At 36.9% G+C, this 72,089-nt stretch overlaps 2 protein-coding genes and 1 long non-coding RNA gene across 4 annotated transcripts; 1 reads left to right on the forward strand and 2 right to left on the reverse strand.

Moving 5' to 3' along the window:
- LOC104760751 (large proline-rich protein BAG6) lies at nt 14,647–20,368 on the reverse strand. Of its 2 annotated transcripts, none has more exons than XM_010483707.2 (18): nt 20,155–20,368; nt 19,716–19,849; nt 19,503–19,620; nt 18,927–19,025; nt 18,717–18,832; nt 18,496–18,579; nt 18,055–18,249; nt 17,899–17,968; nt 17,671–17,825; nt 17,382–17,546; nt 17,234–17,305; nt 17,042–17,159; nt 16,698–16,961; nt 16,468–16,610; nt 16,171–16,383; nt 15,520–16,050; nt 14,962–15,099; nt 14,647–14,883 (listed from the first exon to the last, which is right to left on the reverse strand). In XM_010483707.2, exons 2-18 carry the CDS (start codon nt 19,842–19,844, stop codon nt 14,821–14,823), a joined length of 2,673 nt encoding a protein of 890 aa, XP_010482009.1. In that variant the 5' UTR covers nt 19,845–19,849; nt 20,155–20,368; the 3' UTR covers nt 14,647–14,820. The 2 variants fall into 2 exon arrangements, with proteins under 2 accessions (XP_010482009.1, XP_010482008.1); XM_010483706.2 differs by having other exon boundaries at nt 16,468–16,616; nt 20,155–20,367.
- On the forward strand, nt 35,474–45,389 carry LOC104763205 (kinesin-like protein KIN-14C). Its single transcript, XM_010486612.2, has 10 exons — nt 35,474–35,613; nt 35,765–35,948; nt 43,404–43,557; nt 43,643–43,749; nt 43,926–44,084; nt 44,303–44,406; nt 44,628–44,802; nt 44,904–44,981; nt 45,089–45,235; nt 45,315–45,389. The coding sequence occupies exons 1-10, from the start codon at nt 35,474–35,476 to the stop codon at nt 45,387–45,389; spliced, it is 1,323 nt and encodes a 440-aa protein (XP_010484914.2).
- LOC104763206 lies at nt 46,284–47,031 on the reverse strand. The gene is made up of 4 exons (XR_002036503.1): nt 46,983–47,031; nt 46,809–46,889; nt 46,621–46,653; nt 46,284–46,326 (listed from the first exon to the last, which is right to left on the reverse strand). It is a non-coding gene; the product is annotated as an uncharacterized LOC104763206 (long non-coding RNA).

Raw genomic sequence — 72,089 nt, forward strand, 5'->3', positions numbered from 1 at the left:
AAAACACTCTCGTGATAGAAACAATCAACCTTAATCACTTCCCTACCCAACTCTTGTTGGAGAAACATGACCAAATAGGCAATACAAACCGATTCATTATTGTCAATAAACCCCTTACTCATCTAATCTCTTAGGCTAAGTGAGTAAATCTCTAGCATTGATTGATTCAAGCATTTCATCTACACCTCTCAATGGTAAATCACCCTAGATCTAATCTCAACCTCTCGGTCTGTTGATAGCATTAAGAACACCAATCGAGAAGGGAATTTATAAAACACAAATATCAAAGCTAAGACATCCTAACCGATCAAGAACACAAAATCATATATCCCATCCCTATAAACTTTACTACACTACTCAAATCTCATGGAAAGAAGCACATAAACATAGACAAATGAGAATTGCATTGTATTAAAAATAGGGTAGAGCAGAAGAGTGTAGAATCATGAAAATGCAAAAACNACATGAACTAAACAAGGCCTAAAATATGGTAAAATATAGTGACATCATCGGGTAAGGGATCGAGTTATGAATGAAAATGTAATCAATCTAAATACGAAAGCTCCTAAGGATGGGGTACTCGACTCCTAAATGTTCCTAACCAATATGGATGTCCTACATGCCTCAAGCAAATATTCCCTAGTCAATGAATCTCTAAAATCTTGTTAAAACACTCTCGTGATAGAAACAATCAACCTTAATCACTTCCCTACCCAACTCTTGTTGGAGAAACATGACCAAATAGGCAATACAAACCGATTCATTATTGTCAATAAACCCCTTACTCATCTAATCTCTTAGGCTAAGTGAGTAAATCTCTAGCATTGATTGATTCAAGCATTTCATCTACACCTCTCAATGGTAAATCACCCTAGATCTAATCTCAACCTCTCGGTCTGTTGATAGCATTAAGAACACCAATCGAGAAGGGAATTTATAAAACACAAATATCAAAGCTAAGACATCCTAACCGATCAAGAACACAAAATCATATATCCCATCCCTATAAACTTTACTACACTACTCAAATCTCATGGAAAGAAGCACATAAACATAGACAAATGAGAATTGCATTGTATTAAAAATAGGGTAGAGCAGAAGAGTGTAGAATCATGAAAATGCAAAAACAAATAAAAATGAATCCTAACAAAGTGGAAAAAGTGTTTGAGTCGCTCAAGATCTCTCTCAGAAGCTCTCGTTCTCTGATTTGAGGGTCTGCGGCGTTCTAGGGTGAGAGGAAGAAGAGGGGGGTTTATATATGGAAACCCATTAACCCTAGCTTCCCAGTCCTGCCTGAAGGTCTGCTCGATGAGGTGCTCGAGGATGAGCTCGGGTTGGCCTTTGGATAAATCTTCGGATTGTTCTTCCTGCTCTTGGATCCTCTTCGATCGGGTTAGAGTTCAGACTGTTCTTCCTTCTCAATAGCTCCTTCGGGTACATGCTCGGATTTGACTTTGTTTCTCCCCATTTTAGGCTCTAAAGTACATGTTTTCATCCAAAATATGCAAATGCAAGAATGCAACACCCAAAATGGCTTAAATGTGAATTCCTACTGTTAATGACCTAAAAATGCTAAGGTTATTGACCTGGAAAGGAGTTCTCCCAATCGGTGTTTTGTAAGTTTTCCTGTAGGCCCATAACGCATCATCTAGCTTGAATGCCCAATCCTTTTTTGTGATTCCCACGATCCTGGCCAATATCGCCTTGATCTGTTTATTGCTTACCTCCACTTGTCCGCTGGTTTGCGGGTGGTAAGCTGTTGCTACTTTATGCTTGACCCCGTGCTTCTTTAACAAGCCATCAAAAACTCTGTTAATGAAGTGGGCTCCTCCATCACTGATTACTACTCTTGGGATTCCAAATCTTGGGAAAATGATGTTTTTGAACATCTCCAATAAGACCTTGTGATCATTTGTCGGGCTGGCGATTGCTTCGACCCACTTTGAGACATAGTCGACGGCTACCAGGATGTACATATTTCCATTCGAGGCAGGGTTGAAAGGTCCCATGAATTCTATTCCCCAAACATCGAAAATTTTGACTTCTAAGATCGGCTGTTGAGACATCTCATTCCTCCTACTGATGTTACCCATTTTCTGGAATGGATCGCACTTGGTTATAAAGAGCTGTGCGTCTTTGAACATGGTTGGCCACCAAAGACCAGCTTGAAGTATCTTTTGGACGGTTTTGAACGTAGTGAAATGACCTCCATATGTGGACCCATGACAGTGCTCTAGTACCCCTCAGACTTCTTCCTCTGCTATACATCGTCTGAACAGGCCATATGTCCCTATTTTGTACAAATAGGGCTCATCCTAGTAATAGCTATTGATGTCCCTGAAAAACTTCTTCTTTTTGTGAGCATCGTAGTCCTTAGGAATTTCCCCGAAAACCATGTAGTTCACAAAATCAGAGTACCAAGGTAGCTTAGCTGACTCGATTACCATGAATTCAATCAACCCTGTTGACTCGGGGATCGAGTGAGCTATCGTGTGCCCGATCGTGTGGCTCATTTCTTCCAAGAAGTCGATGTGCATTAGCTCTCTTCGGGCATCGAGTCATCTATTGGAAATGGATCCTCAATTCTCATTCTAGACAAATGGTCTGCCACTCCGTTCTCGATTCCTTTCTTATCTAGAATCTCTATGTCGAATTCTTGCAGAAGAAGTATCCATCTGAGGAGCCTAGATTTGGTGTCCTTTTTTGAGTAAATGTACCGTATGGCGGCATGATCTGTGTAAACAATCACTTTTCATTCGACCAAGTAACTCCGGAATTTCTCAAACGCAAAAACCACAGCAAGGAGTTCCTTTTCAGTTGTCGCATACCTTGTCTGGGCATCGTCCATGGTTCTGCTGGCATAGTAGATCACATGAAGCTTTTTAATTATCCTTTGGCCTAGTACCGCCCCCACAGCGTAATCTGATGCGTCACACATGATCTCGAAAGGATGGTCCCAATTAGGGGCTTGAACTATTGGTGCACTCACCAAAGATTCCTTTATCTTGTTGAAGGCATCCAAACAATCCTTGTCGACAATGAATCCTGCTTTTTTGAAAAGGAATCGTGTTAACGGTCGGGCGATCTTAGAGAAGTCTTTAATAAATCGACTGTATAACCCTGCGTGATCTAGGAAGCTTCTGACGTCTTTCACCGATTTAGGAGGTTGCAGTTGAACCATCACTTCTATCTTAGCTTTGTCAACCTCTATCCCCTTTTCTGAGATCTTGTGGCCTAGGACTATCCTTTCCTGAACCATAAAGTGGCACTTTTCCCAATTCAACACTAGGTTGGTTTCTTCACACCTTTTGAGCACCTTACAGAGGTTTGAGAGACAGGATGAGAAAGAGGCTCCATATACTGAAAAGTCATCCATAAAAACCTCCACTATCTCTTCTACTAAATCCGAGAAGATGGACGTCATGCATCCTTAGAAAGTTGCGGGAGCGTTACGCAGACCGAAGGGCATCCTCTTATAGGCAAAGGTACCATAAGGACAGGTGAATGTCGTTTTCTCCTGGTCGCCAGGGTGTAAAGGGATTTTGAAAAATCCACTATACTCGTCAAAGAAACAGTAGTAGGGGTGGTTAGCGAGCATTTCCAGCATCTGGTCGATGAAAGGGAGGGAGATGATGGCATGTTATTGTCCTCGTGGGAATTAGCTCATCTTTCTCGTTTTTGACGATGGTGATTCCTCCTTTCTTCGGAACGCAGTACACCGGGGACACCCAAGTACTGTCAGGTGTACTGTCAGAGATGGGATAGATGACTCCAGCATCGAGCAACTTCAGAATTTCCTTTTTCACCACTTCCTTCAGGTTCGGGTTTAGCCGACGCTGAGGTTCTACACTGGAATATGATTCATCCTCTAGGTTTACCTGGTGGGTGCAGAGATCAGGGGATATACCCTTGATGTCGTCTAGAGTGTAGCCTATTGCCCCTCTATAATTTCTTAACTTAGTGCAGAGCAATTTAAGCTCTTTTTCAGGCAGGCTAGAATTGACAATAACCGGATAAGTTGAGTTAGGTCTACTTTAGGCGCCTTTGACTCGGACCAATCATCGGTCGCTTGTAGGTGTGATTCGGAGTGGTGCTCGATCACCTTCCTTAGTATATTGGTCGTGGTGGTGATCGGGTTGGTGATCGGGTGGCCTGGTGTTGAGCAGCTGCACGACATAACACAGGAGGTGAATACCTAGTTGCTCATGCTTTGGGTGTCAAGCATTATCTTCTCCTTTTCAGCTTCCCATGTATCTTTACTTAACTCAGGTTTGATGACTTCCCGATAGGTATCGAGCAATTTCTTATAGATTACCGTTTCTTGGTGTATAAATCCCTCCTTGCTATCTTTTGTTAGCGCTGTTTGTAAACAATCCTTGATTATTACTTCCTCAAGCGCCTCCTCACGCAGTTTCTCTAGTTCCTCTATCTAGAAGGTTTGCCCTGCGATTGTGGGCTTTTTCATAGTTTCCCGAATATCACACTGCATAGTAAGGTCTTCCCCGAGCTTTAGATCGATCTTCCTGTTCCTCCCATCTATCATTGCTCCTACGGTGGCTAAAAATGGTCGTCCTAATATAAGCGGGTCCCTTGGTTCTACGTTCATTTCCAAAACCACAAAATCGGTTGGTACCTCTATTGATCATACCTTGACCGGCAAGTCTTCCAACACTCCACTTGGCAAAACCTTGTAGTTCGATCTGCTAGAACTAGTTGGATGTCGGTGGGTTTGAATTTCTCAAACTCAAGACATTTAGCTACAATTAAAGGCATTAAGCTGACTGATGCCCCCAAGTCGCAGAGACATCTTCTAAATGTCAAAGGTCTACTCGAGAAAGGTAATGTGAACGACCTGGGATCGCTCAGTTTCTTAGGTGCAATAGTCCTTTGGATTATAGCACTGCACTCGTGATTGAGTATGACCATTCCTTGAAATTGCTTGATCTGTTCCATTACTGCATCCTTTAGAAATTTCTCGTAAGGGGGTATCAAGGTGAAAGCGTCCATGAGAGGCATGCGGAACTCGAGTTCCTGCATCTATTTTTCGAACAATGCCTTGTACTTCTCAAGAAGTTCCTTGTGAAACCGTCCAGGAAATGGCAAGGGTGGCTTGTAAGGTGGAGGGATGATACGTCTCTCTTTCTGTTTCTCTCCTCCTGGTTTGTCTGTGGGTGGTGGGATTACAGGAGTGTCCACCCGATCATCAGCCCGAGTGGTGTGATCGAGTAAAGGGTCGGGTTGCTTTATGGGATGATTTGGTGGGTGAGTAAGAGTGGGCGGCTCACGGATATCCTCCCCATCTAAGTCATTGCTGTCCACAGGAATGGTTGGTGGTGCCTCCCGAGGTGGTAAGTGGCATCCACTTCGTAGTGCTATCGCGAGCGCAGACTCCTGACTCGTTGAAGTTGAAGCTGATTTATCTGTAAACAGCTGAATTTGAGAGCTTAAAGCATCAAACCTGTTGTGTAGTTGCTGATAATTGGTCGATAACCGTCTTGCGAGGTCATTGAATCATGTATTGATTTGTTCCGCATCGGTTTTCTTAGTTGACAGGACTTGCTGCATCATTGAGATCAAATCAAGGGATGAGGAAGTGTGTGAAGTGGTTGGGCTGAGATACTGATTATTGGGGATGTAGGTACTGTTCCCTACGTTGTGACCTCCTTTAGTATTGATGAGGTTCACTACCGCCAACCAAGTACTCTCTCCATCTTGGTGCAGAAACTGCTCTTCTTCTGAGATGGCATGGACATGCTGCTGCTGGTTCAGGAGTTTATCCAGCTTGTCATTGAGAGCTTTCATGTCTCTCTTGTAGTTGGCCTCGTCCTTGCTACTAGATCTCACAGTGCGATCATATTCCTCATTGTAATGGCCATCAGATTAAGCTAAGTTCTCCACTAGATCCCAACTTTCATCGACATCCCTTTTGAGGAAGTTACCATTGCTTGTGGTGTCCAGAAACATCCGTATCTTAGGGACTACACCTTGGTATGGTGTACTTAGCAATGAAGCATTGTTGAATCTATGATGAGGGCATCTGGTAGTGTATCCCTTGAAATGTTCCCAAGTTTCACTGAACGTCTCATTTCTCTTCTGAACAAAGCTGGAGATATCATTTCGCAGCGTTGCAGTTCTGGAGTTGGAAAAGAATTTGGCTAAAAACGCCTTCTTGCACGCTGCCCAGGTTGTCATGGACTCCTTGGGGAGTGATTTCTCCCAGATGTGTGCTTTGTCTCCCAAAGAAAATGGGAAAAGCCTGAGCTTGAATCCATCTTCACTAACTCCATTTATCTTCGTTAGGCTACAAAGCCTATCAAACTCATCCAAATGGTCCAATGGGTCCTCCATTGGCAATCCATAAAACTTGTTGTTATGTATCATATGGATGAGACTACTCTTGATCTCAAAGTTGTTGTTCTGGACAGTAGGTGGCACAATGCCATGTATTTGAGTGTGAGTAGATGGAGCATCTCCTGCTCCTATGTTGGTCCTCTCTTGAGGAGCCGGTGGACTATTCTGATTGTTCATTTCGTCCTCAATTGTTGGTGGTTGCGGTTGATGGACTTGTTGTTGACGTAGCAGCCGAGGTCTGTCGATGTTATCGATGAAAGGACTCAAGTGTTGGCTACCCTTGGATCATTTTTGCATGCACAAACAGTTGATCGAGTGAGTACACAAAGGTCAACTCGATCCAGGTGATCAAGCGACGGGTCGGGTGGGTACTCGGGTTTGTACCTGAAATGCAAAACAAACGAAAACGAAGGTAGACAAGTCAGTACCGAACCAAAATGTAAGATAAAACTTGATCTAGCAAATGCTGAAATCTTAAACGTAGCAAATTTAAATTCAACCAAATGGCAACGGCGCCAAATAGATAACAGGATTTTCACCCTGGGTATCAATTCCCTATGGAGTTGTAGTACAAAGGGTTATCAATCCAAATGGTTGTTATGCTAGCAAATAAGATGCAATCAGAAACAAACAAGTCAAGTCAAGCAATCAATGGGTTTGATCTAACAATCCTAAAATAAACAAAAGAAAGCAATTAAATAAGAACCACACGACCTAAGCACTCGATGCAAGCATTCAAGTACATGATCGGGTGGGGTGATCGAGTAAACAAGACGAGTATGAACAGCTCGAAGGTATACTCGAATCAGGTGATCTTGTACCTGTTCGGGTAAGGGATCGAGTAATGAATAAAATGTAAACAATCAAGATGCGAAAGCTCCTAAGTATGGGGTAATCAACTCCTAAGTGTTCCTGACCAATATCGATGTCCTACATGCCTCAAGCAAATATTCCCTAGATAATGAATCTCTAAAATCTTGTTAAAACACTCTCGTGATAGAAACAATCAATCTTAATCACTTCCCTACCCAACTCTCGTTGGAGAAACATGACCAAGCAGGCAATACAAACCGATACATTATTGTCAATAAACCCCTTATTCATCTAATCTCTTAGGCTAAGTGAGTAAATCTCTAGCATTGATTGATTCAAGCATTTCATCTACACCTCTCGATGGTAAAATACCCTAGATCTAATCTCAACCTCTTGGTCTGTTGATAGCCTTAAGAACACCAATCTAGAAGGGAATTTATAAAACATAAACATCCAAGCTAAAACATCCTAACCGATCAAGAACACAAAATCGTCTATCCCATCCCTAGAAACTTTATTTCACTACTCGGATCTCATTACAGAAAACACAAAAGCATAGATAAATTAAAATTGCATTGTATTGAAAATAGAAGTAGAGTAGAAGAGTATAGAATCGAAAAAGTGCTAAAAACAAAATAAAATGAATTCTAACAAAGTGGAAAAATTGTTTGAGTCGCTCAAGATCTCTCTCAGAATCTCTAGCTCTCTGGTTTGAGGGTCTGCGGCGTGCTAGGGCGAGAGAAAGAAAAGAGGGGGTTTATATATAGAAACCCATTAACCCTAGCTTCCCAGTCCTGCCCGAGGGTTTGCACGATGAGGTGCTCGAGGATGAGCTCAGGTTGCCCATCGGATAGGTCTTCGGATTGTTCTTCCTGCTCTTGGATCCTCTTCAATCGGGTTGGTGTTCGGACTGTTCTTCCTACTCCATAGCTCCTTCGGGTACATGTTCAGATTTGACCTTGTTTCTCCCCATTTTAGGCTCTTAAGTGTCTGTTTTCATCCAAAATATGCAAATGCAAGAATGCAACATCCTAAATGGCCTAAATGCAAATTCTTACAGTTAATGACCTAAAACTACTAAAGTTATAGTAAAAACAATGCAAAATATGGACAAAAAAGGATGCTTAAAACATGTAAATTAGAGAGTTATCAAAGCACAAGTCACACGACCAATAATTTTTTGACAAGGGGCAAATTTGTCAAACAAAAATCTATTAAACTATAATAATTTCACATACTTAATTTTTACTTTTATTTACTACTTATTTCTCAAAATATAAAATTTATCCAATATTCTTAAACGAAATTATGCACGTTTTTTTCTGTGTCCACATTCTCCACTTTTACGATCTGAAGTAAAGCGTTTGAAACCTTATGTCATGGTCGAAAATTGAGTTTCAGAGTTGTGATGTTTCGGTCTTGACTTGTGTTGTTTCATCCGAGTCACAACTGGAAGAGACGCAACTCATTGTGTTGTAGTGTCTGATTAAGCGAATTATCTCTTTCTCATGCACGAATGAAGAAAAAACATAAAAAGGAAGGAATACAATTCAAAATTCGAGCACATGTCATATCTATGAATTCAGTTATAAAGGGACTAAAGCGATTTATTTTCCCTCTTCATTTTTTCCCTATTTATTTTAATAAATGTCAAACTCCTAAATACATCATCATCTTCATTCCTATTACTGTAGCAGCGGCAGCCAAGAATGTGGAAACAAATTTCCTTAATGTAACCGTGGAAAATACGTGTATATGAAATCTATAACACTACATAAAGGGTCACTACGATGTACCGATTTAAAAATTGTTGAAGAGAATAAATCGTAAATCTTAAAAATATATAAAAAAAAATTATCCTCTGAAATAAATATATAACTAATTTTAGTTAGAGGAAAAATCATATGGTATTTACCTTCATATACTTATTTATATTTATATATTTTTAATATAATATAACAATTATTACAATAAATTGAAGCTAAATTATATCCCATCAAAATTTTTGCCAGATACTTATTATTGTCAAATTATAAAAATGTTACACAAAATATTTTACATGCAAAGAGTTAATCAAAGTAATATCTAATTAGTAAGCATGTACAAGTTTACTCTATACCATTAAAAATATGTTTTTACACCTAAAATTATTTTATTGTTAAAGTATGCTCTTTATCACTACCTATAAAATATCTTCTGAACAAATTAAACAAATTTATGTTGCTTTACTTTCATTTTGGCATAATTATAGTTCTTATAATTGATAAATTTTTTTGTGACATAATTTCTTTAACCATGAATGTTTTTTTACTCCAAAATATATTTTGGATGAACAACCGGTGAAATTATCTACTCTATTACAATGATTTTATGACAAACCTAATAAAGTTGAGAAACTGAGAAAAAGTTAATATAATATAATAATAAAAAAATTAAAAATTATAATCACGATGGTATATATAAGTCTTAGATAATTCAAATATACAAATAGAAACTTTATAAACAATCCAAAACATGACATATGTCATAATCACGTTAAGGATCGACGACCTATTTACTCCTCAAAAGTATCGTATTGTACCAAAACTACTTAAAAACTATGACCTCGTCTCAAATATTCTTGAATCGTAAATTCTCAACTTATTTCTATTTGGATCAAAAGTTCTCATATATTTCTCCATATATATGGGTTTAAACGGTTTACGAACCAAATCCGATAGAAAACCACATAAATCCGGTTCGAAGCCAATTTTTAAACGGTTTACCATTCCAACTTCCCAAATTTGAAAATCGCTTATCAATTAGTCGATCAAGCAGCTCTCGTTTTAGTACCATAATCATCAACATTATTCAGAAGAGAAAATTCCAAATTTTGACCAGAAACATCAATCACCGACTAATCTTCCAAACTTATAATGTTACTTACCGTAGAATCACCTTTGGAACCTCCATCAATGTCTTCATCCTCAATTAAATTAGAGGGATTTATATACTTAGATTTCATTTCATTGCATCTGATAGTTTCCATTGAAGAACCCACACGAATCAAAGACTCACGCAATAGATCGGCAAAATTATATCAAAAAAAAAAATCAAAGATCAAAGCTTTCAATATAAACATATAATTTTTTTCTGTCAACGTTTGGACAACAACAGGCCGACCCATTAGCCAAATCCCTACATTCGTAGAGAGCATGACTCGATCCCTTGTGTGATGGTGTCTTCTACAATTGGACTTACCAATGGTCACTGCACTATGGTCACTTCACAAACATAATTTTTATGTAAATAAAATTTTTATTTTCTTAATTAGGTGTCCTATTACGTTTCAAAAATAATAATTTTCTTAACATAACTTATGTTATTCTTTTTAAATTTGTTATTCACTTTTTATTGATTAATAATAATATGCATGTTTAATGAATTATTTTTTCTTTATACATGTCAAAATCTAATTAAAAAAATACGTAAAATAATTAACGTACAATAAAAAATAGATTAGTTTTATTAAATTCCTTATATGATTTACGATTTTTTTTTAAGATATAAACATGTAAATTTTATGTAGATTTAATGTTATTTTCTTAATTAGCTGTTTTGAAAAATAATAATTTATGACACGTGTCAACATCTCATTAGTATACTTGACATGTATCATGATCCTGTTAATGGCTAACTTTGAAAACGCAACTTTAAAAAATAGATTAGATTTGTTAATTTTCCTTTTTGATTTAGGAACTGATATAAACATATAAATTTATGTAGGTTTAATCTATTTTCTTTATTAGCTGTTTTGAAAAATAATAATTTTTGACACGTGTCAACATCTTATTAGTATACTTGACACATATCATGATTCTGTTAATGGTTAAGTTTGAAAACCCAACTTTATATAATAAGATAATATATATATATATATATATATATGATGGAGACCTAAACTTTTCTCTTGATCATTTATGTGATTCTGTTACTCAGAGGCCTATGAACATGCATGTCTAAAAAGGTATGCTCTTCTGAGAGTGAACCGGATAGGTCTCCGGGTCACCGGGTCTTTGGGTCAACCCTGTTCAACCCTGGGTCAACCTGGTTCAACCCTGGGTCAACATATCAATACCATATATATATATATATATATATATATAAATTAGGACCCGTCTGATGTGCGGGTTTAGAGTTTTTAAAATTAAATTAAATTTAACAAAGAATATAAAGTAAATATTTTTAGTAAGTAAAAACTATCTATAAAAATAAATTGATACACGGAGTTGTCCAATGTGATATTTGGTGTAAAAGGTGCGACTCTACGGTTGATTCTAATAATCATGTTTTCTTTGAATGCCTTTGCTCGTGTGAAGTTTGGGATTTATCTCCGACTCTGGTCTCGTCAGAGGGTTTTCCATATGAGTCGGTGTACTCGAATTTGGATTTTTTTTTTTCTGGAGCGGTGCCTCTCAACAGGGTGATCTTGATCAACTTTTTCAATTACCATGGATTTTATGGACAATCTGGAAAGCCATAAATAATAAGGTTTTTCAAGGTTTAGAGATCGAGGCGAATGATATAATTGCTCAGGCTTTGGGCAAGAAGTAAGCCTGGGAAGAGGCTCTCTCTTTTCCGGCGGTCATGTCAGCTCCATCTCCATCTTCGGATGTCCAGATTTCTTCACCTGGTTGTCAGATTGATGGTTCTTGGAAAACAACCAATGTGCATTCAAGATTGGGCTGGTGATGTTGCGTTGGTGAGGAGCGAACCTTGTTGTTGGGGGACAAGTGTCTAAGATGGAGCCCCTCCCCCTACATTCGGAGAAGCATTGTTGTGGGTCATGGATGCAGGGATCGTTTGTCAACATTTTGAGACTGATTGTGTTGGAGTTTTCCCCACTATTCTATATCTCTTAGATCCCGAGTGCGTCAAATACGAAGGTAGATTAACTTGTACGTGCTTCGCGTTCTCTTATCTCTCAAGTTTCTTTTGTAAACCCCTTCTCTCCAGCTTGGACAACTAATCGAGGAATTTCCTTTTAATTAATTGTTTGGTTGAAAAAAAAAAGTAAAGAGATACACTTTTAGTTGAAGAAAATACTTGTAGATGATTCAAAGTTATTAAAATAAAAATAAATTTAACATAGAATATATATTTAATTCTTTTCATAAGTAAAAACAATGTATAAAAGTAAAGAGATAAACTTTTAGTTATAGAACACAGTTGTTTTTTTTTTGCTATACTCCATTTACAAATCTACTATATACATTACTACTACCAATAAATTGTCTTTATGAACACATTAAATAACCTATTATATGTCTTTCACTTTAACATTTTTATAGTTAAAAAAATGCATATGTTAATATTACATACTCCTATCTTATATTTTTTTTTTTTGAATTTCCTATCACATATATTACAATAGCAGTCTTTTTGAATAAATTATTTGATTGGTGAAAAAAAAATATGAGACGATCTATTTTTTTTTCAACCATCTTTTTCTTTATATAAAGGTGAGTATTTACATTTTTTAGAAACATAAATTAATTGTATATTTTTACAATCATTTTTTTATCATATATAAAATGTAATCCTTTTTCTTGTAAAATTAGCAACTTGAGATTAAAAGAAATAAACTATATATTAATTTTGAATTTTATGATATATATATATATAATTTCCTTATAATGATCTTTTTTTAATTTTAAAGCTGTTTAAATTTTATAATTTTATTATAATTACCTTTTAATATTTTTAAAACTGTTAATAGTTTTGTTTTACATTTGCAAGATTACAAAGGTTTTTTATTATTTAAAAGACTTTAAATAAAATTAGGTTTTCTTTTCTCTATTTTACTTTTATATAAAACCTTTTATGGTAGGTTTTGAAATTTTAAATTTTTTTTAATTTTAATAAATTTAGAATTGACACATGTCACGATCTTGTTAATGAGTAACTTTGACATCAAGCTTTATATAATAAGATAGCTTATAAATATTCTATATTTTTGTTAATATATATGTAACAAAGTCCATTCCAAATGTTATTATTTGTTTAAATAGTTATTATTTAAAAAAATATGAATGATTCATTATTCGTCATTGACATCGATTACACCCGGTGGGATAGTCACTGAATATTCAATTTTTTTAGGAAATTTTTTTTTTTACCACAAATATTCGAATTACTCACTATATTTTGAGGAAAAGTGTAAAATCAAACAATGGGTTGCAAGAAAAAAGAAGAAGAAATGCAACAATATGTTTAAATTTAGGTTAAAATGTAAATAATTTTATTAGTTTAGTTTAGATTTTATAAAAATTAGAATAAAAATAAAAGAAAAATTAGAATAAAAATAAAAGAAAAAAAAATGAATTTAGACTGGACATGGTGCAAATGCACTTTGTGCATTGAGTCAGCGCCGGGGACAGCATACTATATGTATGTATATCAATATATATGACTCGTATAAAGGTATAAGAACTGAGAAATATTAGTTTATTTTACTTAAAGTGAATAATTATTAATTTAAAATTATAATACAATTATAAAAATATTTGGTTTTCTCTCTTTCTAACCCTCGTGTCTCACGCCTCTCTTCTAATATTTCGTCTTCTTCCTCGCTTCAACTCAAGTCCAGAACATTGTTTTTCATCAATTTTTACAAAAAAAAGTTACAGATCTGTTAAAATTAAGTGAGAAAAAGGATTGACAGATGAAATCGGATGATTGAGAATCAAACCCGAAACCCAGCGGGTCGGTTTATAACGCCGGGTCACCGGTTTTTAACGGGTTTATCCGGGTTTTCTCGGGTTTTAATAATCCGGTTTTATAGCTAAACCCAAACCGGAATACTGAACAGGTCGCGGGAGTAATCTTTTTATTATTATTATTCTGGTTCGGTTTACTTGTCTAATGTTTTCTTACCAATTTTTTTAAGTGGTATGTTTTTACCAAAATTTTTATTACTTGCATTAACTTTAAGAATGATTTTATTTAAAAAAGATTTCATACTTATATTGCAACAAAAAAATGTGTTTATAAAAAATAAACTTTGATTTGGTATAATTTGCGTATTATGATTTTCTGTCTCAGGTTCGGCTCAAACATTGGATATAGGCGGGCGTCTTTTATATACATATATAGATATTAAATCTATATTATAAAATTAAAATCATTTTAAAATTTAAACTGAGAATGCCCATGCAAAGTCTACAAAATTGTATCAAGAGAGTGCAATTTAACATTGAAGTACTTAAATATCTGTTTGACCATTTAAAATTATATTATTTTCTAGAAAATATAATCTTTTTTTTTCTTTTGTAGATTAATTATGACTCGGAGACAACAACTTATATCACTGGTTAGCTAAGCACCCTTTGGCCAAGATATTTGATCAGAACCAAATTTGCCAATAAATATATATGAAAAAAGGAACAGTCCAAGTAAATTTGCCAATATCAGGAGTTATGAGGTATTGAAGGGGATGAGAAGTGGTTAAAGATGGAAATATCAAATCAAATCGGCCCTTTAGAGACCAGATAAATTACGGTTGCTTGTGTTCAGCAGAGTAGACCATAGCACGGAATACATAGTGAGGGATCTCAGCAAATAAACAAAAGATACTCCAAATATCTGACACTTATGGAACAAATTCTACCAAACAGCTTATGGACCTTGATCATCTTTTAGCAGGCCTTCAATATCACGTCTTAGCAACTCCGCATATTCCTGCAATGCCAAAATACAAGTATGATAAGGGAAACGTTACCATTACTAAGGAAAAAAACTAATCTGTTTGATGCTTACGTGAGAAAGAACTTCATCACAACAAAGCTCGTTCACAAGGTCGTCTTGGCTCACAGCAGCGTTTTCGACCATAGCACGGAAAACATCCTCTGGTGGATCAGAGTGCTCAATCATTTGCGCCAAGGATTGAACATTTACCTATGCGAACACAATTTAGACAAGGCATTCATTACAACGACATAGACTAAGAGACAATGTTGTTTATTGAGACCGAATCAATCAAAACCGAAACGAAAGTAAAAGACCCGATCTGAAAAACTTAGATACTGCTAGGCCAAGAAACTAAGGATGGTTTTACTTTTTCTACTACTGAAAAGACAACAAAATCAGAACCAAATGGGAACTTGACTTCTTTTAAAGCAAAATCTATGGTTCATTAAAAACCACAACTGGACATAACTTCAAACCAAACCCCATATAAAAAAACCATACTAACTCGATCCATATTAGATTAAGTTCTTCTTCAGTCACTGTTTTTGTCCTTTTCTTCAAATCAAACCTCAGAAAATCCAAAAAAAAAGAAAACCAAATCTAAACCAAAATCACCCATAGACATACCTGAAAAGGTTGAAGATCATCAGGCTGCTGTGTTGCGGGTTGAGGCGATGGCCCTCCTTGGCTGAAAGCACGTGAGACTAGAGGCATCATTTGTTGTACCATTCTAGAAAAATCAAAGCCACCACCCTCGCCTTGAGCTCCGCCTGACATCATATTTTCTATCTCTTGCCCATCCACCTGTTGGGCAATTTGTTGGACTGTGTTCATGATCTGTGGATTCTGAGTAAACTGCTGGAGCATATTTCTCAGCATATTTGGCGAATCCACACCAGCTTGTCGAGATACTCCTGCTAGCAATCCATCCAATACAGGGCTCTCCATGACCTGAGACATTGCACTTGAGACATCTAGCTGATCATCTGAACCTTGCCCACGTCTCAGACCAGTCTCATCTGAACGAGAACTACCAGAAAAGAGAGATTGCAAAAGCTGCTGACCACTACTCCCACTGCTCTGTTGCACACCTTCTACTGTAGCTGAAGTCCCACTATCTTCATTCTCGCCTACTACCTTGGGCTGCTTGCTTCGTTTCTGTAACCATAAAAAAGCATACTATGACTATAAGAATTGGGAACCACAGACTTCTGGATATGCCATGCAATGAAAATGAAATAGCAGCAACTTGCCACTTATTTTCAACTCATTCATTACCTTACGGTCTAAACCGCCAAGCCCCAATCCAAGTGGTGTAGCTGTAGCTACCTGTGGAGTAGCCTTCTTGGTTTCTTTGGCATCACCGGTAGCATCGTCCCCATTGCTTGGGGATTCTCCAGACGGAGCTGAAGATTGTCCTGTAGTAGAAGAGATATCTTTGGCAAGGGCTGGATGCCCTAAATCTTCACTAAGTTCTTTTTGACTTGGATACTGGTTGAAAAACAAAAATTATTAGTGGTAGGGAAAACCATAGTGAACAAATAAATAAAACATCTGATTGTAGAGAAGACATACCACCGAGTTCCTCCTTTCAGATGGTAAGTCATGCAATGCGCCACTTGAAGACTCAGGTGTGCACGAAGCTGCAATGTTGGTAGGCTGCTCAGGTATACCACCGGCAACCCCATGGCCCGTAGACATATCCCGCTCGAGAGCTTCTGTTCCTGATTGATAGGTGAAGCAGAGCTTGAAAGATTGAAAACATTTTACCCACAAAGTAAAACTTTAGTCAGCAGGCAACCTACCCGATGGAATCTGGTTTCTTCCTTGCATATTGTTTACCAATTCTCTAATTCTTGCATTGATTTGGGCAACTGAAACAGAACCATCCAAACCAGGTTGAACCCCAGTAGAAATATTCTCACTGGTAGAGCCTGGTGGAACAGCAGCAGCAATGATGTTTGTCACTGGGAGTCCCCGAACTGAACTTGTAATGTTTTCACCGTTTCCTTGCCCTCCATTGCTTCGCTGGTTCCCAACTGATGACATCATAGATGAACCTGATGTGCCTGGTAATTAAGAATGAAACTCGATGAAGACGAATTGTGCAGCTAAGTCCAATGGAAAAAAAAAAGTGAACTTCACCAACCAGCGTGTATATGAATGTTAATGTGCCGTTGGGGAGTTCCTAAACCAACTGGTCCAGTTACTGGATTTGATGCGACAGCAGCACCAGTAAAGAGAGAGCTGGTTTGGTGAGGAAAAGGCTGCAAAATACAGTACAAAATTACATAAAAGAAGAAAAGTTAGCTAAGAAAAATAGATGAGACTAGAAGCTAACCTGAGCCATAATAGGATTCGGTCCTGATGGAGATATATAAACAGCGGGCCCAGCATTCACATAGGATAATTCCTGTAGATCACAGTGTTTGTGAGCCGCATGTCAAGAAAAATAGGAACAGTTACGAAAGAGATAACCCAAAACGCACCGGAGACTGTGCCATTCTCAATGTCAAAATTGTGCGCCCAAGCTCCAGTAGGAAGGCCCCTAAATGTTGCATGGCAAGGCCTACTTGCACAGCCTCTGTCTGGATTTGTGCCCTGAGAGTAGGATCTGAAGAGGACCCATCTTGCTCTAGACGTCTGGCAATATGCTACAACAATGTTGTTGAAAATCACAAAGAGCACATGATTAGATGACAATGCATGCTAAGCATATACTTCGCATTACAAAGATAGACGGAATCAATTAATATGCTGTGTAAAGAAAATGTTTACCGATAAAGAAGAGACACCTAAGCCACTCAGTAAATGCTGAGCATTCCTTAGGACAACAGAGAGTGCTTCAGGTGTTGGTGCACCGCGTCGACTTCTAGGTAACTCTTCTGTTGGTCGGCCACCAGATGTAGCAGAAGAGGTATCTGGCTGATAGCCTGGAGGAACATCCAATTAAATTACTGATGTGTTCTGTATCTTATATGACAATAAAATTTTAGATCACAATACCGTTTTGTGATAATGCCTGCTCCATCCGATTAATGAACTCCATTAGGGTATCTAACGAATCCGGAATAGGCTGCAGAATGAGAGAGTTACACTGTATCATAACAAGATTAAAGCTCTAGTCTCAAGATCAAAATACTACGTGAGACTAAGAACTACCATTAGAAATGAAGGAATAGGAATTGCTGTAGCTGCTGTAATCGGAATCTGAACAACATGAGGCATCGATGCTTGAAATGATACACCAGGAAATGCTTGCCTAGGTTGAAAATGACCTGCAGCTTGGTTTTGACCACCAATGCCAGGCGCTCCATCAGATGTATTTACAGGAGGAGCATGAGACGACAGATTCGACTAGGAGAAAAGAAATAAAATCGCATGCAAGATTGAGTTTAGAAACAGGTAATAGAGAATGACAATACCAACTAAATCTAATAAAACAGCACTCATCGAAAGATAACAGCATCTGATTATCAACAATCCTCAATGTAAAAAACATCTACCAGCAACATTGAAAAATCCAGAAAAGAGAGCAAAATAGCAGACTAGGCACTAATAAGAAATAATTTCTAAGTAGAGTGTGAAGAGAGAATAACTCACGGGCATAGAGGGTGTGCCAATAGTACTGTTATTTAAAGGATGCTGTCCACCAACTCCAAAAGAATTTAGAACTGCTCCAATTACCTAAGCAAAACAAAAGTAAAAGTGGGTTAGCCACGTCTTTCTCATTACTCCCAAGCGGCAAGCCCAATCAAACCATCCCATCGGACAAACAATATATTCCACAGAAGACACCTAAATCGCAAATCCTGAAGGATTACCCGGCTGAGATCTGGAACAATGCCTTCAGTCTGATCTCCAACATTAAAACTCCCAAGAACTACGCTGTGGGAGACATGTCTTCCATTTCGAGACGGTCCACCATTTGTACTATTTCCTGTTGAATCAGTTGAAATCAAGGTTCTGGATACCAGATGATGGTTTTGTTAACAGCTCCTTAAAAACTCAGAAAGCGCATATGACTTAATTACCATCATTTGCAGTAGCCCCTTCTGAAGGTGTACCAGATGTAGGAACTGATTCTGCTGGCTGCCTCACAACCAAGTGTAAAGTATGCCCATTTTCCAAATCTAAGACGATGTCAAGTTATTAACCATACTGAAGTAAACAAGCGACGGAAGGCAACGACATAAAGCTAAACTTAGCACAGGGGTATATGTACATTTTTCATGGATTACAGCTTCCACTACAGTGTAAGATTCACAGAAGAAATCAGCAGAAATTACATGGCAATTCATGAACACACTATTTAGATCTTCCTTAACTACACAAAAACAACCATATGCATTATGCGGGTGCAGAAGGTTCTTGGTAATACTTCCAATTTTTATCTAAAGATCAAGCAGCCTTTCTCATGCTTATAAAAAATTGCCAATGGACTTGTTATACAAAAAAGCATAGATGCACTTAATCAACCAAATGCCAGACTTACGACATATTTTTGGAAAACATGCATTTTATACACAGAGCAGAAAGCATAATGCAACAAACAGCTACACTATAACAAAATATCTACAAGTTAATAAAGTAAGTAGCAACAAGGATACGATACTCCGAGAGAGGATGATCATCTTTCAAAACCCTTCCTCGGAAAATGAGCCGCTGCTGACCAACAGGGACCCCTGTCTCACTAGCTATCTTCTCCTTGAAAAGTGAAACTGTTTCCTGAAACAAGTTAGAACCAAAATAGTATCAGATAATATAAGCATAATACTAAGCTTAAAAATATGCAGATGAAGCAGAAGAACAAGATTCCTTACATTCTTGTTCACTTGAAAAGTATACGTCTGTGAGTCTAACGTCTTGATGTTAAGCTCAAGGGTTGATTCTGGAGTTTTCTCAAATGCATTGTTGCTACTAGAGCACTGGTTAATGGGTTGATCTTCCATGAACCCTAAAGTATTTGAAATTGAAAACACAAAAAAGTTCGTAAGCAATCATCTTTCCATCAAATCTAAACCAAGCAGCATCCTTTGTACCCTTTACGCACACATTTCCAGGTATTGATCAAAAGGAACACAATGAACAATAAGACACGAACAAACGACTCAGACCTAAATGCAAAGTCTTTGTAAAAAAAAATCAAAACTTGAGCCGTCCTAAGCTACAAAAAACGCCAAATCAGAGATAATAGATACGAAAAAGGATCAAACGCTAAGAAAAAACATCAAATTCCATGAAAAGTAACGAAGAACGAACCTATTTGGCGTCGCTGGAGATTGAAAAATTGAAACTTTTCTTCAGATGATGGAACCAAAGCTAGACAAGAAAAAATAAAAATTCTCAGATTGAAATCTAGAGTAGTATCTCAAAGTTGATCCAGGGACGAAACCAAAGCCTGATTTGTTCGGAGTTAAAGAGGGGAAGAAGAACAAGGACGATTGTGTCGGAAATTTTGGTGAAATTGAAAAGAAAAAGAAGAATCTAGAGAAAAATGCAAACGACGGCGTTTTCTATAACCTGATTTGACGCATCCGCGAATATAGGCCTAAATGTGGACTCTTCTATAAATAAAATCATATTAGAGCTGGGCCTGGACTCTCTGATCCGTATCTAAGATACACTTCAAACATGTGGTTTTCTTAATTTCCAACTACATAACATAAATGTCTCACTGATTGTCATAAAAAAAAAACAAAAAAAGGTGTCACTGTGTCACTCCAAACTGATTATATTTGAGTATTGAATTTTTAAAATTAGTTAGCATAGTTTTTTCGTTTAGTTTAAACAAAGAAGGTGAAGAGAGCGTAGAAATATATTTTTCATTTTATATACCAATTGAAATAATTTTCCAAACATATGATGACTGACTCAATAATATAATACTTTTCCATACAATAATAAGATTATTAGCTAGTTAAGTATTTTTCAGAGTTCATAATTTTCTCCGAAACAAATTTTCAAATTTTGGAACTTTTCCATTTGCTTCCGCTTTGACATAGTTCCTTTAGTTTAAATTGTCAAATAAAAATAAATAAAATGATATATTAATCTTTTGCTATAAATAGAAATTACTTTTCGGAAGTAAATATATATAAATATTTTTAGTTAGGGAAAAAATCATACTCCCATAGATGAAATTTGTTTTTTTTCTTTAATTTTACATTAACACACTAATTTATACTTTTATATTTTAAATTTATTATATAAAATTAAATTATCAGCAACCAAAAGTTTTGCCAAACATTCAAAATGAATATCATTATTGCCAAATTTCAAAAACTTTCCACAACTTATTCATATAATATTTTACATGCAAACAACTCATCAAAGCATCATCTTATTAATATCCATTAACTCTAAGTTTTACCACAAAGAATGTGTTCATACACCAAAAAGTATATTATTGTTAAAGTATACTCTTTATCACGACCTATACAGTGTGTCTATGAACAAATTATTCCACGACCTATACATTCCACAACTTATTCATATAATATTTTACATGCAAACAACTCGTCAAAACATCATCTTATTAACATCCATTAACTCTGAGTTTTACCACAAACAATGTGTTCTTACACCAAAAAATATATTATTGTTAAAATATACTCTTTTTCACCACCTATACAATGTGTGTATGAACAAATTGAACCAATTTTATGTCCATTTGCTTTCACTTTGACATAGTTCCTTTAGTTTAAATTGTAAAATAAAAATAAATAAAACGATATATTAATCTTTTTCTATAAATAAAAATTACTTTTTGGAAGTAAATATATAGAAATATTTTTAGTTAGGGAAAAAATCATATTCCCGTAGCTGAAATTTGTTTTTTCTTTAATTTTACATTAATACACTAATTTATACTTTTATATTTTAAATTTATTATATAAAATTTAATTATCAGCAACCAAAAGTTTTGCCAAATATTCAAAATAAATATCGTTATTGCCAAATTTCAAAAACATTCCACAACTTAACCATATAATATTTTACATGTAAACAACTCGTCAAAACGTCATCTTATTAATATCCATTAACTTTAAGTTTTATCACAAAGAATGTATTCATACACCAAAAAGTATATTATTGTTAAAATATACTCTTTATCACGACCTATACAGTGTGTCTATGAACAAATTGAACCAATTTTATGTCCCTTTGCTTTCACTTGGACATAGTTCCTTTAACCACTAAAATTGTTTTGTATCATAGTATCTTTAACCATTAAAATTGTTTACTCACAAAAAAAGCTTAGAAAAAGTATCTCCACCATTGGAATGAGTTTATAACTAACCCAATAATAATTGAAAAATTGAAAAAAAAAAGTTTATTTGACATAATAAAAATAAAAAATTGAAAATTTTAAGCACAATGACATATGATACTTGGATAATTCATAGATATAAATAAAAACTAAAAATACTACAACATAAAAAATAATTTTTCAAAAATAAATTTTTGATATTACATATTTTAACTTTAAAAAAATTATTACAAAACTTTATTTTAAATCATCACAGATTTCTAATTTGATAATCAAATTGAAGTAAATAATTTAAATCTAAAAATACTACATTAAAAAGTAAAACATATTAAGAAGAAGGAATATAATCAAATACTAATCGTTCAAATCCTTAACTGAAAACAAAATTTGAATAAAAACATATAAAATTTTAATTTACATCATCACCGATTTATAATTGATAATGAAATTAAAGAAAATAATATAATATTTGAAGTTAAATCATGATACATGTTACAAACGTTTATATGTGTTGTAATCTCATATATAATATTTATGTAATATAGTTCCGATCATGTTAATGAATAACTTCAAAAAGAAGTTTTGTATAAATGTGTTGTTATTACGTTGAGAACATATTTTTGAAAACAAAAAATTATAATTTATATGTGTCCGTCGATGCAGAGCCTGGTTTGTTTGTTGATTGTTGTTTGATGGTTAGAGTATCTCTATTGCTTGTGTGTATAGCCCAGTAGATGGGAGAATTGTCTTACTGAGTGTTTATAAAATACTCATGCATTGCAATCTGTGTTTGTGATACAGGTAAAGGCAAAGTGTGATCGTGGAATCAAGGCAATGAAGAGGAGGATGCTCTAGGGACTCGATTGGATGTTGTCTGACATTGCTAGGTTGCTAGAGTTGGATCATTAGAAACATTGCTAGATTGCTGGTTCTATGTTTCATGTTGATTGATTATTGGATATTGTTAAATGCTATAATTGTTGGAGTATTATTGGATATTTATTGGTATTGGTTATTTCCGCTGTTGGTTGTGGTTGTGGTTAGGTGGCTAGTGGGTATGAGACCACTAGTTGTAGCTTATTATTATTTATTATTTAGTTACTTATTATTTAAAAACAAAAAAAATGGTTGGGTCGTTTCAGTTTGGTATCATAGCCCTTACGGTTCTAGGTTTGGGTTCACTAGGTTTCTATTGTGATGTTTGGGATTGCATGTATTGATTGATTATGTGAGTTAGTCAATTGTGTGTGGCATGGAGTCCTAGAACATCCTTTTCGAGCCTACAGTGTGATTCTACGGTGAGTTTATGTTTTGTGGTTTGTGTTATGTTAAGATTGCTTGTTAGCCTCTGTTCCTGGAAGTGCAGTGGTTACAGGTGTTTGAGTTGTTGTTCGTGGACGTGGGCGTTGTCGTGGTCGTGGTCGTGCAAGTTCCCAAGGCCAGCGAGTCTGTGGTCCAGAGTTCCACGGGAGGTATGTCAGAGGGTGGCAAGCGTATCAGGAGGGACCAGAGGGGGATTCAGCCGGTGAGCGTACCGGATGTGCTGGGGACCCAGGTGTGGGGTTGCAGCGGGTGAAGCAAAGGGACAAGATGATTGCTTGGCGGATCTGTTGACGTGTTGTTGGAGTGGTTACCGTGAGGGGTACCAGTGCAGGCTCCAGTTGTACCGCATGTGGTGGGGTGCAGCCGAGGGCTGTGGATGTTGAGGACTATCCATCTTTTGTTAGGAGGATGGAGCAGTTGTAGATGACCAGTAAGAGAAGTTGAGGGGAAAGGTGTAACATTGCAATGTTATACTCGGACCACAGGAGGTACTTTTGGTCAGGAGATGTTTATAGTCGTTAAGGATTGTTGCTCCTGAGGGGATGGTGATTCTCCTGAAAACCGATAGCTCAAGGGGCTGGGGGCTCCGAGAGTGGCAGAGGGGATGATGTTCTGCTAAGGGGATGAGTAGTTCCCCTGATACCGAGATCTTGAGGATTGTGGTCCAAGAGTGAGACGGTATAACTCGAAGACGCTAGTCTAAGAGTGAGATCGGTATGGCTCAAAGGTTGCGACCTAAGGATGTTAGAGTTGGGAGCAAGCAATGCCTAGAACGTGTGAATAAACATAACGACTGAATGTATACCTCGAGAGAGTGATGGTGTTTTAATCTTGGGTTTTGGATGTGTTGACCAATGGGTCAGGGTTTTATGACCAGAGCGGTTATGAATGTGTGGTTGTTGCGCCAGGATTGTGAGACCGGTGGTGCTGGAGTCCCGGGAAGGGGAGTTGCAGCAGGTTTGAGCCGGGAAAGGCATGTTTTCCGGATACATAAGTTCACGAGAAGCCTTTAAGGCAGGATAATCTAATCGTTGCGACGATGTTGGTGTACATTCATTGGAGATGGACAGGGTTGCTAGATTCAAGATTTTGGTAAGCTTGGTGAGGGAAACAAGGCAAGTGGTATAAGTTGGCGGATTGCAAAGCATTTGATGCTGCGAATCAGAATATGCAAACATATGGTACCAGTTTGTTTTATTACGCTCGTATTGATGATTTGCTGTGGAGAATTTCTAAGCGAGAAGCTAACTTTGTAGTAAGCTATCTTGTGGAAGTTTCCCTAAGAGACAAGTTATTAGAGGTTCTTGGGTGGAAAAGAGGTGTTGATATCCGGGTGGTGGTGAGTTGATGTCAGCATACTTGATTGTTAGTCTAGTAGAGCTGAGGAAGAAAAATAGGGGGTTCTTACGTCTTATCACTTCACCGTGGGGAGCGTCAGTGTTGTTCGTCAAGTAGAAGGACGAGGTATGAGTTTATGAGTTTGTGGCGATGTCGTTTGGGTTAACAAATGCGCCAGTAGCGTTTATGAGGTTGATGAACAGCGTGTTTCAGGAGTTTCTGGATGTGTCTCTCATCATCTTCATCGACGACATCCTGGTTTATTCTAAGAGTCTTGAGTAGCATGCAGTGTATTTGAGAGCAGTTCTAGAGAAGCTGCGTGAGCAGAAGCTGTTTGTTAAGCTGAGCAAGTGTAGTTTCTGGCAGCGTGAGATAGGTTTTCTGGGTCATACTGTGTCTGCAGATTGGGTTTCTGTAAATCCGGAGAAGATTCAGGCTATTAGAGATTGACCTAGACTGCAGAATGCCACAGAGATCAGGAGGTTTGTGCAGGGCTTTGCAAGCAGAGCACGTCCTATGACTAAGTTGACAAGGAAGAATGTTCTTTTTGTGTGGTCACAGGAGTGCGAGGAGGGCTTTGCAAGCCTGGAGGAGATGTTAACTACTACTCAAGTATTGGTTTTGCCTGAGCAGGGAGAACCCTATGTAGTCTATACAGATGCATCCAGAGTTGGTTTGGGGTGTGTGTTGATGCAGCATGGGAAGGTGATTGCCTATGCTTCGCGGCAGTTGCGGAGGCATGAGGACAACTATCCTACTCATGACTTGGAGATGGGTGCTGTAGTTTTTGCGCTGAAGATTTGGAGATCTTATCTTTATGGTGCAAAGGTACATGTGTTTACAGATCGTAAAAGCCTAAAGTATATATTCACTCAGCCCGAGCTGAATTTGAGGCAGAGGTGGTGGATGGAGCTGGTGACGGATTATGATTTGGAGATAGCCTTTCACCCTGCTAAGGCTAACTTGGTTATTGATGTTTTGAGTCGGAAGCGTGCGACTTCGGCTCAGGAGCAGGATATGGAGTCTCTGGTAAGGGAGATCAGTGCGTTGAGCTTGTGTGCGANCACCGTGGGGAGCGTCAGTGTTGTTCGTCAAGTAGAAGGACGAGGTATGAGTTTATGAGTTTGTGGCGATGTCGTTTGGGTTAACAAATGCGCCAGTAGCGTTTATGAGGTTGATGAACAGCGTGTTTCAGGAGTTTCTGGATGTGTCTCTCATCATCTTCATCGACGACATCCTGGTTTATTCTAAGAGTCTTGAGTAGCATGCAGTGTATTTGAGAGCAGTTCTAGAGAAGCTGCGTGAGCAGAAGCTGTTTGTTAAGCTGAGCAAGTGTAGTTTCTGGCAGCGTGAGATAGGTTTTCTGGGTCATACTGTGTCTGCAGATTGGGTTTCTGTAAATCCGGAGAAGATTCAGGCTATTAGAGATTGACCTAGACTGCAGAATGCCACAGAGATCAGGAGGTTTGTGCAGGGCTTTGCAAGCAGAGCACGTCCTATGACTAAGTTGACAAGGAAGAATGTTCTTTTTGTGTGGTCACAGGAGTGCGAGGAGGGCTTTGCAAGCCTGGAGGAGATGTTAACTACTACTCAAGTATTGGTTTTGCCTGAGCAGGGAGAACCCTATGTAGTCTATACAGATGCATCCAGAGTTGGTTTGGGGTGTGTGTTGATGCAGCATGGGAAGGTGATTGCCTATGCTTCGCGGCAGTTGCGGAGGCATGAGGACAACTATCCTACTCATGACTTGGAGATGGGTGCTGTAGTTTTTGCGCTGAAGATTTGGAGATCTTATCTTTATGGTGCAAAGGTACATGTGTTTACAGATCGTAAAAGCCTAAAGTATATATTCACTCAGCCCGAGCTGAATTTGAGGCAGAGGTGGTGGATGGAGCTGGTGACGGATTATGATTTGGAGATAGCCTTTCACCCTGCTAAGGCTAACTTGGTTATTGATGTTTTGAGTCGGAAGCGTGCGACTTCGGCTCAGGAGCAGGATATGGAGTCTCTGGTAAGGGAGATCAGTGCGTTGAGCTTGTGTGCGATTTCTCAGGAGCCGTTGGGTTTGGTTGCAGCTGATAGAGCAGATCTGTTGAGCAGAGTGCGGTTGGCTCAGGAGAAGGATTTGGGGCTGGTGAATGCCTCAAAGGATGTTGATTTAGAGTATCAGGTTTCGGCTAATGGTACTATTTTGGTGCATAGGCGGATTTGTGTGCCTAAGGATGAGGAGTTAAGGCAGGAGAGCCTGAGAGAGGCTCATGCGAGCATGTTCTCTATTCATCCAGGAGCGACTAAGATGTAGAAGGACGTGGCTAGATGGGTTGCGAGGTGCGATGTGTGTCAGCTGGTGAAGGCTGAGCATCAGGTACCAGGTAGCTTGCTGAAGAGTCTTCCCATTCCAGAGTGGAAGTGGGATATGATTACTATAGACTTCGTGGTAGGTTTGCCAGTATCCAGGAAGTTTGATGTTATTTGGGTCATTGTGGACCGGTTGACTAAGTCGGCACATTTTCTGGCCATTAAGAAGATTGATGGAGCAGCAATCTTGGCTAGGAAGTATGTGAAGGAGATAGTTAAATTGCATGGGGTGCCAGCGAGCATTGTGTCTGATAGGGATTCCAAGTTCACTTCGGTGTTCTGGAGGGCATTTCAGGCAGAGATGGGCACTAAGGTGCACATGAGTACAGCTTATCATCCCCAGACAGATGGACAGACAGAAAGGACGATCCAGACGTTGGAGGATTTGCTGAGGATGTGTGTGCTGGATTGGGGTGGTCATTGGGCAGATCACTTGAGCTTGGTGGAGTTTGCTTACCACAACAGTTACCAGGCGAGTATTGGGCTGGCTCCTTAGAGGTTTTGTATGGGAGGTCGTGTTGTACACCATTATGCTAGACTTAGATGGGGAGAGGAGCATGTATGGGGCAGATTTTGTGCAGGAGACCTCAGAGAAGATTCGGATTCTCAAGCTTAACATGAAAGAAGCTCAGGATCGGCAGAGGAGTTATGCCGGTAGGAGGAGGAGAGATCTTGAGTTTCAGGTTGGAGATAGAGTGTACCTCACGATGGCCATGTTGCGGGCTCCGAATAGGTCATTGACTGTGACTAAGTTGATTTCGAGGTATATGGGTCCGTTCAGAGTGGTTGAGCGAATTGGACCAGTGGCATATAAACTAGACTTACCTGAGGTTATGCGAGCATTCTATAAGGTTTTCCATGTGTCTATGTTGCGGAAGTATCTTTGTGAAGATGATAAGTTTTTGGCTAGGATTCGTGAGGATCTTCAGCCTAACATGACTTTGTAGGCGAGACCAGTGAGGGTTCTCGGGTGGAGGATCAAGGAACTTTGGGAGAAGAAGTTTCCTTTGATAAGAGTCCTTTGCGACTGTGATGATGTTGAGGGAAAGTTTCCTGAAATAAAAGTTCTAAAAATGGAAAGTTTTATGTGAGTCAAAATTTGTCCATTTTTATTGGTTGTGAGCCTTGGAGAGGCTAGTGTGGCCTTATTGGCAGACCATGGGGTAATTGTGTGTCGTGTGCGGCGGTCTTGCGAGACATGTGTGGCCTTTGTGGTGGGCTGTTTAGCCATTGTGTGACCTTTGTGGCGGGCTGTTTAGCCGTTGTGTGGCCTTTGTGGCGGGCTGTTTAGCCATTGTGTGGCCTTTGTGGCGGGCTGTTTAGCCAGAGTGTGGCCTTTGTGGCGGGCTGTTTAGCCAGAGTGTGGCCTTTGTGGCTGGCTGTTTAGCCAGAGTTGCATGTTTAGGCGGTCCTTCGGGACAAATGGTCTTTGTGACGGTCCTTCGGGACAGATGGTCTTTGTGATGGTCCTACGGGACAAATGGTCTTTGTGAGAGTCCTTTGGGATAGATGGTCTTTGTGACGGTCCGTCGGGACGAGTGGCCTTGGTGGCGGTCCGTCGGGACGAGTGGCCTTGGTGGCGGTTGGTATATCAACTTCGGATGACGATTCAGGGGCGCGTTGTAGGGTGGCAACCAGAGAGACGAGTATTGCACTTCCTGATGAGGAGCCAATAAAAACTCAAGGTTTAGGCCCGTGAGTAAAGGAAAGTCCAAAAGTCGAGAGCAAATAATGCCTGGAACGTGAGTCTATCGCCTATAGGTGACCTTCCGTAGATCGTTTAGAGGAGTGTGGGCCGTGGAGAGGTTTGCACAGGAGTCCTTGGCTGATGGTTGTTCTAGATTCGAGGACGAATCTATGTTGGTGGGGGAGAATCGTAACATCCGTGTTCCGGGAATATAATTTGAGATATGTTGAGTAAACCAAAAGAGTGGATTTTAATTAATTTTGGTTTANTGTGGCCTTTGTGGCGGGCTGTTTAGCCATTGTGTGGCCTTTGTGGCGGGCTGTTTAGCCAGAGTGTGGCCTTTGTGGCGGGCTGTTTAGCCAGAGTGTGGCCTTTGTGGCTGGCTGTTTAGCCAGAGTTGCATGTTTAGGCGGTCCTTCGGGACAAATAGTCTTTGTGACGGTCCTTCGGGACAGATGGTCTTTGTGACGGTCATTTGGGACAGATGGTCTTTGTGACGGTCCTTCGGGACAGATGGTCTTTGTGATGGTCCTACGGGACAAATGGTCTTTGTGAGAGTCCTTTGGGATAGATGGTCTTTGTGACGGTCCGTCGGGACGAGTGGCCTTGGTGGCGGTCCGTCGGGACGAGTGGCCTTGGTGGCGGTTGGTATATCAACTTCGGATGACGATTCAGGGGCGCGTTGTAGGGTGGCAACCAGAGAGACGAGTATTGCACTTCCTGATGAGGAGCCAATAAAAACTCAAGGTTTAGGCCCGTGAGTAAAGGAAAGTCCAAAAGTCGAGAGCAAATAATGCCTGGAACGTGAGTCTATCGCCTATAGGTGACCTTCCGTAGATCGTTTAGAGGAGTGTGGGCCGTGGAGAGGTTTGCACAGGAGTCCTTGGCTGATGGTTGTTCTAGATTCGAGGACGAATCTATGTTGGTGGGGGAGAATCGTAACATCCGTGTTCCGGGAATATAATTTGAGATATGTTGAGTAAACCAAAAGAGTGGATTTTAATTAATTTTGGTTTAATTAAATCCTGGTTTAATCTAATTAAACCAAAAACCCCTAATCTCTTTCTCAAAGTCACGTCTCCTCTCTTGTTTTTGCTATTGTCGACATTGTTATGAGAGAGAGAGGGAGAGAAAGGGAGAACACTCTTAGTTGTTTAGTGTAAAGGAGGAAGAGAAGGAGATGAAGCTTTTTCTTTAGAGTAATGCACCTTAGTGCCCATCTCTGCCTGAAATGCCCTCCTAAACACCAAGGTGAACTTGGAATCCCTATCAGATACAATGCTCGTTGGCACCCCATGCAACCTGACTATCTCTTTCACATACTTCTTAGCCAAGACCGCTGCTCCATCAGTCTTCTTAATGGCCAGAAAATGTGCCGACTTAGGCAACCGGTCCACAATGACACAAATAGCATCAAACGTCCTGGACACTGGCAAACCCACCATGAAGTACATAGTAATCATATCCCACTTCCACTCTGGAATGGGAAGACTCTTCAGCAATCCACCTGGTACCTGATGCTCAGCATTTACTAGCTGACACACATCGCACTTCGCAACCCAACTAGCCACGTTCTTCTTCATCCCGACCCAGTGATAGTACCTCTTGAGGTCACGGTACATTTTAGTCGCTTCTGGATGAATAGAGAACATACTCGCATGAGCCTCTCTCAGGATCTCCTGCCTCAACTCTTCATCCTTAGGCACACGAAAAGTAGTACCATTAGCCGAAACCTGATACTCTTAATCAACATCCTTTGAGGCATTCACCAGCCCCAAATCCTTCTCCTGAGCCAACCGCACTCTGCTCAACATATCTTCTCTATCAGCTGCAACCAAACCCAACGGCTCCTGAGAAACTGCACACAAGCTCAATGCACTGATCTCTCCTACCAGAGACTTCATATCCTGCTCCTGAGCCGAAGCCGCCCGCTTCCGACTCAAAGCATCAACAACCAAGTTAGCCTTAACAGGGTGATAGGCTATCTCCAAATCATAATCCGCCACCAGCTCCATCCACCACCTCTGCCTCAAATTCAGCTTGGGCTGAGTGAATATATATTTTAGGCTCTTACGATCTGTAAACACCTGTACCTTTGCACCATAAAGATAAGATCTCCAAATCTTCAGGGCAAAAAGTACAGCACCCATCTCCAAATCCTGAGTAGGATAGATGTCCTCATGCTTCCGCAACTGCCGCGAAGCATAGGCAATCACCTTCCCATGCTGCATAAACACACACCCCAAACCAACTCTGGATGCATCTGATACACCACATATTGTTCTCCCTGCGCAGGCAAAGACAACACCAGAGCAGTAGTCAACATCTCCTTCAGGCTTGCAAAGCCCTCCTCGCACTCCTGTGACCAGACAAAAGGAACATCCTTCCCTGTCAACTTAGGCATAGGACGTGCTTTGCTCGCAAACTCCTGCAAAGACCTCCTGTAGTAACCTGCCAACCTAAGAAAACTCCTGATCTCCATGGCATTCTGCGGTCTAGGCCAATCTCTGATAGTCTGCCTCTTCTCTTGATCCACAAAAACCCCATCTACAGAAACAATGTGACCCAGAAAACACATCTCACGCTGCCAGAAACTACTCTTTCTCAACCTGGCAAACAACTTCTGCTCCCACAACTTCTCCAGAACTGCTCTCAAATGCACTGCATGCTCCTCAGGACTCTTAGATTAAACCAGGATGTCGTCGATGAAGATGATGACAGACACGTCCAGAATCTTCTGAAACACGCTGTTCATCAACCTCATAAACGCTATTGGCGCATTTTTTAACCCAAAAATCATCGCCACAAACTCATAGACCCATACCTCGTCCATCTACTTGACGAACAACACCGCTGCCCCCCACTGTGAAGTGATAAAACGTAAGAACCCCCTATTTTCTTCCTCAGCTCTACTAGACTAATAATCAAGTATGTTGATATCAACTCACCACTACCCGGATATCAACACCTCTTGGCCATCCAAGAATCTCTAGTAATTTGTCTCTTAGGGAAACTTCCACAAGATAGCTTATTACAAAATTAGCTTTTCGCTTAGCAATTCTCCACAACAAATCATCAATACGAGCGTAATAAAACAAACAAGTACCACACGTTCACATATTCTGATTCACCATATTGAATGCTTTGCAAGGCGCCAACTCAAACCACTTCACTTATTTCCCTCAGCAAGCTTACCAAAACCTTGAATCAAGCAACCCTGTTCATCTCCAATGAACTTCACACCATCATCGCAACAATGAGTTTATCCTGCCATGAACTAGCAACTTTGCCCACGCCGGCTCATACCTGCTGCAGCTCCCCTTTCCGGGACTCCAACACAACCGACCATACAATCCTGGCAGCCACACATTCATAACCGCTCTGGTCATAAAACCCTTACCCATTGGTCAACACATCCAAAACCCGAGATTAAACCACCGTAAATCTCTTGAGGTCTACATTGAATCATTATCTTTATACTCACGTCCTAGACATTGCTTGCTCCCAACTCCTTCACCCTTAGGTCGTAACCTTCGAGCCATACCGATCTCACTCTCAGACCAGCGTTTTCTAGTTATACCGTCTCACTCTTGGACCACAATCCTAAAGATCTCGATATCAGGGGAACTACTCATCCCCTCTGCCACTCTCGGAGCCCCCAGCCCCTCAAGCTATCGGTATTCATGAGAGTCACCATCGCCTCACTAGCAACAATCCTTAACGACTATAAACATCTCCCGACCAAAAGTACCTTCGGTTTGCGGATGTTACAATGGGAAGAAAAATTTCTCCAACTTGGTTCAACCCTAGAGATGATTTTAACTGATGATCAGGTTTGTTAAATGTTTTAATTCTTAGGCAATGGCCTGTAATCCGGGTGTCAAGCTACCCAAGCTGAAAACCCCACCAAATACATTATCGGCATTGTTATATAATCACGATAATAGGAGTGAGAACTTCCTTGATAATATAAGAGCATACAATATGATGTTTTCCTTAACGTCGTTAGGTGGAAAAATAAATTATTCTATTAATAATGGTAGAGGGTCGTACGTGTTTCAGAGATAATAAACCATTATATTGATGTGTTGCTAACATGTGTTTTATTTTTTCCTTGAAAGAACATCTGGAACTACAGAGAAAATAAGACAGTCCACTGTAGTACTTCTAAAAACGATGCTTGATAATCATAATCCGCATGTACATGCGTTTAGGTCGGCTCGAGAAAGATTTGAGTTAACCAACAATGTTGCAGATTTGAGGTTAAGGATTCCTACAGAAAGAAATGCTGATGCAAAGACTCATAATTTACCTACATGCAATGAGGTTGCTGGTTTGATACCAGGTGATTTCAACTCTGGTGTATTTAAGCGTGACATTGTGATAGAAAGTCGTCCCGGCAGTTTGCAAAGGATAAGTGAACTCCATCCAGCTTACTTGCCTCTGCAATATACATTATTGTTTCCATATGGAGAGGATGGTTACAGGTTAGGCATTGACATTGGTTTTGTAGATACGACTGGACGAAATTGGAAAACAGTTTCCATGAGAGAATTTTATGCTTTCCGAATATTTGAAAGATATCAAGAATCTTCAACGATTGTGATGTCGAGAAAATTATATCAGCAATTTTTGGTAGACGTGTTCACAACCATAGAATCTAACATACTGAATTATATCTGGCTGAACCAAAACAAACTCCGGACAAAAAGAATCAATAAAATAGTTGAAACTGTTAATCAAGGAAACAAAGATCTTGGAGAACACGGTAAAGCAATCTATATTCCTTCATCGTTTACAGGTGGGAAACGTTATATGATGCAACATTATTTAGATGTGATGGCTACTTGCAATTACTATGGTTTTCCTTATATTTTCATAATGATTACTTGCAACCCCCAAGTGGCCCGAAGTTGTTCGTTATCTAACAAAGCATCGTCTTACGCAAGAATATAGACCAGATATATGCTGACGAGTCTTTATGATGAAGCTATATAGACTAATGGAACAAGTGACTAAAGAAAAAACTTTTGGTGTTGTAAATTCTGGTATGTTTCATAGTATTAATAGATTGAATTTTCTGTCCGTTGACGTGTTAAAACCCTAATTTACTAACAATGCCTTTATGTGTGTGTGTGTGCAGCTATGTATACAATAGAATTCCAGAAGAGAGGTCTTCCTCATGCACACATGATTTTATTCTTGCAACCAGACTATAAAATGCGTACACCAGAAGACAATGATAGATTCATTAGCGCTGAGATTCCTGATAAAGAACTGGACAAGTATTTATACGAAGTTGTTTCTAATGTTATGATTCATGGACCTTGTGGTATTCATCACAAAGAAAATGTTTGCATGAATAATGGTAAGTGCACTAATTTTTTTCCAAAACCATTCATGGAAAACACTATCGTTGACTATGCTGGTTATCCAATATACAGACAAGACAAGACGGGAGATTTGTGCGTAAAAATGGTTTTGATTGTGATAACAGTTTTGTTATTCCGTATAACCGGGATTTGTCTATCCGTTATCGTGCTCATATTAATGTTGAGTGGTGTAATCAATCACACTCAGTGAAATATCTTTTCAAGTACATCACCAAAGGGTCGTATTACATTAGAGCTATTGTAGGAGAGGAAGACGAGCAAAATGAGATCAAGAAATAGTATAGCTGCAGGTATGTATATTTATAATTTTTTTAAAAATTTAAAACAAAATTAAACTTAAGTAAAAATTTTGTTATTTTTATAAGATATGTCTCCGCATGTGAAGCAGCTTGGTGAATATTGGCTTTTCCTATTTGTTATCGTACTAAACCAGTAGAAAAACTTCTGTTTCATCTTCCTGGACAGGAATTGGTTGTTTACAACGAAGATGTTCCTATCGCAGATGTTATGAAGCGTTCAGCCAGAGGATCTAAATTGTTTGCTTGGATGGAAGGCAATAAAAAATACCTGGAAAGTATAAATCTCACTTATGCTGAATTTCCTAACATGTTTGTTTGGGTTAAGAATAAAAGAATTTGGCTACCAAGATTTAAGAAAAGAAAGAGTTTTGCAGTAGGCATAATTATGTACCACCTTCTATAGGCCAAGCCTATTACTTGAGAGTTTTACTTAATACAGTTCCAAGAGCCACAAGTTTTGAATTTTTAAAGACGGTTAAACGTAAACTGTATGAGGAATTTAAAGATGCCTGTTTTGCATTGGGATTATTGGATGACGACAAAGAATATATTTTAGCTATAAAGGAGGCAAGTACATGATGTTTTGGACCGTTTCTAAGGAAGTTGTTTGCCATACTATTGCTTTCGAAAAGTGTTTCAGTGCCTCTCGATCTCTGGGTCGCTACAAAAGATATATTGTGCAAAGATATTTTATATTTGCAAAGGAACCGTACGAACAACCACGGTACATATGTAGTTATTTTATAAATAGATAAAGTAATATAAAGATATATATTGGTGTAAACAGACGTTTACGTTTATTATTCATATCAAAAATGTGTTAACTAAAATCAAACTACTTTATAATGCAGGTCTAATGTTAAGTCAGGAATATATAACAAACCTATGTTTAGCTGAGATTGAAATGATTATGCGGTCTAATGGAAACTCTTTGTCAACTATTGTGAATATGCCTAAACCAGATGGATCTGTGATGGATAAGAATGAGAATAGGCTTCTCATAGATGAGAGAAACTACAAGTGTGATGAACAAGGAGAGAATTACGACAGGTTATTATGTATGGCAACTTAGCAAAAAAGCGTATATTTAGAAATTATTGATGCTGTGAATGAAAAAAGGAGGTATATTTTTTGTTCATGGATTTGGTTGTACTGGAAAAACATTCTTGTGGAGTATTCTTGGTGCTGATATTGGATCTAGGGGTGATATTGTTCTTAATGTTGCGTCAAGTGGTATAGCTGCTTTACTTATGGAAGGTGGTAGGACAACACATTCTAGATTTAGTTTACCCATCCATGTGGACGAATATACAACGTGTTCGATAGAAGTCAATTCTCATCTTGCCGAGTTATTAGAGAAGCAAGGCTCATTATATGGGATGAGGGTCCAATGATGAACAAATTTTGTTTCGAAACGTTGGATAGGAGTTTGCGAGATATTATGAAGTGTGATCGAGTTTTTGGAGGTAAGGTTTTTGTTTTAGGAGGTGATTTTAGACAGATTCTACCGGTTATGTCAGAAGCTGGTAGAGTTGGGACAATTTTAGCCTCCATAAACTCATCCTTGCTTTGGGATAGTTGTAAAGTACTTCAGCTTACACAAAATATGAGACTATGTAAGACTAAAAACAGTCGGGATGCAAATGATCTCTCTACGTTTTCAAAATGGCTTCTCGATATTGGGGATGGCAAAATCAACGAGCCTAACAATGGTGAGGTCGAAATAGACATACCCAAGGATTTATTGATTACCGAATGTGACAATCCTATACAATCAATTGTTAAAGAGATATACGGTACATCGTTTGCAACAAAGACCGATGCAAAATTCTTTTGCGAAAGAGCTATTCTTAGTCCAAGGAATGATGATATCAATAAAATAAATCGATATATGCTCTCTCAAATTCTAGGTATATAAATAGTATTTTTTTTTTTTTTTTTTTGCAAATAAAATCCAGTATAAACAGATTCTTATTTTGATTTTATTATATCCAGGGGAAGAGAGACAATATTTGAGTTCAGATAGTGTTGAGACTTCCAATACAAGTGTTTACGACGATATAATCTATACTCAATAATTCTTAAACAGTATTCAAGTTTCTAGATTACCTAACCATGTTCTGACATTGAAAAAGGGAGCACCTATCATGTTGCTTAGGAATATTGATCCTAAGGGAGGTTTATGCAATGGAACGAGATTGATTGTTACGCAAATGGCTAATCATATTATTGAAGCAAGGATTATAACAGGTAAAAAACGTCAATGATAGAGTTCTTATTCCTAGGATGTTTGCTTCTCCACCGGATGCAAAGTTTTCCTTTCGTATGAGGCGTCTTCAGTTTCATGTTGCTCTTGCATTTGCGATTACTATTAACAAAAGCCAGAGTCAGACGTTTGAACATGTGGGATTGTTTCTACATAAGCCTGTATACGTTGCATTTTCTAGAGTGACAAACAGAAAAGGACTGAAGGTTTCGATTACAGATGAAGAAGGGAAATGCCAAAACAAAACCCTTAATGTGGTTTTCAAAGAAGTCTTCGAAAATATATGATTTAATTTTAAGCATCTAACATCTACTATAACGTTTCGTTTTAGACATTTGTTATTCGATTTTCATGGTTTATTTTTCTTTTTAAAAATAAGAAAGTGAAAACATCTTCAATATGTTAAACACAATTTTAATACTTGAACATGCAAAAGTGACAACACTTTTCTTAAGACAGTATTTATTTATATATTAGATTAGAAATTTTAATAATCGCAAAAAAGGTGAGCCACTTAAACGATTAAGGCGAAACGTTTAGACGCGACTCTTTGTATTTTCTCAAAGCAAAAAAAACCCCTTTTCGTTTTCGGTAACAGAGAAGAATCAAGAAAAACCCTAATTTGTGAAATTATGAGAATCGATTATATCGCTGATCTTCTTCCTGGAAGAACTAATTGGTGTATCCAAGCCAAAGTCTTAAATTCTTGGAGTGTCATGAAGTTCTTTACAAAAAGAGTTGTGCTTCTTGTGGATGTAAAAGTTAGAGTTTCTATTTGGATGATTTTTTACTTAATTTTCAAGTTCTAAAAGTTATTGTAGTTAAGACTTCTTACACAATTGTTGTTAAACTGTGAAGGGTGACACAATTGAAGAATCTTTCTTACCCAATACACTCGCTAAACTCCGAAAATATATCGACAATGGTGAGTGGTACGAAATTAGAGATTTCAAAGTCATCAATCCAACTCTGCAGGAGAGGAATACTCACCATCCTTATCAGATTAAATTTACGGATGCTACCACGATGAAGTTGCTCCAATCATTGAGTCCAAAGAATTATTTTCGATTCGAGGATTTGGATGACATATACCGTGGGAAAATCAACCATCCCATCTCTTTCGGTAAATGTTTCTTTAATTTATTTTATATTGTTTTGGTACAATCCGTGAGTATAATAAATAGGTGTCTTTCTGTTCGGAAAGCTATAATCTTTTTATAACTTTTGGAACTTTTTTTATTGGTCCCTTCTATAGAAAGTATGACTTAAACCTTACCAAATATAGTTTAGTAACACTTTGGAAACCTAAATTCTGTCTTTTTCCCGATATAGATGTTTGTGGGTGTCTAATGGATGTGGAAGATAAAAGAAGACCTGCGAGTGCCATTAATAGTAATGAAGTTGTTCTCATATTGTTGAATGGTAGGTGAAAGAAATATACTCTACCTTAAAGACAGTTATTACATTTTAGAGTTGTCTCTGTTAAGATTTTTATTAATTTGATAACATGTACGAATGAGACAGTGAAGTGTCGTCTCAAAGACAACTACGCTTCTCAGTTCATGTCTCTATGGCAATCAAACGACTGCCATCTCATATAAAAAATTGAACCTGTGTTTTGTGTAATGCGGTTTATGCAGGTCGGAGAATATGAAGGTATGTAACATAAATTAGTTCTGATATAATCATCATAAGGTAACCAATAAATTCACTTTAAATTGTACATATCTATAGGTGCACCATGTATTGAAAACACATTGGCCTCTTCGAAGATCTTCATAAAACCAAAGTTTGAAGGACTGGAGCATCACCAGTCTTTGTAATATACTATTATGTATATTAAATCAAGTAATGTATGATGTTAAGGTAAATTTTCTTAAAACACCTAAAATATTAACAGGTCTGAATTTGCTGGGCGTTATTACATAAACAATGTGATGAAGCAACAAGGTGAAAGCTCAAGAACTCAGTTGTAAAGAATGGTTTTTTTTTCTAGTTTGAATGTCTAAAAAAAATATGAATGTTTGTAGTAACGGCTACTTGAAATCCAAATATGGATTAATCTCAACTTTATTTTGTAACTAAGATAACACATTATAATTTTATCTTTTGGAATTTGCTTACAATTTTAAAAAAATTAGAAGACTTCATTGGTATTTTACATTGAGAATATTATGGAACTTTAGAAACTAATCCCTTTAGTATATATGCAAATTCGAAATAAGATGACAATTATTGAATAATTAGTCAAAGAAGCAGCATATGCTAAAGTATCAAAACCATTTTACTTAGCATTTTATTACCGCGTTTACGCGCGGGTACCTCCCTAGTTTACTTTAAATCATTTTTTTCTAAGTACTTTACCATTTTCTTTCTATTTTCACTCTTTTCTTTTTTTTTTGAACACACCAAGTCCCAAACACATAATTTAAACGTCCTAGTCCTATCTAGTTTTGAAAAATGCAAACTAGAACTCAACTATCTGAAGGTAAATAAATTTGCTATAAACTATATGAAAGATTTACTCCTAAGAAAGATGATTTTACATTAGTTAGCTATCTCTATTTATGAATTTTAAATAATTTTTATATTTTTCTGATCTTACTTTTTTCATTAGTCGACATATACTTTTGAATGTACTTTAGTCGTTATTAGACCAGCAAAAAGTGGACCGCTTACATATGCATATTGCATATTAGTAAATAAAAAGGAAATATGAACCGTTAAATAAGCTTAATTTTTTATTGCTAAGTAAAACTATGCAACTAAGTAGTTTACTCTCGGTTAATTACTTTTAATATCAGTTAATTACAACTACAAAACACTATTATACGGTTAGTAGCAATGCTCCCAGTTTCATTGTTGGGGTTTGTTCTCTTATCCCAGTTTCATCCTTTACGATAGAGAGGGAGTAAAAAAAATATTAAAATTATAAAGCATTAATTGAAAATTAACCAATAGAGACCAAAACTTTACTTTTATTTATATGATTATATATAATTATTGTATTTGACTTTAATTATAGGATTTAACCTGCAGTTTACCACAAAATAATTTGTTCTCTACATTATCATAAATTACTCAATTTAATATATCTATTATTCTAATATTGACACTAGTAGCAACATAATAAAATAATAAATTATCCGTGTAACACCAAGTTAATGATAATTAAATTTCTATTCATATTGTTCCAAATAGGGAAAAATGCCAACAAAAACCCGAAGTTATTTTTATTTGGACGTTTAATACCCAATGGTTTTGGATTGGAATAAAAATACACCAAATAATAAAAATGTGTCATTTAAAATCCAAAATAATAATCGGTGTTATTTTCATGCCCACTATTTTTCAACAAAATCAAAATTCCGATTTTACCCTGGTTATCTAATTAATTATTATTTTTAATATTATTTTTTTGGTTTTCTATAAACCATATTAATCCAAAAACAATTTTTAAAATATATATCCATTTATCAAAGTTTGAATCACATCATATGCTAAAAAAAATCTAAAACTTTATTAACTTTATGTATTAAATAGTAATTCAAATAATTAAATATAAGATTAAATAAAAGTGAAAGGAGAATTATATTTTAATCTAACATATTGCTTTAAATTAGGTAGATAGATTTTAGGAAATTTGAAATTAGTAGTAATAAGAAAATGATTGTGTTTGATTGTCTTGCTAACTTGCTATATTCTAGCAAGGGATGTAAATAATCGGTTTTAATTTATTAAGATTTATTTTAATTAAATGCACTAATAAAGAATCCGATTAGTGAAATCAAAAATCAGAACATTAAAACAGGATTTGATGATGTAATCGTTTTTTTTGTTTTGGATTTAAAACCAGCCCGAATTTAGTTTTAAAAAAGAAGGATGTCCCAAATTTGTACTCCAAAAAATTTTAAGATGGACAATCTTATCAATACGTGTAAGAAACGTAACAAGGTATGTCGGTAACCGTAATAACAGTCATGACTTGTCCGTACGTAACCGTAGTCATCTAGTCATGACTTAACAATTTTCAAAATTTGATTGTCTTGCTAACTTGCTATATTCTAGCTAGGGATGTAAATAATTGGTTTTAATTTATTAAGATTTATTTTGATTAAATGCACTAATAAAGAATCCGGTTAGTAAATTAGTGAAATCAAAAATCAAAAATCAGAACGTTAAACAGGATCCGATGAATGTAATCGTTTTTTTTTTTGGATTTAAAACCGACCGAATTTAGTTTGAAACAAAGGATGGATATCGCGTATACGTAGTCTAGTCATGACTTATTTTCAAAATTTATAGTTAATATATATTTTTCTTCATGTTTTTATCCATGCTTTTAACTTTTGTCCCGTACATATAGTACATTAAAACCTCTATAAATTAATACTCTATAAATTAAGAATCACTATAAATTAATAAATTTTGCTAGTCCCAAGTCCGGACAGTATAAAATAACAAAATTCGATAAGATAATTAGAGAATAATATTTTTGAAATCTCCATATAAAATATGGTCTTAATAATATCATAAATTAATAATCATGTAAATTTATATATATATTTATATATGCTGATATAGTAAAATATGTTTCTCTTGATTTTAATAAGATTGCATAGTCGATATTATGATAAATTTCGGAATTATCATTAAATAATTTAAGTAGTGATAAATTTTGAATTACGTGATTAACAATTTCTAAAATGATATTCAAGATTTTTAGGATGTTAATGATTTAAACATTTTAGGAAACAACCTATTTTCTTGTTTTGTAGATTGTTTTGATTTAGTTGTTTTGTAGTTGCTTAATTTATGGGATTTGAAATTAAAATTCAAATTTTTTGTTTAATTGTCGAGTAGTTATGGGCACATCCAAATAATTAGGGTCCCACATTTGATTTTTATTTCTTTATAAAATAATTAGGGTCCCAAATAATCTATATTAACATTTTTGAAGTACATTTAGTGTTATGCCATTTTAGTTTTGTTTATTTAAAAAGTTATTGACAACATTAAACCCTAAAAAATTTCCAAAACTAACATTACTCCATATTTTGTTTCTTAAATATTTTACATTTCATTTCAATTAAAAAAATAACAGCAATCACTATGGAAATAGAAACTATTATATATTTAACCAAACATTATGTTGTGTTTTGAAGATATTATATATCTGAATCTTTCGTTAACAAAGAAAAAAAACAATTTGATTCTCATTTTGTTTTCCAAAATATGTGACCTTTGATTCTTAACGTAAGAAAAACGTCGATTAACAATTATTTTAATATTATAATTAACATATATAAACTTAATAAAATTTTTAATTATTACGAATATGTAAAACTAAAAAATTCTAAAATACTATATAATGTGGTTATATAGTAGATGAGTTACAAAGAGAACATGTTGAAATTAATAAAATATTATTAAACTTGTGTTAAAACGGGTTAAATTCTTATTTAATTATTTATCAACACTACTAATATTAGAATATTTTACATAAAATCAAGTTGATTTAACTAAGATTGTATAAAATAATTAAATCGTTAGGGAAAATGTGACTTAATCACAGCGTATAATTACTGATTATGTATTTAGATCCCTTATTTTTTGTTATAATAATTAAAAATTAAAATAAAATCTCAAAAAGTAAACAAAACAAACTAAATATAACAAACAAATGGTCATGAAGTGTATTGCGGGTTAAAAAATAATATAAATATTTAGTTGCACAACAACTAAAAAATTTAGTTATTCTTCTATTTACAAAACATTTAATATTTAACAAATAGATACTAACATAAAATATAAATTATAATAGAAATTATATGTTTGGGGTGTAGTGCGGGTTAAAATCTAGTTGATTATTTATTTTGTAGAATGGTTGGTCAATCGGCAGTTAATGTAGCCTTATTCTTTTAACAGTTAACACAATATATAGTATTTCTTCGTTCAAAAGTAAGAACCCTCGATTCTCTCGTCTTCGACTGAGAAGTTCGCGGTGAGAATCAATCTATTGGGATAGTTTCCTTAATCTCGTATCTATTACACAAATCATATTAATTACAGTAAATAGTTTCCTTAACCTCCACTGTATATTCTCTACAATCTTTGTCAATTAAGTATGTGTGATCACATCTCTGTAATATATATTCATGTAATCGGTTATCACAATAATATACAGAAACATTATTCATCTTCTTCCTCTGATTCTACACAATCGGAGACTAAGAAATTCTCGGAGATGGCTTCTAGTTCTCGCAACAAGAATCGTCCTCCTCGTGGCCTTATTTATCCGTTCTTTGCTACTTAGTTTCGCTGTCATTTTTGTGTGTTGGTGAAAAATAAAAACCCTAGAGATTGGGTTGATTGGTTGGTTGAATTACTAATTTCGTGTTTAGGTCATTATTCTCATCAGCTTTGACATTTCTTATCGAGAAATTTAGGGCAACTGTGGGTTCTGGGATTCTACTTTTCTTGTAGCTGGATATGGGTCTCGTTACAAAATCTGTGGCTTTACTTGATTTTTATATGAATTATGTTTGATGATTTGATCTCATTTCTGAAAAAGGAGGATTTCGGTAGCATTCCACTTGACAAGAAAAGGAAAGTGGAAACGCAAAGGACCATCGATAACACGACGACCAGCGAGGTGGGCAGTATAGAAGGTGAAGTGTTGGCATTGCTTAGTGAGAGAGCAAAAGATGGGAATTTTGTTAACAAAGGTAATTATCTTTCTTGTGATTCCTTTACATGAAACAAGTTATTCACGGATTTTGTTATAGTCCCTGACTTTAAATCTTTTAATAGAGTTGGAGGCTAAGACAAATGAGGAGAAGCTACAGACCCTAATAACACATTTGATAGAGAGTGTAGCAGTAAAAGATGAGCTTTTGAAGGAGGAGTCTAGTAAACAGGCAAGGCATCTTTTTTTTTTTTTCTCCCTGCGAATGATGTCTCTTAATACAATTTGTTAATTTGGTTTGATGAACTCAAGACATCACTTGTAGAGAAGCCTGCAATTTTATCAAGTTCTTCCAATAACAGTCATGATTTTTATGTTTTCTTGTTCCAAACTTGTGTTACACTCTAGCTGCTTGTTGAACAAGATAACATAAAACTCAAGACTGATTTTGGAAGAGTTCTAGATGCATTCACACGTGCTGATGTAGATAGGTTAAACTTCCTGCAGAATTTAAGTATACTTAGGTGTGAGAACGAGTCTTTGCAAGATCAGTTAGCTTCAAGCAGAGTAAGTTTATTTTCTCTACCACTGGTCTTATAGTCCCGCGCGTGCCTACTTCATTGGTCTCATTTCTCCTTCATTTGTTCCTCTTCCTTTTTTGCATCCAAGGTTTTACAAGATGACGCTATGAAACAGAAGGGGGTTCATTGCATTCGGAAGTTACTAATCTTCGGAATGAGCTCCCGACATTCTCGCGGTTCTTCCTGATCACCTTAGTTGAGCAGTCAGGGAAGCTAACTGAGGAGATCGGGAAGAAACGCGAGAATGTCAGGAAGGTAAGGCAAGAGCTAGACAGCTTGATAAAGAGGAAGAACATCATTGATTTGAAGTAATACGAAAACCCAAAAAGAGGCAATTTAAATTGCCCAAAAGAGCTTGTCTAAGCCCTGGGAGGAGGACTCCCGCATCGGTTACGTCTCGTTACACCTTCGTCTCCACCATACTACGCCTCCGCCCTCGTTCAACCCACGCTACAGCTACGTTTTTTCCCCTTTCTCCGATACTATGTTTTCATACCCCCAAAACATAGCTTCTCTCTCTCTTTTAAAGCTTCCGCCTCTACACTACTAATCTTCGGAATGAGCTCCAACAAGTAAGGGATGATCGTGATCGCCAAGTTGAGCAGTCACTGAAGCTAACTGAGGAGATCGGGAAGAACCGCGAGAATGTCGGGAAGGTAAGGCAAGAGCTAGACAGCTTGATAGCAAAATCAGGATCGTCAGAGGTTGTTACTTTTTTAGAAGTATTGGATGTCTGTTCAAAGTTGCATTTTCTGAATTCCTGCCTCATATTTGGTTAGCTGACGTAGCAAGTATTACACTGCAGGAAACATGTTCGTTGCAAATCCCCGTGCGAATAAAGATGTTAGAGCAGCAATTAGCAATCGTCAATCAAAAGCAAAAGGTACCGGGACGATCAAGTTTATTTCGGAAGTTAAAGAAGTGCATTACCATCAGATGCTCTGGATTTCAAATAGCTTCTTTGATAGATATCTGTAACTGTGAATACAGATTGCAGATGCATCAGTATCTCTTACTAGGACAGAGATTGAGGAGCAGAAGCATCAACTATGTGAATTAAAAGAACGCCTTTCACATACGGAGAAACAACTCTGTGAGGGAGAGTTATTGCGGAAGAAGCTTCATAACACTATTCTTGTAAGAAAATATATTTTTTTGGTAGGATTATATTATATGTGGCGGTCTTGATGTGAGCTAAGCGAAGTTGTAAATTCAGAAACTAAAAGGAAATATACGAGTCTTCTGCCGAGTGCGTCCCTTGTTATTACCAGATGATGGAGGACGACATTAAGGGGGGAAATGACATTTGCAAGGGAACAAATACTTGAAATGATCCCTTGGGCTTCCCCCTGAAAAAGTTACCAAAAGTTTGGTGTTTGAATAGACTAATGTCAACACCAATCTCACATAAATGAAATACTAATTTTCAGTTTCATACAAATGGCAATTCTATAGGTTTGAGTACTACAATATATATTTATTAATACTTTCATAAATCAATATATTTATTTGGTTCCAAATAATTTGTTGGCTCAATTTATATATCAAAAAATTGATAATTCTATAAATTAATAAAATATTAAAGTCGTGATATTATTAATTTTTTTTTTTTCCGTCTCGAGATATATTTAGGGGGTGTATTCAACTTGACATTTTAAGTGATTTGTGTAAAAGTTACAAATCATAAGTTATTCAATCATGAATTTTAAAAAGTCTCATGAAATCCACTGTTATTCAACTGATGATTTAAAAATCTACTTTGAAATCCACTGCTATTTAAAACAGTTTGTGGATTTGGATTTTAATAAGTTTTAGGGATTCTGGAGGATTTTGGAGTATTTTGGAGGATTTGTTTAGTTAAAAATACAGAAATACAAATCTCATGGTTTTAGGTGGAATTTGAAAGAATTTTACCATAAATCATATCAACTCTCCTAAAATCTATCAAAATTCCAAATTTTCTAAATCCCATCAAATCCTCCAAAATCATTGTTTCAATACACCCCTTTAATTTACTGAGATTTTTACAATATAATGCAATGTTCTACTCTCTTTTCCTATAACATCCTACTTTTTTTTTCCTTTTTTTTTTCTTCTTTAAAGCATTTATCCATATTGTTATTGCTATCCAATTTATAGAGCAAGTACTTTTGGTTTTGACTATTGTATAACAAAATTTAAGTTACCTGTTCGTACGATGCTACTTGTTTCGAGACAATGCTCCGCATCTGTATAGTTAAATTACCAAATTACAATAATTATAACTAAATTCTAAACTCGATGAAAATCATAAATAATACATGAAACTTACATACAGAGGAAAGTGCAAATATGGCTGCAATATATGAAATCTGCATGTGACTTTTAATTTTTTTTAGCCAATAAGGATCTCACAAATCTACATATCTAAACTAAAGATGCAATTTTCATGAATCTGCAAAATGATATAGCAAAGATAATGAACCATCGAAAAATAAAAAATAAATTGTGAAGTATTTTCGTATAAAAGTTAGAATTAGTACCCATGAAGACCATGCCACACAGAGGAGGAACATCTGCGTAGTTGAAGATTAAAAACTTTAAAACATACGAGAAAGAGAAGATTACAGAGGATCTTGTTTTTTATATTTTTTTTTTAATTAGGCAACTAATCATATATTTAATATTAGCTTGAACAAATCGCCGAAAAGAATAAGGACAAACTGCTTACATGGGCAGAAGCAAAGAAAAGACCAATTGAAAGCAATCTCTCCTCTTTCAAAGCTGGAACTAAATTGGGCATGAAGATCAACTGTGAAATAACTTTGTTAGTAAGTTAAAAATGTGAATTAGATCAAGATCACATAATTCTCAGCAGAAAGTGAACATATTAGTTGTTATCCACCTGTGAAATAGACCCGGCTGCGCCACATATGATCATCAAGTCTGCAAACTGTTCTTTGTTAAAGTGAAACTTGGCCTTTAAATAGTACTGCGTGAAACAATTGACAAAAAATGTTTATTTTTCTAGAAATGTATAATTTCAAGGAATGCCCAAAGTTATATAATTTCTTTTTTTATTATTCACACTCTCTTTAGTTATATCACGCCATGCAATAGTATCTTCAAATTAAGACTCTTAATAGCATTTCAAATGATAAAATTAAAAGTATGTTTCACAGTTCGGTACTGATACATTTATGGCGTAGATCATACAATGGTTATTTACTCTTCGCATCACATAGTAAAAGCGTACCATAGACGAAGCATGTAGACCTGCCTCACCAAGACTACTGAAGAAGGATACCACCGCAACATGAAAAAGTAGAACGCTGGAAAATGAAAGCAAGTGTTAAGAAAGCAAGTGTTAAGAAATCAATCTAATAAGATTAAGAAATGAGTTGACTTTTTGACTAATCATGAATCTTCTACCCTCTCAAATTAAGGAAAAAAAAGAAGAAGTAAGAAATAAGTAAAAACACTCGTATGTATTAAGAAATGACTACTTTAAAAAAATTCAACCAATAAGTATTAAATTAATCTTAAAGTTACATAGAAACATGAAAACATCATATATTATAAAATAAAATAACTTCTCTAAAACATTCTATATTATGAAACGGAGGGAGTATTAATCAACCTAGATTTTGAATGTACATGCTTAAGCAACTTTTTGCAATGGATTCAGCTAAAATATTTTCTGCTCGCGGTATATAGCGACATGTGAAACTAGCACAAAATTCCATACCCAGCAAAATATCTGAAAGTATGCCATGAAGCTCCAAAAAAAACTGATCGAGAGTTTTTAAGGCTCCAACCAGTTGTAGGCAATCCGATTCCAAGTACAGATGCTCCACTATTAGCCTGATTGCATCCTGAACTGCAGCTCTACACGCAAGACTTTCGACCATAAGAGCTGAAGGAACATTCTCGATGATTGTTGAGTGTTAGGAGAGTGTACCGGATGAGATTATAGAACTTGTCCATCCCAGCCACGCCACTCTTAGATTTGCACACCAAACTGCATCTGATGGACACGGCATCCTCAAACCTACCTTAATAGATTGAATACACCTCATAGGCACCACACCAGTATGGGGAAGTTTTAGTCTTTATTTTTAGCCCCAAGCAATTCTTTTTGCATCAATAATGGCTTTTAACATAACATAGTCTCTTGCACCCCAAACAAGCGATCATTAAAAACTCTCTGGTTTCTTGTCTTTCAAAGGTTCCAGCAAACCCATGGGGCCAGTGAACCTTCACTTATCCCCAGTGATGGAAGGCATAAGAGGTTGTTAGCTAGACTCAAACCTGATCTTGCGTTGTCCACTTGGTTACAAAGTAGTTCCTGATTCAGGGGAGCGTAACTCCAAACCTCTTTTGCAAACGGACAGAGAAAGAGCAGGTGAAGTATTGATTCAATAGCTCCACAGCGATTGACAAGCCACTGGAATGTCAATATATCGATCGAGGAGTTGTTGCTTTATGGGCAGGATACCATGAAGAGTCTTCCAGAGGAATAATTTAACCTTGGGGGCCATATCAATAGCCCATACTTCTGCTTTCCTGTTCACCCCCAATAAATGTTGTCCCAACTCCACTGGTGCGGATCCTCTTTCGACAAAATAACCGAACTTAGTAGTATAAGTTCCGGAAGGATTTCCAGCCAAACCAACTTTTCCTTTACTCCCAACCGACTTGGTTTGAGACTGAGAATTTGTTCCTTATAATATGGAAGAAGTATCCCAAACGTAGCTTCGTCCCAATCATGGGATCCTTGAATAAACAGATCCTTACCTAACATATCCTTGTTGTCACCGAACCACAATCAAACCCAACATCGGAAAATATTCAATACCAATAAACCGTTAAATGTCCAATAATAAAATATCCAATAATAAAATAACCAATATTAAATCATAACCATTCCAAAACCAAACAACATAAAACAAGGAACCAACAACCTAACAATAAGATCTATACATGCCGCAAACAACAATCAATAAAACAAACCAGACATTATACAAAGCATTGCATCATCTGTCGCAACTGAAGAAGGGTGTCAACTGACACTAGATGGTGTCGACTGACACCATGCTCGGCATCACCAAAACCCTATTTTGTGTCGACCGACACCTCCACATGGTGTCGATTGACACTCCCCAAATTTATCGAATCGTCCTCGCGTTGGTGTCGACCGACATCCCAACTTATGTCGACTGACAAAGATACCGAGCATCGATTTCCTTCGATCAAAAACTCCGAATCTCGCCTCCAAGCTTCTCCAATCCGCTCCATGCATCCTTAGAAGCAAAACCAAGCCATAACAGCCACAAAAATTCATAGAGAACTCAAAGGAAACAATCACATAAGCACCAAATCACAGAAAACCTAGAGATCTTAGCTTATATAAGCCATGGTCATGCACTAACCTCTTTGCAGGAAGATTCTGACCAACAGCAACGAATCCAACCCTCGTAGCAATCTTATAACACCTTTCTAGCCTTAGATCTCTCAAGAAAAGTCAAGAAATCTCACTGATCCTCTCACAAACTCAAGAACACATCTTTTCTCTCTTTTTTCTCTCAAAACTCTCTAAGCGGCGATAAAACAAAACTTCCAAAACCCTTTATGTCGACAAAACACTTAAATATCTTGGTTCATTGGTTTTCCTTCAACAAAACCGACCCAAATCGACAATTAAGTCAATCAGGTCGAACCAGAATTTATTGGTGTCGACCGAAACCACCATTGGTGTCAATCGACACCCATCCCCAAATACACATTTTGGTTCGCGAATGTTACAATTCTCCCCCACCAACATAGATTCGTCCTCGAATCTCGAACAACCATCAGCCAAAGACTCCCGTGCAACCGTCTCCATGGCCCACACTTCCTCCTACCGATCTACAAAAGGTCACCTCTAGAAGATAGACTCACGTTTCAGACATAATTTGCTCTCAAATTTTGGACTTTCTTTTACTCATAGGTCTTAACCTTGAGTTTTTATTTGCTCCTCATCAGGCCGAAGCCTGCATGCCATGATATTGGCTCCTTATCGGGCCTAAACCCGCATGACATAACATATAAGGAAGTCCAATATTCATCTCTCGGTTTGCCACCCTACAACACGCCCCTGGATCGTCATCCGAAGTTGATATACCAACCATAATCTCAAGCCACAAAGTCTCAAAATATGGCAGTACTAGGAGAACAAAAGTCCCCCAAGAGTCGCCAGCAAAAAATTCTGAACACGTCTGAGTCCTATCCCTAACCATGTTTCCTTCGCGTGGCTCGCGTAGAACAACACAATGCCCTACCAACCACATATCCCCTCACTGAAATACCTCATGACCACACAAGGATCATCAGAATGCCACAAGGGCTGCCACAACGGCCATCATATGTCCTAAACTGGACCGCCACAAAGGTCAAAAAAATGTCTTAAACAGGACCGCCACAAAGGCCAAACAAATATCCTAAACATGACCGCCACGTAGGCCAAACAATTGTTCTAAAAAGGACCGTCACAAAGACCACTCGTCCCGAAGGACCGTCACAAAGACCACTCGTCTCGAAGGATCGTCACAAAGACCATTTGTCCCGAAGGACCATCACGAAGACCACTTCTCCCGAAGCACCATCACAAAGACCACACAGTTAGCTAAACATCCCGCCACAAAGGCCACACAATTGGCTAAACAACCCACCTTTAAGGCCACACAATGGCTAAACAGCCCACCACAAAGGCCACACAATGTCTCAAAAGACTGTCACAACACAATGACTCAACAGTCCGCCACTAAGGCCACACAAGCCCCTCCAAGGCTCACGACCACTAAAAATGGACAAATTCTAACTCACATAAAACTTTTCATTTTTAGAACTTTCCACTTTTGGAAACTTTCCTCTTTTAGCAACTACTAATTCACGAAACTTTTCCCCCTTTCACAACAGGCATGTGGAACTTTGTATCCCGAACACCACCTCATCTTGTTACTTAGTCGCACAACCAACCACCCCTAAGCGACCAAGTAAAAAGAGAGATGGGCTGGAATACTCCATTCCCGTTGCAGCCACGTCTACAACTGGGACCAGGCTAGACAAGTTCAAGTCGCAGCCTACTTCTCGAACCACTTCTTGAACCTTGATTTCATCCTCGCCTCTGGCTCCAAATTCTGTTCCTCAACACCATCACAGTCCCATAGGACTCTCATCAAAGGAATCTTCTTCTTCCGAAGTTCCTTGATTCTCCACTCGAGAACCCACACTGATCTCGCCTCCAAAGTCATGTTAGGCTGAAGATCCTCAGGATTCTTAGCCAACAACAGATCATCCTCGCGGAGACACTTCTGCAACATCAACACACGAAAAAACCTTGTGGAATGCACGCATAACCTCAGGCAACTCCAGCCTATATTCCACCGGTCCTACCCGCTCAATCACTCTGAACGGCCCCATATACCTCAGACTCAACTTAGTCTTTGTCAATGACCTGTTCGGACCCCACAACATGGCCATATTGAGGTACACTCTATCTCCCACCTGAAACTCAAGATCTCTCATCCTCCTATCGGCATAACTCCTCTGCCGATCCTGAGCTTCCTTCATGTTCAGCTTGAGAACCCAAATCTTCTCCGAGGTCTCCTGAACAAAATCTGCCCCGTACATGCTCATCTCCCCCACCTGAGTCCAGCATAACGGTGTACGGCATGGCCTCCCATACAGTGCCTCATAAGGAGCCATCCCAATACTCACCTGGTAACTGTTGTTATAAGCAAACTCTACCAAACTTAAGTGATCTACCCAATGGCCACCCCAATCCAGCACACACATCCTCAATAAATCCTCCAACGTCTGAATCGTCCTCTTTGACTGTCACTAGTAAAAAAAACATGTATAGCCACCAATATATTCGTGGCTGAGCCTAAATATTCGTGGCTATAAGGCTAAAAAGTCATAAATAGTCACCAAGCAAAATCGTAGATATAGCTTCGTAACTAAATTGTTGGCGTTGTTTTTTCGTGACTGCAGAGTCACAAATTTGTCACTCACCATTCGTGGCTAAATTTAGCTACCTAAAAATCACCATTGTTTTGTGGCTACATTTAGCTACGTAACTATCCCGGTTTATTTGTGACTAGCTCTAACTACGAAACTATCACTTTTAATTCGTGACATACTATAGCTACGAATTGGACACCATCCTTAGTGACTTTATTAGCCACTCTTTTATCACCATTTATTTCGTGATAATATAGCCACAAATTTAAGAGTAACAATTTAGTAGCTTAACTATTAAGCAACAAAGCTACAAAAATAATTTGTTTAGTAGCTGATTATTTGTCAGAAAAAATAATAATATTAATTACTAAAAATAAAAAACCTGTAACGAAAAGCCAAAATCACAAAACATAAAATCCAAATAACGATATTTTATATTACCACTAGATAAGGGCCTTCACGATGTGCAGGTTTAAAAATTGTTGAAGTAAATATATAAATAATTTAAGTTAGAGAAAAAATTTGTATTTACCTTCATACATTTATTTATATTTATATATTTTTAATATATTATAAAAATTATTACAATAATCTAAAACTAAATTATATTCCACTAAAACTTTTCCCGAATACTCATCATTACAAATATTATTATTGTCAAATTTCAAAAACGTTTCACAACTTATTTACAAAATATTTTGCATGCAACAAATTCATCTAAGCAACATTTAATAATTAACCACGTATAATTTTACTCTATGTTTTACCATTTAATAAGTAACCACTTAAAAATATGTTCTTACACCCAAAATTATTTTATTGTTAAAGTATGCTCTTTATCACCACCTATAAAATGTCTTCTAAACAAGCTAAACAAATTTTATGTTTTTTTTACCTTCCTTTTGGCATAATTATAGTTCTTATAATTACTAAAATTGTTTTGTGATATAATTTCTTTAACCATGAAGTTTTTTTTTTTACTCCAAAGATATTTTGGATGAACAATTGGTGAAAATTATCTCCTCGATAACAATTATTTTTTTACTAACCCAATAAAAGTTGAGAAATTGAAAAAAAGTTAATATAATATAATAAAAATAAAAATTTGAAAATTATAATCAGGATGATATATATAAGTCTTAGATAATTCATAAATACAAAATATAAACTTTATATACAATCCAAAACATGACATATGTCATAATCACGTTAAGGATCAACAACCTATTTACTTTTCAGAAATATCCAATTGTACTTAAACAATTTAAAGCTATGACCTCGTTTCAAATATTCTCGAATCATAAATTTCCAACTTATTTTTACCTGAATCAAAAATTCTCAAATATTTCTCTATATACCTGGTTTAAACGGTTTTGCGAACCTAATTCGATAGAAAACCACATAAATCCAGTTTGAAACAATTTTTTTAATGGTATACCATTCCAACTTCCCAAATTTGAAACCGCTTCTCAAATACTCGATCAAGCAGCTCTTGTTTTAATACCAGAATCATCAACATTATTCAGAAAAGACAACTCTAAATTTTTGACCACAATCACCAACCACCGACTTATCTTCCAAACTTATAATGCTACTAACTATAGAATCACTTTTGGAACCTCCATCAGTCTCTCCATCCTCGATTAAATTAGCGGGCTTATATACTTCGATTTCATTTATTGCATGTGATAGCTTCCATTGACAATGATGTTAATGACTCACTAATCCACTCTCATGACAGAAGTGATCAAGTTAAAGTAACATCCTAACCCAACTCTCTTGGTGAAACCATACTGAACAGGCATTAGAAATCAGACCATTACTTGTCAAAAACCACCTTGTGCAACCAATCTCTTGGGACAAGCATGATAATCTACAATGTTTGCTTTATCTAACCTAGACATTGGTGTGATGCTAAGAAGCTTAAGATCTGCTATTACCCTCTCAGATATAAGAACAACTTAGAGCACACCCAACCCAGAACAGATATTTAAACAATCAAGCTTAACCATTCCAGACTACAACACCCCTAAACTAGCCTAATCCATATCCATAATCCTAACTCACTACTCAGACAAGCAAATCATGATCTTGATGAACATAAACCCAGAAAATGATGAAACTAGCATGATAAGATAGATGAGATGATGAACAACAACTTAATATGAAGAAGCAAACTCAAATTCTAAATACACTGAAAGTTATGAGACTTACAAAGTACAGAAATCTGAGAGAAAACAGTAAATAAAGGATGCAAAACAGTAAATAAATACTGATATGATCATGAGACCCTCCAAGACGACCCTTGAGTCTTGCTCAACACAAACGAAGTCAAAGATAAACTCTTCCAGCCAAAACACTATTTGGGATACATTCTTACCTCATCTAGATATCTCAAGGTGGAATCAGTCCAATAAGAGTTCAGATGAAAGAGTTATTGATTTTTACAACTCAGGTGAACTCATGTCTACGCGACTTCGACCTACGAGCATTCAAAGAAGGATTTCGACCAATACAGAAGTATTCAAGCTATGAAACAAACTGTTATGGAATTTTTATCCATCATGGAGTTACTGAGAATTGGAATCATATTAAAAGCAGTTCATACTTGAAAGATATATATATTTCAAATCAGTGGATCTATCCAAGTCCCAGTTTCGTGTCTGAGTCAAAGATCATGTTACACAGGCCAACTCAGCCAAACTTTCGACACGAAATCAGTTGGAGGATGTCAACGGATCTCTTATGTTTCCAACAAGCTAAGGAACATAAGATTTCGCCTATGAAACAAGAGGGCACTCCATTTGCCAAAGAAGGTCAATCTAGTTCCTCACTTGAAGAGTTTTAGGTCCAATTGGTTTATGTTCTTCCATAATCATGTATGGCAACCAGGAGTTGTTTCTACTAAGCCCAAGGTAAAGAAATGGTATAACCCATGTTCTTTCTCATCAGCAAATTGGACCAAGGAGTCAAAACAAAGAGAAGATCAAGGAATGTACTTAATGGGCTTATTCAAGAGCTTAAGGCCTAAAAGAGCATGGGAAATTCTATTTGGGGTGATGTCTATCAAGTCCAGCCCACTTTGATCGGTCCAAGAAAGCTCAATATAATCACTTTATTTTGTGGTCAAAGAGAAGTGACGAAAATGGAGTTCAACTCACCTTTGAAATGACACCTTGGGAAAGACACCTTGGAAAGGCAAACTTCAAGAGTTGAATCTTCATTCAACTATCTATCTTTATTGTTTTTAGTTTCAAGAATAATACTTGGCTTTGTTACCAAGTTTTCTTATCCTATATAAACTCATGTAAGATCAATGAAATAATAATCAAACTTTTTATCAAAACCTTTTCTTTTCTTTGAGAGTGATTCTCTTATGTTCTTTGTGAACAAAACTGATTGCTTGGTGTGATTCCAACAATCAAATCAGACTACTTGGTGTGATTCCAATAGTCAAAACCCTGATCTCCTTGGTGCGAGGCTGAGAGATCTGCTCTTTTTGGTGCGAGGCTGAAAGATCAAGCTGGTATATCAAGAGTTTCTGCAACTCTTGTGCGACCATTCATTCCACCATCCTTATTTTTATGGTTTTATTGTCTTTTGATTAAGGTGTCTCTATCAACCAACTCAAAAGTGCCGAATCCTTGGGAGGATCATATCAAATGCTAAAAACCCTTAAGGGGTAAAAACTAGGTTTTTGGTGGCTACAGAGACTTTTTTGGCTAAAGAGAGAGTTGTTGGCGGCCTTGGGGTACAAACAGTATATATAGTGGGGGAAGGAAGCCCTGATTTGGCTACCAGACAAAGTAGCAAGGCGGCTCGATGTACTCGACCAAAAGTGGTCGAGTGGCCATGGTCGAGTGGGTTTCCTTCTGCTTCCCACCGGTCAAGTCTTGAGTCCCACACGGTCGACTCTTGTGCACCACACGGTCGAGTGCTTCAGAGTCAGACAGTCGAGTGCATGGTCGAGTAGGTGGTCGAGTGCTCCATGTTTTGTTGGTTTTCTCCTTGATTCATCTCCTATCCGCTCCATTGATTGCACTCTCCTCATCCCAGATGCTATTTACATGCTTCCTGAGTCCAATTCACCTGTTTAAACAAGAAACAATGCAAATGCAATGCAAATCCTACTCCAATGCACAAACAATCCTTAAGCTATATGAAAATGACAAAATAAGCTAATAAAACATGTAAAAGATGTGAATAATCTATGGTTAAATATGGTAAAATATATACATATCAACTCCCCCAAACTTAGTCTTTGCTTGCCCTCAAGCAAACAAACAAGACATAAGAAGGAAGAGAGGTTTGAAAGTGGGATCTCATAACCTTAAACATGCTAATAGACTAGCTAGAATCAATGTCCAAGTTACTAGTACTATGATGCAAGGTGAATGAGCTATACTTAAAGATTTTAGACAAGCCTTTTACAACCTTAACTGATTCAAGCCTTACCACATGCATTCAAATCAGTCATTTTCTTTAACATTTATTAAACAAGAACATGAATCAGGTTATGCAATGTTTAAACTCATTTGGCTTGGTAATAAGGGTTCAGAGACAAAAATGGTCTCTCTTTTGAGTGGGGCTTATCAAACACAGGGGTTCTCTCATAAAAAGTGGATTGAGCTTTAGAAGAATGCTAAAGGTAAGATCACTTAGACACATACAAGAACAGAACCTTGTCTACCAAAAGGTACCCAAAGTGTTTGTTCCTATCATTCTAATCTCATAATGTCCTAGTTCTACCCTTTAACTTCATCTTTTCTTTTTTGCCCTTTTTTCTCCTTTGTTTTTCAGTCGTAGGAGAGGTTTCTTACTGATTTCTCTAGTGAAATGGGGGTTTGTTTCTTAAATGCTAAGGGTCTCTTTCTTACTTGTTTCCCAAGTCATAAAGCTTTTTACTAGACTCTTCTTTTCTTTCTTTCTTTTCTTTGACCAGAACCTTATTTGAAACTTTTACTTCTTTCACTTAGAGTTTGAATCAATTATATTAAAGCAGAAGTCAAAACGTCCCACATTCAATCTCAAGCATAGATTACCGTTTTGCCATTAATGAGAAGTGCCTCTGACGTTGAAATACTTTGCCCCTGAACGTAAATTTACCTATTTTCGCATTAAAAATAAATCAAAAAAATTGACAGCTTAAATCTAAATGCAAAAAAAAATATTTACAAAAAGAGAATTTGCTACATATATCCCGATAATTTTTGGAAAATACCTTTTTTACAATTATGGTTCAGTTTTCTTAATGGGCTTATTAGATTAGAGGGCTTCTGCAGCAAAAAAAAAACCCAACGCTTATACACCTCTTTACTGTAAATTAATGGGCTTATTAAATTAACGGGCTTTTGCAGCAAAAAAAGAACTCTACGACCATACACCTCCTGACTATATCCCTAAAAAATATACACTTCTTTACTGTAAACCCGAGAAATATAAAGGTCCTTTACAACTATAAATATAATGATATCGTTTGCTTTCACCATAAATCAACAAAGAAAAAAAAAAGAAAACTCTCCTCCCTTGAATTTATAGTTTTATAAATTTCAAAACTTCTTCTATTATGTTCTCGAGATTGTATTTGTATACCGATTGTGTTTTTTTTTCTTATGATTCATTGATTGATCCCTATTTATTTTCTTTTTCGTATAGTGGTTTCTTGGAAAGCAAGATACACTAATTATAAAGCCTTAGTTGTTGTTGGTTCACCTTACAAAAAATGTATAATATTGTGTTTTTTTTGGTTTACATTTTACGTTTAATTCTTTAGTCATGCTCTCAAAATTTATATTTGTTTTCCTATTCTCTGTTTTCCTATTCTCTCTTTAAGAGACTTAGAGTTTTTAACCAAACTTAACCTTATAGATAAATATTTTCTTTCTTTTGACCAAGTTATTCTTTCTTTTTTTTTCCCCTTAATTTCTCTTGTTTCCAAACCTTTACCCAAATCAAAATTCTAACTACCTATTTCTTTCAAAACCAGTCCTACTAGCTAGTTCGAAAGATTCCAAACATAGCTAAAACAAGAGACAGTTCTTTGTCATTCTCAATACTCTCAAGATTTCACAACCTATAGCATTATCAACAAATCAACACACGGCTTAAAAGAAAAGGTTGGGGTTCAAAGGTATGGCACGAGTTTGGGTTAAACAAAATAGAGTGGCAAATAGAGATTGTTAAACCAAATGAAAGCTCCATGAGCTAGCATTCATAGTACATATGCAAGATAATTTAAAGATCAAATTGAAGTGCAAATAATATAGATATGCAGCAATGATCATGCAAGCTTTACACTAGAAGAAAATGTTTTCAAGTGACACAATGCTTTAAGCTTAGACTTTTCATTTTTTCCTAAAGATTAAACAAGCACCAATGAACTTTATATGAGGGTTGTGGGATCAATCCTAAGACTCTACTTTTACAAGGAAACTTCATCATTATCCCCAAATGAAAATGCATACTAAATTCTCTTAGACTCAATCCTAAAGACAATAGTGATTATGCAAAACTACATCCACTTGTTTTTGGTTTTTGAAATTTTTTTTATTTTTTTTTTATTTTTCTCAAAACATAGCTATTAACAATGCATCACACAAAATATGAAAATCAAAATAAAACACAACATTAGATGGTTAGTCTCTCCCCCAAACTTAATTCACACTGTCTCGGTGTGAGGAAAGTCGAAGAGAAAGACTAACAAAAATAAAGAAAACAAGACTCAAATGGTATATACAATGGAAAGTTAGGACCATACCTTGGCCATAGTTGTGAACCTTAGGGAATGGAGTGAGACGAAGATCTTTAATGCTCCCTTGAGATCCTGTTGAATTGGTGGAAAGAGAGTGGAGGTTGATAGTAAGGACACTCTTGAGACAAGGTCATGAAGCTTATGTTTTTCATATTGATACATGGGATCTAGCTTGGCTTTGAATCTTGCAAAGGGTGAAGAAGGACTTTTGTGCTTCACTTTGTACTATATTGCTCCATCAACAAGCCCCAAGGGATGCAAACACAAAATCATAGGAGATGAAACATTAGTGGGAGGGTGGGTTTGTTTCTTCTTCCTCTTCTTCTTTTCAACAAATTTATTTGCTTGACCCAAATCATCTTCTCTAGATTCTCCTTTGAGGTCATCAAATAAAGAGTTTAAACATTCACCATCCAAAATGTCCCTCATCAAACTTTGTAGTCTCTTTAATCCCCACTTTATCAACTTGGAGCTCTTAAAGTTGATCATTCAAGTCTTTATGATCTTCCTTAGTTGTCACTTCTTCATTAGTGATTGTTCCACAAAACATTGTAGAGGAAGGTTTGATAGGATAGGATGTGTTGGGATTCACTTGAAGAAGAGTTACTTTCTTATTTGGGAAATCAATGCTTGCCCCCAAAGTGTTGAGAAATGGAGTTCCTAGTATGAGAGGGAGCTTGTTGGTTTCTTTCATCTCAACTACCATGAAGTATGTTGGAACTGTGCAATCACCAACTTTGAGGGGATAGTTCGCAATCAAACCAAGTGGAGATTTTGAGGAAGCATCTCCAAACATGATGGAAGAAGAGGGCTGCTTCATGTCTTTGATCCCAAGACTCTTTACCATCTCAAGTGACATCACATTAGCACTTGCTCCTGAATCACATAAGACATCATCAAGTTGTAAAGCACCAACTAAGCAAGGTATAGTAAATCTGTCTAGATCTTCAAGCTTGGAGAGTGTTTTTGGTCTGGGTTGTTGTTCACTTGGTGAATCAAAGATTCCCATGATTTCTTCCACCTTCTCTCTGTTTGCTAGAATAGCTTTGATGAACTCCATATGGAGAGGAACTTGAGACAAGGTAAATGTGGCTTTATGAAGAAATCATGGGAATCTTTGATTCACCAAAAACCTAAAACCAAAAACCAATGAACATTGTCAAAAACTACATTAATAATGATTTTTTAATTACAAGCACATATAAAATTATCCAAAATAATAAAAATAAAAACAAAATATAAAACAATCCCGCAACGTAGCACTACATGAAATATGCCTATTCTTAGCACACGAGAAACGCTATTATATTGTTTCGATAGCGATTTCGTAAACGTTGTCTTTGCCGGTGTCATCATAGAGGGGACACACACAACAGAGTTTTTTTCTATGCTATTAATTGTCTCTTTATAATAGCGTCATATTATCGCTATATTAATATTATTAGTAACGTTTTTTATTTGCCCTATTATAATTAACTAGATTAGGACCTGCACAATGTGCGGGTTTTAAAATTATTTAATAAAACTAAAAAAATTTAAAGATAAATATATTTTACGGAAATAAAAAGATAAATATTTTTAATTAGAAAGAAGTTTTATCTATTTTTACTTTAATAGATAAATTATTATTAAAATTCTTACAATAACCTAAAGCTAAATTATCGACCACCGAAATGTTTTTTAAACATTATCCATTACGAATATTATTATTGTCAAATTTCAAAAATAATCAACAACTTATTCAAAAAATTCTTTACATGCAATCAACTCGTCAAAGTGTCATCTTATTAGCATCTACTTATAATTTTACTCTATGTTTTACTACTAATAATGTGTTCTTATACACTAAAATATTTTATTGTTAAAATATTTATCTGTGAACAAATTAAACTAATTTTTGTCTTTTTACTTTCATTTTGACGTAGTTTATTTTCACCACTAAAATTTGTAGTGTAAGTTTGTTTAACCTCTAAATTTGTTTATTGAAAAAATATTTTGGATGAAAAACTGAGGAAAAAATGTCAACACGATTGCAATAAGTTTATGACCAACCCAATAAAATTTGAGAAATTAAAAGAAAGTTAAAAAAATAAAAATTATACACGATGATATAGGAGTCTTAGATAATTTATAGATATAAAATATATTTTAAAATAAAAATCTAAAATACTACAGCATAAGAAATTTAAAATATTTATTTTAAAAGGAATAAATAAATAAAGATCTTACATGTCTTTAATTGAAAATAAAAAGAAACTCAAAATAATAGAAAAAAAATATTTAAAAATATCACGAATTTCTAATAAGAAAATCAAATTTAACTAAAGAATATAACTAAAATCTAAAAATACTATAACATAATTAAATTAAAATAATAAAAGGAAGGAATAAACAAATAGATTCGTCATCCAAAATTGTATAAGACAAACATATTAAAAGTCCTTACCGTCAACTAAGTTGCAAAGTTGTAATTTTGGAACCTTGTATTTTGGTAAACTATCTTAGAGAATGAAAATCAATGAAAATTTTAAAATAATACGATATCTATTATTTATAGATGTGAAAATAATCAGATAGGTGAAAGTAGTCGAAGATATATGTGTAACATTATATAAATATTGTACGTACAAATTGACTTAGTTTGCTACCCATATATGAAGCATAGTTAAATCCAGCCTTATATGAAGTTTATCTGCAAGTATTTTCGACCATTACTTAATAGACATCTTTATTAATAAGACATATGCTCTATTTTCTTATGATGATAGGTAAATATTTCTTTTTCGCTTTTGGATTAGTTTTTTTTTGTTTGGTAAATATTTTTTTAAATTTTTTTTCTAGCGATTAACTTAACATGTGTTAAAATCTAAGATTGTTAATTTAACACATGTCGCGATCATGTTAATCAGTATTATGGACACGTGTCGACATCTTATCGATACAATTGACATGTGTCACGATTTCGTTAATGAGTAATTTTGACATCAAACTTTATATAATAAGATACTAGCGAAATATTTGTATTATGGTTTTATCAACTGTAGCTATATATTGTTGTTATAATATTTTTTACATATTTTTTGCATTCTATATTTAATACATTTTTATATAAATTAAATTTGATCAAACAATATATATTTAAATATATATATATATATATATATATATATATATATTATTCCATAAATATACATTAAAAACATATGGTCATACAAAAGACTAATCCAAACCAAATCTTATATACAAAAACATTAAGTACTCTTGTCTCTAATCTCTTCAGCTCTCTATTTTGGATTCTTGCTCAACAATTACTTTCATCATCTTTGCTTGAGGTTAAATGCCTTAGTTCTTCAAGACTTTTGTTGCTTCTGCAAACAGTGTAAAAAAAAGTTTATGATGGTTCTGCAGAAGATATCTAATTAAGACTGAACCTTTTATAATAAAAGTATCAGCAATTTAAAATGACATATGGCCAACAGTTTACGCAGAGAAACTATTAAGTAAACCTAATCAAGGATATAAGTGGTTACCTCCTTAATTCCCAAAGCATATGTCTGATGCTGAGCATTAACCTCCACTCCTAATTTAAACTTTTTAATGATTCTCTGCACAAATGAGAGTAAGAACTTCGTTAGCAACATAAGTAGATGCAGTCAAATCGTGTGTGTATCCTTATCATCAAAACGGACAATGATCCTCTGCATCCCTCTTCAAATAGTGTAACTCACCCTTTTATGTCAACACTTGTCTGGAAATTCTCCTTCTTGGAACCATCTTTAGATACCCATATCTTTGGTTGCAATCCCAACAACTTCATCACTTGTATCATATAAGACCTGAAAAGAACGTTTGTTATGACATAACATCAATTGTATTCAAGACTCTAAACACAAATAAAAGCACAAAAAGACAGGATAAATCTCAGTTCCAAGCTCCTTAGCTTTTCCTCCTAGCCAACGCACCAGTTGACTCAAACTGTATATACAAACACCACCGAATACCAAAAATCTCAAATGAAATTTAAACATGGACATAAAAGAGTAGTAACAAGTTTCTCTCTTACGCAGTACCTGATAACGTAGTTACCCTTGGTATCAAACGGAGAAGGAAGTGAAATTGCACGATCTTTTGTGAAATTGCACAGTTCCTTTCAACTATTTGTAGCATCTAATGAAGTTGTTTCTTATGTATCATTGTATCAACATCAAACAAAAACACTGATGTTCATATATTTCATCTTGTTTTACCTTAGTATATTCACATCTTTTGCATGATTTACTATCTAGTTTGGCCATTATTGAGTAGCTTTTGGACTGTTTATGCATTATAGTAGATTTGCATAGTTTCTTGCATAAACATGTGATTTTGGATCAAAAGGAGCATGGAAGGAATGCTGAAGAGAATTGGAGCTATCAAGTGAAGAAAACAAGGGAGCTAGAGCTGCAGAATCAAGGTCCGGAAGTCCACTCGACCGCCCACTCGAGCACACACTCGACCGTGTGCGGAGAAGGACTCGACCGGATGGAAGAAGCAGAAGAGAGGTCACTCGACCAGGCACTCGACCGAGAACATGGTCGAGTTGACCGAGCCGCCTCCCTATTTTGTCTGCTAGCAGATTTAGGGCTTCCCCACTTTTCTATATAAGTCCCTTGTACCTCATGGCCGCCCAGAAGTCAGAGAGAGTCAGAAATAATATCTAGTAGCCACCAAAACCTAGTATTTACCCTTTTGGGAATTATCTACTTTTGCTTAGATAATTAGCCATTTTCTACCAAAACCAAGAATCTTTGATACTTGTTGGTTCTATAACTTTCTAAGTATTGAGTATTTGAGTTTGATTGAGCTACCACTCAACTGTCTGCGCGATCGAGTACCTGATCGAGTCACAACCCGGATTCAATTAGTCCACTCGTCTCATTTAGTTCGACCATCGACTCGAGCCAGTGGTTGACCGAGTGCCTGTTCGAGTCAGTCTTTGAGACAATTGATGCAAACAAGGTCCAAGGGGAATCAGAATCTCCAGAGGTATATTGATCACATCAATCGCCTACCAAGAGACCTGAGACAGCAGAGAACAAGAATCCTCTAGGAACAAGAAAATCAGTTGCTAATGGAGTAACAAAACAATCAAGATCCAAGACCAAGGAACATTGGTGCAGGAGATGCACCAAACACACACAATCAAAGAGCTGGTATTGTGCTTCCAACAGTTGCTAATAATAATTATGAGATCAAAAGTGGACTGATCTCTATGATTCAAGCGAATAAGTTCCATGGTTTGCCTATGGAAGACCCCCTAGACCATCTTGATGAGCTTGACAGAATTTGTAGCCTCACCAAGATCAATGGTGTAAGTGAGGATGGTTTCAAGCTCAGACTGTTCCCTTTTTCCCTTGGAGATAATGCACACTTGTGGGATAAGACCTTACCAACAGGAGATATCACTACTTGGGATGATTGCAAGAAGGCCTTCTTAGCCAAGTTTTTCTCCAATGCAAGGACTGCAAGGTTGAGGAATGAGATTTCTTGTTTTGCACAAAAGAATAATGAAAGCTTTTGTGAAGCATGGGAGAGATTCAAGAGCTTCCAAACTCAATGTCCACACCATGGCTTTAGCAATGAATCTCTACTCAGCACCTTATATAGAGGAGTTCTACCTAAGATGAGGATGCTTTTGGATACAGCCTCCAATAGCAATTTCCTCAACAAGAATGTAGAAGAAGGATGGGAGCTAGTGGAGAACTTAGCACAGTCAGATGGAAACTACAATGAGGATTATGATATGACAGTTAGGTTTGTCTCCAATGATTAAGATGAGAAGTACAAGAAGGACTTGAAGGTAGTCCAGGAGAAGTTGGACAAGATTCTACTCAGCCAGCAAAAGAATATTCACTTTCTTGGTGAAGAAGAGGTCCCAGCTCAAGATGGGGAGAGAGAGTTTGCTGAGATTTGTTACATGCAAAATCAAGGAGGGTTCAAGGGTTATAATCAATTCAAGAACAATAACCTCTCCTATAGAAGCACCAATGTGGCAAATCCTCAAGATCAAATCTATCCACCACAACAGCCCCAACAACAAAACAACTATGCACCTAAGCAGCAACACAATGGTTTTCAGGCCCCAATGTGTCCCCTTCCAGGGTTTCAGACCAACCAAGGCCAAGAACCAGATTTGAGAGCAATGATGCAGCAAATGTTGCTTGGGCAAGCTAATGGGTAGATTGAGTATGCAAAGAAGTTTGCTGAGCTGAACCAAAAGATAACTTCTCAATATAATGATCTCAACATCAAGTTTGAAAGTCTGAACTCTAGAGTGAAGTATATGGAGAGCAACATTGTCTCTACTTCAGCACCAAAGCGTAATCAACTTCCTGGAAAAGCTATTTAAAACCCAAGGGATTTTACTGCAAAGGCTATTCACCTTTATGAAGAAACTGTCACTGAGGACAATGAAGTCCAAGCTGGGGAGGATTTGTTCCTTATTGAAGCCCAAAGTAAAGGTTTTTCACAGCAAACTGAAGCCGTCAAAGCACTCAACCAGGTGCTCGACCACATACACGATCGAGTACTAGATCGAGTGACTGATCGAGTTGCTCCCAAAGAAGTTGTAAAGCCTGTAAAGTACATTCCCCCTGCTTAAAAATCTTCCTTGCCATTCTCAGGACGTTTCAAGGCTCAAAAGCTCAAGGAACTAAGGGAAATAATTGATAAGAAGGAAGTGATGGCTTTGAAAGAAGAGGTTATCATTCAGTACAAAGAAGAAGAGAGAGGACCTGCTTTGGAACAGTATGCTCCATATCCTCTCTACCAAGGTATGCTACTTGAGATATCACAGCAGAGGGCTCAGAATCAGGATAAGAAGGATCTTGAGGAGGTAGAGGGAGCCATCATTCCAACCAAACTTGAAGACCCAGGTCCATTTGATCTGTCTTGCTCTTTCAGCTACTTGCATTTCAACAAATGCTTGTGTGACCTAGGGGCATCTATCAGTGTAATGCCCAACTCCATTGCACAGAAGCTTGGGCATACTGACTTCATGCCCACTAACCTCTACTTGTGTCTAGCTAATGGATCACATAAGGATGTGGTTGGTAAGATGGAAAATTTTCCAGTCAAGATAGGCAAAGCCAGAATTCCCACTGATTTCCTCATTATAGATATGGATAAGGAGCTGGAAGACCCTATCATCCTAGGAAGACCATTCCTAGCCACTGCTGGAGCTGTAATTGATGTTAAGGAGGGGTTGATAACTTTGAACATAGTTGAGGGTTTGATCATGAAATTTTATATCAACAACCCAACCAATTTGCCATCTAGAGTTTAGCCTTTTGTTCCTAAGGACAAGAGAGATCATGAGATCTCAAGTGAAGTGGAAACTTCAAGGGCTAAGCCCTCTTCTCATGAGGAATAAGTTGAAAAGCTCAAGGGTTCAGTTCATCATGAGGAATAAGTTGAAAAGCTCAAGGGTTCAGTTCAAGAATTAACTGGTCTAGTGAAGGATCTCCAAGTACAACTAAACAAGAGGTCTTTCAAGAAGGCAAGACCAAGGCTCAAGATTAAGAAGAAATAAAGTTCAAGTTTTAAGGAGGTGGTGATCAAGGAAGAACACCGTAGTGATCAAGTGGTACCTGGGAGGATTTCATCACCTCCTTGGTGTCCAAACCAAGCCTGAAAAGGCATCAAAAGTCAAGCTTAGTGACTTTAAACAAGCTCACTAGGGAGGAAGTCCCTAAGGTATCATTGTACATATTTTTAATTTTCCTTGTAGTTTTGATGTTTTGGTTTTATGTTTGTGTTGAGCAGGCCATTTTATGAGAGTGTAGATGGGTTTGGAGAAAATTGGACTTGTAAAAATGGATTCGGCAAGCAACTCGACTGGCCCATGAGAGATACTCGATCTAGCAGCACCAAAGCCCGAACCCACTCGGTTCTAATTTCTCATGTACGATTGATTGGAGGGAGAAAGGAGTTTGAATTTCGAATTTTGGTCAAGCACTCGACCACGTGGGGTCGAGTTGCAGAAAAAGAGAGTCAAAGATTCCCAATTCAAATTTGAATGCCAAAAACGCTCCACCCTTGTCTCTTGGTCCCCTTAGCCTCTCTATATAGAGGTAAACTCGATATTATGCTTCTCACACTCTCTCATTTGCTTTAAACAATCAAAATCTAGCTTAAAATCTCTCTCAAGTTCATCTTCTTGCTCAAGCTTAGTTCTTTTGGTTTTTGGGTTACTAACCTATTAACTTTAAGCTTTGAGTCTATCTATTTCAGTTCTTTCTTTCAAAATGTCTTCAAGGTCCACAAGATCATCTCAACAAGCCGCTGATCGCTCCTTGGAACGAAGTGATGCACATCTTGCATCAAGAAGACAAGTTGGTGGAAGTACTCGACCACCTACTCGAGCAGCCAAACGAGTGAGTGCTGGTTCGAGTAGGCGGTCAAGTGGCGTGCCGAGTAAGAAAAATCAACCCATTGAGGAGGATCCTGAGCGAACTGAGAGTGAAGAAGAGATGGAGTTCACTCTTCAAGAACACATGAGGAGGAACAAAACAAAAGGGAAGAGGCTAGCAGTTGAAGAACAAGAAGAAGAGAGTGAAAGTGAAGAAGAGCAAGAAGAAGAAGAATTTTGTGGTTTAACTCCAAAGCAGCTCTATGAAGCTTTCATGAGGATGAGCTTCCAAGGAACAAGATTTCCACACAAGGAGACCATGGAAAAGTTGGGGATTTCTGAAGATGTATAGTATCTATTTGAGAAGTGCAATTTAAGCAAGTTCATGGGATTGTGCATGGAAGGATATAAAGAAGAAAGCTGTGAGTTCTTAGCCACCATCAAGATGCACTTCTACCCAAGGATGGATAAAGAATTGGGAGCTGGTTGTTGTGACTTCACCATCAAGGGAAGGAGATATGAGCTTCCATTCAAGAAGATAGCCAATATCTTTGGATGTGAAGTTGGTAGTAAAAGAAGTATGGTTATACCAAGGGAAGAACTCATTTCTATTTGGGAAACCATTGGAGATAGCAACATCTACTCATCATCCAAGTCCCAAAGCTCAAAGATAAGGAGCCCAGTCCTAATGTACTTCCACAAAGCCTTAGCAAACACTTTCTTTGCTAGAAAGGAGACTGGAAATGTGAATGAGGGAGGGCTCAAGATGATTGATGTAGCACTCAATGGCATAATCCTCCAAGCAAGAGATGAGACCATTATCCTTGGGAGTAGTGTGGAGACTGATCTTGCTATGGTCCTCATTGGCCAATTGATCTACTATATAGGCTGGGTGAGCAAGCTGCACAAGAAAGGATCAATTGGAGTTCTAACCATTGGAGGCATCATCACTCCAATGCTATTAGCTGCCAAAGTACCACTTAATGGAGAGCAGGCCAAGCCAAGATGGATTGACACCAACTACCTCACCTCCACTCTCATTCTAGCCAAGGAGATGCACCATGGGAAGCACCTCTTCAACTTTGAGCATCCAACACTAGGGAAGACTCAGCTGGTTCTGCCTAATCAAGCTCTTACCACCATAAGTGAAGGGCTAAACATTGATTTTTAGCCATCTGTTGAGCTTTTGTTTGATGGTACAGCCCAAATAGGAGAAGATGGAGACGGAGACTAGCAAGAGGTTGACAATTTTACAAAAGTGGAACAAGTGGCATGGGAAGAACTTTGACAAGCTGAAAAAGAAGATGGGAATGATGACTAAGTCTATCAAAGGCTTAAAGAAGGAGATTGCTGAATTGAAGAGTGGGAATTCTTCACCAGCACCATCTAGTCCTTTGAGGAGGAGTAGCTCAACTAGAGTATTGTCTAGAGCTGCAAACCCAGTGGAAGCAGCTAGAGCTTCAATGAATGAGTCAATTCAGAGGAGGAGAGGTTCGAGTCGCCCAAAAAAACAGTTTCTGAGGCACTCGACTGGTTCACTCGAGCACCCACTCGACCGAGCACCTACAATGCACTCGGTCGAGTACCTTCCCAGACCTCCTTATGGTTTCCCAGCTCCAGCAGGTTATCCAAGCTATCCCTATGGCCAAGCTTACCCTTTAATCCCTCCCCAATACTTCATGGATCCAGCCCTCTTGCAGCAATTCTACCAGCAGGAAGGACAACAATTTTTCCCACCACCACCAACTCGGCAACCAACTCGACTACCCTACTCGACCGAGTACCAGTCGAGTTGCCTCCTTCCCCACCTACAAGTTAGCAACAAGACTCCAACTACACTTATAAAAGCATGAACGAGGATGTGGACAGCTTCTTCCACAACCCCTAAGGTACCAACATCACCATTTCATTGTAAATACCATTGCATCTCTAGTTTTATTTTATTTCGAGTCTTGAATCCTCTTACAAATTTTTCTTACACAAGGGACTGTGTAATTTAAGTTTGGGAGAGGGTTTGAGATAGCATTTGACATTGTTTTCTGTTTTCTTGCATAATCATATTAGAACTTGCATTTCATCTATGGCATAGAAAAACCAAATTCACAAAAATCTTTAAAAAAAAAGAGTGTTCATGTAGTTTGCATTGCATATTAGGATTTTGTTTAGCATGTTTCATATAGGATTGTTAAATATTTTCACTAGGGATCTATGATGAGTTTAACCTTGTTCGCTTGCTTAAATTCACTAAACTAGGATCAATGCCCAAGTTAATAGTACTTTGATGCTAGTTGAGTAGCTAGAAGCATAAGGTTGAACCAAGCCTTGAATTCATGCATTGCATTTGGTCTAAAATGAAGCATGTTGTGCTTTGATACCATTTCCTACTTATAAGAACCTAATATTGACTTTTAATTATCAAATTCTGCATTGCTTTAAACTCATGGATACCATATACATATTTGGATCATCTTTCTCCTTTTTTTTTACCACTCTTGTTTATCCAAATAGCTGGTTTAAACATTAAGATCAGATTCCAATACCCTTAACCAAACCTTCTTTCAAGCCATGTTTATTCTTGTGTGAGTAAAGCCTTTTTGGGATTGAGCTTGGTAGAAAATGTTAGGTTTGAACTGACAAGAGTAAAGCCTTGTGTAGTTCTAGTTTGTAATTTCAAACTAGATAGGACTAGGTGGTTTAAATTCTGGGTTTGGGACTTGGTTGGTTTGAAAAAGAGAAGAAAAGAGAAAAAGAGAAAGAAAAGGGTAGAGTCTTTAGGAGAGTAATGTGTAAATACAAGCTCTAGTGAAAGAATGGGAAGTATGAAATTGTTAAGGATGGTTCTGATCAAAGAAAGAAGAAAGAAAAGAAGAGTCTAGTAAAAAGCTTGTATGTCTTAAGAAATGAGAAGAAAAGGGAACCATAGCAAATAAGAAAGAAACCCATTCCACTAGTTGATTCAAATAAGAAACCTCTCCTAAGGCTGAAATACAAAAGGGAAAAAAGGCAAAAGAGAAGGGATAAAGTTAAAGGGTAGGACTAGGACATTTTGGGATTAGAATGATAGGATAAACACTTTGGGTACCTTTGGGTATACAATGTTTTGTTCTTGTATGTGTCTAAGTGTTCTTACCTTTAGCCTTCTTCTAAAGCTCAATCCATTTTTTATGAGAGAACCTTGATATTGATAAGCTCCACTCTAAAGAGAGATCAACATTGTCTCTAAAACATTTATTACCAAGCCAAATGAGTTTAACGCATTGCATAAGTTGATTCATGTTCTTGTTTAATGAATGTTAAAGGAAATGTTTGATTTGAATGCATGTGGATATCCAAGGCTTAAATCAGTAAAGGTTGAGATAGGCTTGTCTAAAATCTTTAAATACAGCTCATTCAACTTGCATCATAGTACTAGTAACGTGGACATTGATTCTAGCTAGTTAATTAGCAAGCTTTAGGAGCTGAGATCCCACTTTCAAACCTCACTCTCATACCTATGTCTTATTTATTTGCTTGAGGGCAAGCAAAGACTAAGTTTGGGGGTGTTGATGTTCATATATTTCACCTTGTTTTACCTTATTATATTCACATCTTTTGCATGATTTACTATCTAGTTTGGCCATTATTGAGTAGCTTTAGGACTGTTTATGCATTAGAGTAGATTTGCATTGCATTTGCATAGTTTCTTGCATAAACAGGTGATTTTGGATCCTAAGGAGCATGGAAGGAATGCTGAAGAGGATTGGAGCTATCAAGTGAAGAAAACAAGGGAGCTAGATCTGAAGAATCAAGGTCTGGAAGCCCACTCGACCGCCCACTCGAGCACCCACTCGACCGTGTGCGGAGAAGGACTCGACCGGGTGGAAGAAGCAGAAGAGAGGTCACTCGACCAGGCACTTGACCGAGCACATGGTCGAATTGACCGAGCACATGGTAGATTTAGGGCTTCCCCACTTTTCTATATAAGTCCTGTGTACCTCATGGCCGCCCAGAAGTCAGGGAGAGTCAGAAATAATATCTAGTAGCCACCAAAACCTAGTATTTACCCTTTTGGAAATTATCTACTTTTGCTTAGATCATTAGCCACTTCTGTACCAAAACCAAGAATCTTTGATACTTGTTGGTTCCACAACTTTCTAAGTATTGAGTATTTGAGTTTGATTTCTTCTTCAATATTGTAGATCCCTATCTCATCTTTCTAATCATGCAAGTTTCATTGATTTCTGGGTTTATGATTTTGTTCATCATGTTTAGTGATTGTGAGTAGTGGCTTAGGATCTTAAGGATGGATTAGGCTGGGTAAAAGTTATGGGTGTTTAGATTGATCAAGCTTTATAGTTATATATCTCTTCTGGATTAGATATGCTCTATGTTATCCTTATACTGAGAGGGTGAGGATAGATCTCAAGCTTCTTAACATCACACCAATGTTTAAGTTGCTAGATAAGGTTAATGCTGGAGGTATCATGAAACATGCTAAGAGATTAGATGTTTTGTTTGATTTTTGACAATAATGATCTGTGTTTTAATGCCTGCTTTTATATGTAATAGCTAGTGAGAGCTAGGTCTAAGAGTATCTAAGCTTGATTGTTATTGCTAGGAGAATGGATTAACAAGTATTGGAAGATCATTGTCTATAGATAGCTCATTGTTGAGTGAGGTTTGTTGATCAATCTAGATAACCATAACTTAAGTCCAGCCCATGAATCCATTCTTAGGACCTTTCTTTGTTATTGATTTCCCTGTTTAAATCCAGTTAATTGTTTGCTGTTTGATTCACTTTTGTTTTGCTATGTTTTCATTGTTGTCATGTCTCTGTTTTACATCTGCAAGTTCACTCGACCATCCACTCGATCGAGCATCCAATCGAG

Source organism: Camelina sativa, chromosome 18, assembly GCF_000633955.1.
Source record: "Camelina sativa cultivar DH55 chromosome 18, Cs, whole genome shotgun sequence".
Taxonomy (NCBI): Eukaryota; Viridiplantae; Streptophyta; class Magnoliopsida; order Brassicales; family Brassicaceae; genus Camelina; species Camelina sativa.

Bases quoted from the DNA above. Each gene is read 5' to 3' on its own strand.
- LOC104760751 (XM_010483706.2), bottom strand. From the start codon at position 19,844: ATGGAAGATCAACCCATTAACCAGTGCTCTAGTAGCAACAATGCATTT. The intron at 19,621-19,715 runs GTAAGGAATCTT...AACTTGTTTCAG, and splicing joins CTTTTCAAGTGAACAAGAAT to GAAACAGTTTCACTTTTCAA. The intron at 17,306-17,381 runs GTGCGTTTTGGG...TGTGATCTACAG, and splicing joins TGAGAATGGCACAGTCTCCG to GAATTATCCTATGTGAATGC.
- LOC104763205 (XM_010486612.2), top strand. From the start codon at position 35,474: ATGCGGTCTAATGGAAACTCTTTGTCAACTATTGTGAATATGCCTAAA. The intron at 44,085-44,302 runs GTAAGTTTATTT...TTAGTTGAGCAG, and splicing joins ATCAGTTAGCTTCAAGCAGA to TCAGGGAAGCTAACTGAGGA. The intron at 44,803-44,903 runs GTTGTTACTTTT...ATTACACTGCAG, and splicing joins CAAAATCAGGATCGTCAGAG to GAAACATGTTCGTTGCAAAT.